The sequence below is a fragment of the Hemitrygon akajei genome, chromosome 10 (genome assembly GCF_048418815.1).
Source record: "Hemitrygon akajei chromosome 10, sHemAka1.3, whole genome shotgun sequence".
Lineage (NCBI taxonomy): Eukaryota > Metazoa > Chordata > Chondrichthyes > Myliobatiformes > Dasyatidae > Hemitrygon > Hemitrygon akajei.
This window is the reverse complement of record NC_133133.1, coordinates 148,764,961-148,837,049: the sequence shown is the minus strand read 5'-3', so window position 1 is coordinate 148,837,049 and position 72,089 is coordinate 148,764,961. Positions and strand designations below refer to the sequence as shown.

The 72,089-nt window shown below is 40.5% G+C and overlaps 2 protein-coding genes across 9 annotated transcripts in view; one reads left to right on the top strand and one right to left on the bottom strand.

Annotated features, from left to right (window-relative positions):
- The window catches only part of LOC140734798 (DENN domain-containing protein 2A), a 119,733-nt gene extending 100,520 nt beyond the window's left edge, over positions 1-19,213 (top strand). For all 6 annotated transcript variants that reach the window (XM_073059330.1, XM_073059328.1, XM_073059327.1 and 3 more), the window contains exons 15-20: positions 8,465-8,642; positions 11,502-11,543; positions 12,777-12,885; positions 14,807-15,046; positions 16,177-16,263; positions 16,464-19,213. In XM_073059330.1, coding sequence (XP_072915431.1) covers positions 8,465-8,642; positions 11,502-11,543; positions 12,777-12,885; positions 14,807-15,046; positions 16,177-16,263; positions 16,464-16,495 — 688 coding nt within the window. In that variant the 3' untranslated portion in view covers positions 16,496-19,213. The remainder of the gene's footprint in view (positions 1-8,464; positions 8,643-11,501; positions 11,544-12,776; positions 12,886-14,806; positions 15,047-16,176; positions 16,264-16,463) is intronic.
- Positions 19,214-23,519: 4,306 nt separating this feature from the next.
- On the bottom strand, positions 23,520-71,127 carry agk (acylglycerol kinase). Of its 3 annotated transcripts, none has more exons than XM_073059333.1 (15): positions 70,926-71,127; positions 66,971-67,010; positions 59,388-59,467; positions 57,828-57,903; positions 54,604-54,696; positions 51,367-51,399; positions 50,782-50,876; positions 49,833-49,902; positions 44,035-44,114; positions 42,102-42,159; positions 37,824-37,971; positions 29,646-29,743; positions 28,806-28,876; positions 26,247-26,331; positions 23,520-25,726 (listed from the first exon to the last, which is right to left on the bottom strand). In XM_073059333.1, the coding sequence occupies exons 1-15, from the start codon at positions 71,024-71,026 to the stop codon at positions 25,607-25,609; spliced, it is 1,248 nt and encodes a 415-aa protein (XP_072915434.1). In that variant the 5' UTR covers positions 71,027-71,127; the 3' UTR covers positions 23,520-25,606. The 3 variants fall into 3 exon arrangements, with proteins under 3 accessions (XP_072915434.1, XP_072915436.1, XP_072915435.1); XM_073059335.1 differs by lacking the exon at positions 57,828-57,903 and adding an exon at positions 70,047-70,216 and having other exon boundaries at positions 70,926-71,064; XM_073059334.1 differs by lacking the exon at positions 57,828-57,903 and having other exon boundaries at positions 70,926-71,062.
- Between the last annotated feature and the right edge of the window lie 962 nt (positions 71,128-72,089).

The following is a 72,089-nucleotide window of genomic DNA, read 5'->3' as shown; positions in this document are numbered from 1 at the left end:
TCTGTCTGGCACCAACAATCATTCCACAGTCAAAGTCACTTTCATCACATTCCTTCCCCATTCTGATGTGTGGTCTGAACAACGACTAACTCTCTTGATCATGTTTTATGCATTGAATAGTTGCCACATGATCGGCTGATTAGATATTTCCAATAACGGGCAGGTATACCTAATAAAGCGGCCACTGAGTGTATATTGACAGATACCTACAGTCTCCAGTACCAGTCACCATGTGACCACTCGAGCAACCTTTCTCAGTCGATCAGATTATGGGCCATTTATCTGTACTAACCCCGTAAACCTTGATTTCCTTGAGAACTAATATGTATTGTTCTTAACATACTTTGTGAGTGAGTCTCCACAGGTCTTTCAGCAGAGAATTTCAGACTTATTTGCTTCTGGGTGAAGAAGTAACTTCTCATCTCATCCAAGGCCAGCTCTGTATTTTGAAACTGTAGTCCCAGGTTCGTGATATATTAGTCAGAAGAAACATTGCCTCTACATCTGTGCTACAAGTCTGTAAAAATGTTGTATATTCCAGTGAATTTTCTCTCATTCTTCTAAACTCAATTTTATTTAAACCCAATCTGGTTAACTGCTCTGTGGAGCCAACCCCCTCAGCCAGAAATTATTTGGACGAAGCATTTGGTTTCTCCAGCACAAGTTAGCCTACCAACATAAATAATCTTTCTTGTTCAGTCGGTCTGGCTCTCATAATTTTATACACCTCAATTAAATCTCCACTTAGTCTTCTCTATTCTTTACACAACCCTGACAATGTCATCTCCTATCTCCTGTACTGTCAGCTCTTCCCCACACTGTGATGACCCAGACTTTACACAGCATGATAGCTGTGACCTAAGTAGTATTTCCTTCAACTCCAGCATGCCCTCTCTGCTTTTGTGTGCTCTGCTTTCAGCCAATCAATTATCCCATATGTTGCCTTGCCTTGTTATCTAACTGTTTCTGCAGTTACCAGCTGAATTCCCACTGTCCCCCATACAGCATGTTTGTTTCTTGGGTAAACATCTTAATCATGGCTCCTATGTTTAAGTCTAACTAACTGATATAAACCACAAGATCATAAGCATCCCAACTCCCGACTCAAGGGTGGGAAATAATTGAGATTTAAAAATCATGTATTCTCTATAAATGGTTTGACCTTTGTACATACCAAGAAGAAATAAACAAGATGGGTTCATTTTTACTTTGGAGAGCTTGGGAAAAACTGAGGGCAAGTATCTTGTCACTATTTTATAGCTGCTTCCAGCAAGTAATTCTACTGCAATTGGCAAGCAAGTTTTTGAATAGTTGATTAATTGAGTTTTATTGATGGGCCTTATCATCACACCCACTCCCCTTTGTTTTACTAAAGTATAATGTTCTAGGATTGTCGTGAAGATTAGGATTAACCTGTTTTTGAAGCAAATAATTCAAAGCTTCTGGAGGTAGCTAAAAGAAATTTACTAAAATATTTTCGAGAGTGAAAAAATACAAATAAGAATAAAAGTCCAATGAAAGAAGAATGAATTGCAAGTTTCTGTGAAGTTATAGGTCCTTTTAAAGTCTTTTGGTGCGTCGTATCTCTGTGCGATAATCACTGATGTGTCACACATTCCAGGCTCAAGTTAGTTCTTAGAGAGTCTGGAAGGAATGCTGTTATATCTGTTTTTTTTCATCACTATGGAAACCTCATCAAGGCTCCAGAGAGAACTTGGTGTCCAGTTGGGTTCTTTTCAAATGGGTTTTATTTTACTCTATAAGGGGCGATGCTATTAACGTTTGGCTGCTGTCTGAGAGATCTGAAACTGACATTGGAAATCTTCTGTACAAGATGCCTTCTAGGGCACGATAAAGGAGACCAATCATCAGAATGTCTTTGCTTATGGAATGTAGCCCAGCACTTGTAAAACTGCCTGAATATTGTTTTTCTTTCAAATTTTAAGCCTTTAGGAGTGTATATAAAATCAGCATGTTATGTTTCCAGCCAAGTGGAGGAAGGGTACACGCGGAAGGGAGGACACTGAACACAAATGATGGTAATCAAACAGACACGGATACGAGGGCACTTCAGAAGCATCAGTACTTTTAGGAAACAAGTACAAAGACAGAATGTGTGTTAAACTGAGAGAAACTGCTCTGCTTTCCACAAGTGGCAGGGGCTTGCTTATATTTTCCCTATCCACTGCTTCATTTCAATTGATTGTCCAGTGGAAATGAGCCATCGCTCATCCTCAGCTCTCCTCCTGCAAATATTTATTTAGAGATACAGCATGGAACAGACCCTTCTGGCCCACAAGCTGCACAGCCCAGCAGCCCACCTCTTTAACCTTCGCCTGATCAGAGGTTCCTTGGGGGAGGTAGTGGGGATACATTCCCACTATCTATTAAATGTTCCCAATGGCATGCGTCTCAAATAGCCTCTGACAACCAAGTCCAGCTCCTAGTCTTCACGTGTAGCTTAGCTACTCAGCCCGGTGGAACCATTTCTACTGACAGGAGAAGGGGTAAAAGCAGGGTCCTAGCACCTTAAAACCATTTGCTTTGGGCAGAGTGGCTCATTAGCCATAGTTGGAGGCTCATTTAGTGGAAGGAAAACTCTAATTTCAAACTTCTGCTGCCTTGAATGTGCTGGCTTTGGGAGTAAACCCCGAGGAAGAATCCTGAGCTGGAGTCCATAATACATTGAATTTGATACTGCCTGGCAACTCCTGCAACGCCACTGGTGCTAAACCGTATCGGTCTCTGCCGTTGCTTTGGATTCATCAGCTGCCTGGCGAGGAGGAGCGTGTTACATGGGCAACAGCTTGCTTTCTGTGTCGTACTGCCCTGGCCTGCATATCAAGTAGACAGCTGGGACACGGCATCCATGGTCAACCCCAACCAACCAAGGGCCCCACATTATCACAGGACAATTTACAATGACCAACTAACCTACTAATCGGTACCCGCTTTGGATTGTCAGAGGAGACGGGAGCACCCTGAGGAATCCCACGTGTTCACAGGGAGGACGTGCAAACTCCTTACAGACAGTGTTGGATTTGAACACTGAACTCCCAACACCACAAACTCCTTACAGACGACGCTGGATCTGAACATAAAACTCCCAACACCACAAGCTGCAATAGTGTTGTGCTAACCACTACGCTACCGTGGCAACCCAAAATTGAAGGTGGAGGCAATAAAGAATGATTGTCTCCATTTAAAAAAAAGATTACAGAACACAAAATCCAGTATAAAGACTACAAGATTTGTGTTCTTTAAAATTTTAAGTTGTAATCCATTTCTAATGTACACTGTTAACATTCTCAAATCAAATTGGTTCAAATTACAAAATGTACAGAAGTTCATTTCCCAAAAGTCCAGTTTGTTTTTAATTAGGTGCATTGTTCACATATCTACAGCATAGGATTTTATTGCTGACACCCATTTGAGCATGGAGCAGACATCACATTTTATTATGACTTTTATCTTAATACTGAATAAGTGTTGACTACACTTGCCAGAAGATTGGCCAACCCTTTCACTTAATCCTGACCCAAGAGCAGGCTGCGAAGAACTGGCTTGAAGCAACCAGAGTGACGCCTTTAAAGTTGTGGTGATTGGAAGGCTTCCTTTCAAATGTTGAAACGTGCTGCTGTTTTTCTTCCTGGAACATCTGCTGAAATGATTTTTCTGTATTTCTAAAAGAGAGGAATGTTTGAAAGTGGAATGCAGAAAATGCAGGGAATGGAACGAAGCATGGAAATCGAATCTTAGACTTGCAGTAAAACGGGTGACAGAAGTATGGACTCAGACGGAGGAGAAGCTGGCCAATCAGCCCACTGTGGCTACGAAGGTGCTTTTGCTCCACACAGTCCTCCTGCCACCTTGCTTCACTTTCCCCTTTTCAATATGCCTTTTTTTATTTCCTTCTCTCTCATGTACTTAACAAGCTTTCCAATTTATGCTCTTCAGCCCAACCACTTCAATGGTAACATACTCCAATTCAAGCAACTTTCCAAAGATGCCTTTGATTTCCTTCTTGGATATAGCAATGATCCTTCGCTTTTGTCATTTGTTACCTTGCATTTTCACAAATTGAAACATTTTCACTTCATCTACCCATAAAATGCCTTCAGAAACATAGAAAACCTACAGCACAATACAGGCCTTTCGGCCCACAAAGTTGAGCCGAACATGTCCCTACCTTAGTAAGTACCTAGGGTTACCCATAGCCCTCTATTTTTCTAAGCTCCATGTACCTATCCAAAAGTCTCTTAAAAGACCCTATTGTATCCGCCTCCACCACTGTTGCCGGCAGCCCATTCCACGCACTCACCACTCTCTGAGTAAAAAATTTCCCCCAGACATCTCTGTATCTACTCCCCAGCACCTTAAACCTGTGTCCTATTGTGGCAATGATTTCAGCCCTGGGGAAAAAGCCTCTGACTATCCACACAATCAATGCCTCTCATCATCGTATACACCTCTATCAGGTCACCTCTCATCCTCTGTTGCTCCAAGGAGAAAAGGCCGAGTTCACTCAACCTATTCTCATAAGGCATGCTCCCCAATCCAGGCAACATCCTTGTAAATCTCCTCTGCACCCTTTCTATGGCTTCCACATCCCTCCTGTAGTGAGGCGACCAGAACTGAGCACAGTACTCCAAGTGGGGTCTGACCAGGGTCCCAAAAAGCTGCAACATTACCTCTCAGCTCCTAAATTCAACTCCACGATTAATGAAGGCCAATACACCATACACCTTCTTAACCAGAGTCAACCTGCGCAGCTGCTTTGAGTGTCCTATGGACTCGGACCCCAAGATCTCTCCGATCTTTCACACTGCCAAGAATCTTACCATTAATACTATATTCTGCCATCATATTTGACCTACCAAAATGCTCCACTTCACACTTACCTGAGTTGAACTCCATCTGCCACTTCTCAGCCCAGTTTTGCATCCTATCAATGTCCCACTGTAACCTCTGACATCCCTCCACACTATCCACAGCACCTCAAACCTTTGAGTCATCAGCAAACTTACTAACCCATCCCTCCACTTCCTCATCTAGATCATTTATAAAAATCACGAAGAGTAAGGGTCCCAGAACAGATCCCTGAGGCATTCCACTAGTCACTGACCTCCATGCAGAATATGACCTGTCTACAACTACTCTTTGCCTTCTGTGAGCAAGCCATTTCTGGATCCACAAAGCAATGTTCCCTTGGATCCCATGCCTCCTTATTTTCTCAATAGGCCTTGCATGGGGTACCTTATCAAATGCCTTGCAAAAGAGTTTTGAATCTTTTCCTTTGCTCACTGTCTCCCTCCCTCTTCCCCCCCCCCCCCACCCTTCACCTCCTTCTGACTCCTTTGCCCTGACTCCATTCACAGGCAACCCAGTTCTTGCTATATTTACCTGTGTACATGGGCTTATTGGGTGGCTTGTTAGTACATCCCTGAGGCAACTCCTAGAGCTTCATTGAAAGATGGTGGGACGTGAGTATGTAAACATTTTCTACTTTACGTAGGATGAGTCTAAGACTGAATGGCACCTTCTGTGATTCTTAGTCTTTCTCAGCATGGTTTCCCGGGGCGAGTAGCTAAAAACAGCCAGGGTGTGGCATATGGCACCTGAGAGGGGGGCCATCTGAAACAGAGGGAATGGAAGTCACAACGGAAGTATGAAGCTGAGAAACGTATTGCAAATACTGCAACGCTGTAAAGTAGCTCGAAAAATATATAAATATGCTGACCTGGAGAGGTAGTGATTATAATGGAGGAATGCCTATCACAACTACATGATCATTGGTGATTATCTGCCAACTCTTGTGTAGTCAGCAGAAACAAGGTAATTATAAATCAGTACAACTTCAAATTTCAATGGATCCCCTCCCCTCTCCCAAACATTACCCAGAGATTGTGAGGGAAGAACTTTAAGCGGAGTTGATTTATGTTATATATCTCATAGGTTTAAGTGTGAGAGGCGGGGAGATGGGAAGGAGTCTACTTCAGCCAAATTCCGTTCACTCTTTACAAATTCTGATGTTCCAGAAACTAATGGAAAGCAGCTGCTCTAATATTTTAGCTGTCCACCATATCCTGAGGCACTGTCTTATAAACACTGCATTTAACTCTGCTACTAGCACAGTTTGGCCTTTCACTGGGAATCTTGCCCACGTCTAATGACGCATTTAAATGAAGAAAGTTAAAGGGAAAGTTACAACAAACAACATTCTCCAGTATCTGGAGAACAGCCTGCAGCAGCTCTCACTAATCTGTAGGACAGTGGCCCATATTGGATAATTGTACTCTATTGACTGTGTGACATATTGTATTCAGCCCATAATCTTATTATTCAAGCTATTGCACACACATAATGAAGTAAAACAGTATGTTTTTTCATTAAAACTTTTAAGCTTATTCCCAGATTAGAAAAATCTATATTTTTTGAGTTCATTGTGTTTTAAATTCCCAATTTATTCCATCTTTTTAAATGTCCTTGTGTGTTCTTCAGTTCGAAAAGTATTTAAAGGCAGAGAAAGGAACATTTTCCATTCTCAGTAGTTGGTTCGAGCATGGAAGATACACAAACTTGGTTTACTGAATAGATCTGATCCTTCATTAGCACTGGAAAATATTAAGTCTGTTTCATGGATTAAGTCCAAATGACCTGTCCAGTGCTGTACAGTTCTACAGTATGTTCTCAAATATGCTGCCTAATCTGATGTTTCCAGCACCTGTTTTAGATTTTCTGAAAGTGGAGATTTTTATTGATTTTCCAGCAATGCAGGCATGTGGATTTAGCAGGATTGTGGCATCCCCGTGATGCAAATTGCCATTGTGTATTGTGGACTGTCTTGGTGTACTGAAATATTGCAACTACACACGTCCTGTCTCAGGTTTGTCATTGACTGTGTACTATCCTGTACTGCAAGAGAGAGGGAAGTTAATGCTTTGGAATTTATTTGTTGTTCCTGTCATGGTTTATCAGCTGTGAATTTGCATTGTGTGCAGTGTTTGGGTGCGTGGCACATGGGCCAAGTAAATGCTTAGTCCAAGCTATGATTAATAAAGATTGTTGCTAAGTATGTGGACCTTGTAACAAGAGTGGTTATTTGATGGAAGATGGTGTTTTAAAGGCACATTAATTGAGTTTGACTGTACATGTCAGGTCATTGAACTTCTTTTGGCATTCTATCAAAGGGCTAGATTGTGCCTCTGCGCATTTTTGCAGAACTGTCCCTTGTTCAGCCCTTACTGTTCAATGTACTTTCAGCTTGCACAGCCAGGAGGTCAGAAATCAGAGTCGCTACCCTTCTGCTCTGCTCCTGGGCTCTCCTTTTGTTTCAAGGGGGCTGGACGCACCCTGAATCCAGTTCTCAGCTTCACGTCAGCTATGGTGGTGCATAAGCAATGACTCTTCCATTTGAATGCATTTATTAATTTTCTTTAAAAAGGAAGCTGATGTGTTTTTGTTCGCTTCTATATTTTACTGAGTATTTTTAATTAATGATTTTAACATTTATCATTTTATATTTTTGCTGCTTAAAATATAAATAATTTCAACTGCATTTAATGTGTTTCTGAACATAAAGAGAAAAAAACGGTAATGAGTTTGCAAACAGCAGCTGAGACAGTCTGCTGGCGTAGAGACTCATTTTCTGCCACCTGAGGCTTCTTATGGGATTGGAGCCCCTCTCATGGCAATGACCTTTATCTTCTGCCACTGCTGTTTCTGTAAATGGTTGGAGGAGGTCCTGGCCCCCTTTGGGTAGAGGCCATCCATCCTCATACTTACTGACTTTATTATGGACTCAGAAAATCAGGGTATCCGCTCCCGACCATTTTCACAGTAGAGTTGTCTTGTCCATACTGCTGCCACTGGGCTATAAACGTGCAGGAGCGGTGTGTGGTTAAAGTGCCTTGCTCAAGGACACACACACCACCTCAGCTGAAGCTCAGGGTAAACCAGTTTGAAATGATGTCGGAGACTTGTGTATGGTACCTGTGGTGATACACTAAGGCTGTAAACGGCTTGGACACTGGGATCATGATTGTGGGCCGGGAAGTATGTGGCACGTAGCCAAACAGATAATGTCTCTGTGATTGTAGAGCTGTAAGTTGCAGCAAGTTCATTAGATTTTTAATAGTTACCATATTGGTAACATCAGTATTATTAGTTTTACAAATTGAAACCTAATTTAATTCTATATTATTGACCAAGATATTAATTTTGATGAACATACATAGATTTAGCAAGTTAAAAAAAACAGATTATTTCTGTAATAATCTTGCTCTTGCTTCATCTTGCTCTGCAGAGCACAATGCAGTACTGAAACTAGCGTACCTGTTCCTGGAATGCTGGTCTTGTGTTTATCAGGACTGTAAAAAGTGGTTGTTTTTAGAGTCTGTTAATTGTGTGTGTTCTATCGTGGAATAAGATCTTCTCACCAGCTTTTTAAATTCTCCTCTTGCAGTACTCTGTCCAAGTGCTGCCACGCAGTGATGGCTCTCCTCTACCCTTTTGCCTGGCAGCACACCTACATCCCTGTTCTACCTCCATCCATGATTGACATAGCCTGCTCCCCCACTCCATTTCTGATAGGACTTCTCTCCAGCTCCCTGTCCAAGTTGAAGGATCTGCCACTGGAAGAGGTAAGAAGCAGTGTTTTATTGAGAGGTATTTTATGAATGAAGACAATGGGGAATACCTGATGGATGGTGTTGAAATAACCAAAGATAAAGCTGAACGAGACTGAGAATATTTAGTCAATTCATAGACAGCGACTTAGCAACATGGCCAATAGATCAGAAAGCAAGGTAGAAGGTATGATCTAAATATGTTGCACTTCACTCAGATCCATGCCTTTAGTGCTGAGTCTAGTTTACTGAAACTGTGAGGCAATGGTATGACATTTGCTTGATTGCCACTATCAAAGGGGTAAGGTAAGTAGAAACACAAACAGGAGAAAATCTGCAGATGCTGGAAATCCAAGGTAACACACACAAAATGCTGGAGGAACTCATCGGGCCAGGCAACATCTATGGAAAAGAGTAAGTGGTTGACTTTTAGGGCCAAGACCCTTGATCAAGACTGGAGAAAAGAAGATGAGAAATCAGAGTAAGAAGGTGGGGGGAGGGAGGAAGAAGTACAAGCTGGTAGGTGATAGGTGAAACCGGGGGAGGGGTTGAAGTAAAAGCTGGGAAGTTGATTGGTGAAAGAGATAAATGGCTGGGGAGAAGGGAAATATGATAGGAGAGGGTTGAAGTTCAAGGAAGAAAGGGGGGAGGAGGAGGAGCACTAGAGGAAGGTGATGGGCAGATAGGAAGTTAAGGTGAGAGAGGGAAATAGGAATGGAGAATGGTGAGGAGGCCATTTACTGGAAATTCAAGAAATCAATGTTCATAGCATCAGGTTGGAGGCTACCCAAACAGAATATAAGGTGGCGTTCCTCCAACCTGATTGTGGCCTCATCGTGGCAGTAGAGGAGGCCATGGACTGACATGTCGGAATAGGAATGGGAAGTAGAATTGAAATGGCTGGCTATCAGGAGATCCTGCTTTTCCTGGCATTAGTGCATAGTGAAGTAGTCTCCCAGTCTATGTCGGGTCTCACCGATATATGGGAGACCACACCGGGAATGACCCCAACAGACTCACAGGTGAAGTGTTGCCTCACCTGGAAGGACTGTTTGGGGTCCTGAATGATAGTGATGAAGGAGTGTAGGGGCTGGTGTGATACTTGTTCCGCTTGCAAGGATACATACTCTGGAGGGAGATCAGTGGGAAAGAACAAGTGGACAAGGGAGTTGAGTAGGGAGTGATCTCTGCAGAAAGCAGAAAATGGGGGGAGGGAAAGAGGTGCTTGGTGGTGAATCCCATTGGAGATTGGGAGAAAGATGGTCCTCTTAGCCTTATTAGGGAATATCCAAAGTGCAACCTTGCACAAGATAGTTAAGTCTGAAAATTTATTTTGAAATAAATTGCTTGAGAAGGACAAGGAGTTACAGCTTCAAACTATTAGAAAAGAGAATTTAAGTAATATTAATAAGATTTTCTCCATATTGAAATTTCTGTAATAGAGGGGAAAAAAAAACTTAAGACTCGTTTAAGGTCCAGTTGTATATTTAGTTTTTACATTCTACCTAAATAAATGAGTGAAAAAGGTTAGGTGGCTTCCCTGTGATTTGTACTTATTTTCTCCAGAGTGCCTCAGAACATTGAATGAAAATTGAAACAAAAACTGTAGATACTGGAAATCTAAAATAAACAGAAAATGTTGGAAATGCTCAAGCCACATCTATGGGAAGCAGTTCAGGTCAAAGATGAAAGGTCTGATGAGGAGCTTCAACCTTTAAATATTTTCTATTACCATAGACGTGGCCTGAGCTATTGAATATTTACCGCGTTTTCTATTTTTGCTTAGGAACATTGTTTTATTAAAGAGCTAAAATGATTTGAGGGTCTTTTGTGGTTTGAGTCTGTGATGAGGAAGGTAAATGCAATGTTAGCATTCATTTTGAGAGGACCAGAATATAAAAACAACTGTAAAATGCCGAGGCTTTATAACTCACCGGTGAGGCCTCACTTGGAGTATTGTGAGCAGTTTTGAGCCCCTTATTTAAGAAAGGGCATGCTGACATTGGAGAGGGTTCAGAGGAAGTTCGAAAGAATGATTCCACAAATGAAAGGCTTATTCATTTGCTCACTAGAACTTAGAAGAATGGGGATGGGGGTAGAAATCTCATTGAAACCTATCAAATGTTGAAAAATCCAGAGTGGATGTGGAGACCATGTGGAGACTATAGGTGTGAGAGTTTAGGACTATTTAGAATGGAGATGAGTAATTTCTTTAGCCAGAGCATGGTGAATCTGTGGAATTTGTTGCCACGGATGGCTGTGGATTAGAATAGAGATGAGTAATTTCTTTAGCCAGAGCATGGTGAATCTGTGGAATTTGTTGCCACAGATGGCTGTGGAGGTCAGGTCATTGGGTTTATTTAAGGCAGAGGTTGATTAGACAGGGTGTGAAAGATTATTGGGGGAAAGGCAGGAAAATGGCATTGAGAGGGAAGTGGATAAGCCATGATGAAATAGCAGAGCAGGCTTGATGGGCTGAATGGCCTATAATTCTGCTCCTGTGTCTTATGGTTTTAAAATACCTTGTACTGTGAGATTGGTATACTATCCTATCACATTAGGAACTTGGTTTTGAATCCAGTCCAGCTACCAATAGCACCATCCTACAGTTAAAGAATTTGTCTTGAAGTTCATCTCATCTCAGAGACCCACCTTCAATTTATTTCATCCTGAACCACTAACCAGCCAGCTTCCCAGGGAGTGGTTTCCAAGTTTGTGAGCTGCAAAATCCTGAATTAACCTCTCATTATATACAAAGTACAACATATTTTTCCTGTTAATTTTGGCTGATGTTACTCTTGTTGACTGATTGGATGGTTATCTTGTTTGAGATTTCGCATGTGGAATGAAACTTTTTTAAATTTCTTTTTTAAGGTGCTTGTAGTTAATCTTGGGGCAAACAAGTTTCTCAGGCAGGTAAGTGATGTTTCAGCTTCACAAACTGTGATAAGATAAAATCCTTTCACTTAGCTTCCCACTTGTGTGTATAGTGAATTCTATGTGATGTGTTTGGGGATGGGGAATGATTCCACACTTAAGGATGAATAAGAGACTCGAAGGAAAGGGACAAGGCATTCCACCAAGGTGTTTTACGTAATACTGTAAGAAACCACCTGAATTTGTGTGAAAGTAAAAGGAGAGCTGTAAAACTGGTTCCCGATTTGCTCTCGCTGTTCTGTAAAAACAAATTAAAAGTCAATAGAATGGAGGCATGATTAGTGAGCGACTCCAACCTCAGTGACGACGGTCTTAGTATGGGCATAATACTTGATTTGCCAGAGCGTGAAAGGGTATGGGGAGAAGGCACGCAATTAGGGCTGAGAAGAAAATTGAATCAACCATGATGAAATGGCGGAGGAAATTTGATGGGCCAAATGGCCAGCCTAATTCTGCTCCTATATCTTATGGTCTTATAAAACTTGTACTTGTAAAGCATGTTATTTATCTTAAGTGTCCCAAAGCATTTTGCAAATATGTATGCTAAAGCATTGGTGACACAGCGGCCAGCATAACATTTTACAGCACTAGCTGTAAGATCCAGGTTCAAATTCCACTGTAGTCTGTAAGGAGTTTCTATTGTCTACATGTGACCACATCACTTTCCTCCCATATTCCAGAGACGTTCTGGATTAGTAAGTAGTAGGCATGCTCTGTTGGTTTGAGGCACGACAATTGCAGGCTGTTGGAACACACATCTCAGACTGTTGGCCGTTGATGCAAACAGTGCATTGCCCTGTAGCTTTATTTGTCACATCGAAACATAATCTTTAATCATATCTGAAGTATAATCATCATTATTTAATGGGCAATTGCTGCAACAGATTAAATGTTCACATGGGAAGTCCCACAAAGCAATGATAGGAATGGCTAGTTAATCTAGATTTTGTTGAGGGATAAACATTACTGGAGACTGGGAGAAGCCTCAGCACTATTTCAAAAAGTGCCAGAGTATTTTTAAGTGTTTGTATTAGATTAGTCTTAGTAACCAACTGGAATGACTGCATTTCCAAACATGCAGCATCTCCTAAAGTATCAGCTGCTGACAACACGGAGCTCATTGCTGGTAACTCATGCAGGTTGCCAAAGAATCTTAATGGTCACTGCTTGTCCATACGACCACTCTCTATTTGTTTCCTTTATTTTTGTTAGGTGGACGATGAGGATTCCATTCTACCACGTAAACTGCAGGTGGCACTGGAGCATGTTTTGGAGATACGTAATGAGCTGGTCAGTCAAGAAGAGGACACTGTATTAGATGGTAAGGAAATCAAGAATCCTTACCTAATAGATTTACAGAAGTCACCGGGGTGGCTGACCGCAGATAAGTGATAATGAACAGTAATACCACAAACAGAAAGTACAGGTGGAGTTTACATCACAGGCAGTAGGATAATCCAGTTTGTCAAATTGTGATAGCAAAGTTGAGTTTCCAAAATAACCTGCCGTACAATTCTGTTCAGCAAGGCTGAAAGCAAATCACAAGCTCTGCAAACAATCCTCTACTGTTGTCCACGTACAATGGGGCAGTAAATATTTGGGGTTTATCTTGGTTTGGCAGATGTGATGTTGAGCAGACACTTTGTTTCTGTGCTCCGTTTCACTAAGAATAGCTGTCCAGATACTCAAGATAATGCCATAAAAATCTTTTCACCCTCTGTAGACAACCAAAGGGGCTGTAGTTTAACAACTTGTTATTAAGTTGGCACATTTGATAATAATCCTTCAGTATTATGTTGAAATCTCATCTTAGATTTTGTGTTCTAATTTCTGGAGTGGGGCTTGAATGTACTGGCTAACTACAGTCACACTGAGTAAAGATCTGAGAATGCCAAAAGCAAAGTTCATGTTATTGTAGTATATACACAAACTGTAGTAAAGGTTTATTAATAATAGATACACTTTAGAAATGACAAACCAGTAAATGAAATAATTATACATAGAATGAAACAATAAAAAAGGTTGCTGTTGGAGATACCAGATGGCCCCTAAAGCATTTGTTTTCAGCTGAACTGAAAATGTTGATTTTTTTATTAGAGTCATACATTGGGGAAATGCATTCCGCATTGTAACAATCCAGTGTAAAAAAACCATTTATTTTAACACTCCCTTTTTATAAGCAGGCTGATGGTGTAGCAACATCCACATCGGACTTCTAGGAGAGTGATAGCAGGTTCGAATCTGACCAAATCCTTACATGCTTTCCATCTGTGCTGGTTTGAATGCCAAGCTAACAACTTGGCCTTGTAAAAAAAGCACTAGACAAATGCTAAATAAATGACAAGGTTGTTGCCTGATGCGCCACAAGGCACACAGGAACAACAACCCCTTTTTATAGTTGTTTAAATCTGTACTTCCTTGATTTTTTTTTTTTTACTAACTAGGGTTCATGTTCATTAAAAAAAACCTTTCCTTTCCTTACAAGAATTCCTCTTTCCCTTTTCCTTGAGGATTCAGAAAAATACGCAACATATCATTTCAGATACAACTCAAGCACCCTTTGAAAAATGAAATGGAACCAAAGAAAATAAATCAAACCTGTAATCAGTAATTGAGGACGAATGCACCATCCATCTATCCTAACTGATTCCATAGGCTTACATTCAGTAACACTTTCTAAATACCCCCAGCCTTATTACCAATTCTCTCGAGTATAATGTGAATCTTTCAGATATATGTCTGAGAGCTCTGAATACTGGTACATTAAAAACACTGTTGATATTTGAAGATACCAAACTAAACCATTAAATTATCACCCCACACCTCTCAATCAATTCATATGCCAATGATTGGATATAATTTTCTTTAAAATTTAGTTTGAGATTAGCTTTAGATTTTGCACTAACCTGAGTTAGATAAACCAAGTCTCACTGATTACATGGCAAATGTAATAAACTTTTGTTAATGCTGTTAGCTACCTGTTCAGCGTTATTGTTTTCAGTCTTTCCCCTTGCCATTGAAACTGCACTAACATTGCTCCAGTTTCCTACATAACTGATGTAATGCATCTGAATTCAACTCTTTCCAAGAGATGGAGACAACTACTTTAGAGCAAAATGAGAAGCAAATGGACACAGAAAAACAGAAATAGCAATATTTAAGCATAGGAGACATTATCCTCATGGGTACATTCAAGCCTCTCTGAAACAGATGCCTGAATTAAATTTTTTTTCCCTTTCTAGGTCTTGGCTCCCTCAATACTGTGGTATCTGAGACCTTTGTCCGCTTCTTTGTGGAAATAGTAGGTCACTACTCCTTGTACATGACATCGAATGAGAAGGATGAAAGAATTTTCCTATGGGAGGCATTTCGTAAATCTATCTCATCAAAAAGTGTCCGCCGGTTTCTGGAGGTTTTCATGGAGACACAGATGTTTGGAGGATTTATTCAAGATCGAGAGCTGAGGAAGCTCGGGGTGAAAGGTGAGGATTTGGGACATAGTGCTGGCTCCTCCTCCCTCTCTTTTCTCTAACCACTTGTTTAACTCATTCGCATCTTTGATCAGCCGGTTTCCATACATTAAAAAGCCAATACAAATCATTGCTATGCAAAACATTTAACAAAATGTAATCAAACTTCTTATTCAGAGTCACAACTAAAATAATCCTCTCTGCTACACTGAACAGAACATTTAGTATAAAGTAGTTATAAAATATTACTGGAAAGGATTCACTTTGATAATGTAACTTTTCATCCAGCACTTCCTGCAGTGATGCTGCTGTAGCACAGCTCACCTTCTATACATAGCTGTTATTTTACCATTTGACAGGAGAATGAGAATGACCCCCTTTTTTTTACTGGCTTGGTACTGGGACAAAGAAAAATATCCACTGGTTAGATTGCTCCTTTTAACTAAACTTACACATCATTGAAAGAGTCGATAGCAGTTGGCCTCCGTCAGCCTTTTCTTGGCTAAAGCTACGGTAGATGCCAAAGAATCCAATACCAGCTACGCCCATGCCTTTGCTTAAAAGAAGGCTGGGTGGATGAATGCTGTGTGTAAGCACATATAAACATCCCAAGCTTCCAATTGCAAGGATATTTTTTGGAAATTTTCTGTCACTCCCACCCTTACAAAAGACCCTTGGTGGAAAAGGGATAATATAATCTTATTCTGGAGATGGGAGCAGAAATCTTTTGCATTGTGAATTGGTGTTATTCAGTCAATTATCCTGTTTCTGTGGGAAGCACAGCACATTAAATACCCATCATGCCAATTTACTGAATCCCTTTGTCCTATTGAACTTTAACAGAGAAGGGATCAAAGTTACCCCAAAATCAATTCTGTTGAACATTTATTACTATGATTTGTTTAAAGTTTGACTCACTGAAACCTGACTTAAGATGAGAATGGACAAGTTGAACCAAAGGGATGTTTATATGTTGTATGACTCAATCATTGTGAAATTTTATGTATCTGAAGATGTGCCCTAACATGTACCTGCCTGTGTATTTTCGGCAAGCCCACGGGCAATACCTGGAAATGATATTCTGTTCTGTGTTTTGACACATTTGTCCTGCCCAGGATGATTTTTTTTTTGGTCTTCTGTAGGTTTATTTGAAGTTAGAGCACAGGACTATCTTGAAACTCTCCCAGGGAGTGAACAAAGAGGGATGAACCGATTCCTTAGAGGTCTAGGTAATGTATTCTTTTTCAGACATCGTTTGTGTAGAGCTTCACCAAACCAAATTTTTAAAATGAGTCTTTGTAGTTCATCTCCACTATAACACTGCCATTTCTTGTGCAGCTAGACAGTTCTTTTGTGGTGTTTGATGTTTCTGCACAGGTACTCCAGCTGTTAATATTGTGAAAACTAATCAATTGTTTTGTCTTTTTAGGTAGTAAAATGAAATTTCTTCACAAGAAGTAAACAACTTTTCGAACTATTTTAATGGCAAAGACGGCTAGAACCAGCCATCACTGTTTTTCTCTAATCAGTGGTTCTTCGATCTGAAATTGGCAATACATCAATACACACAGAGACACAAGAAGGCTGTTATATCAGAGTCGTTCTCACTCTAAATGTGAAAGCCTTGAGGGAAAATTAAATCAATTCCCGTGACTCTTTGTTATTTAGACTTGTCTAAAAATCTGCATCATCTCAGCCTGGCTTTCTGCTCTCATTTGATATGTGTAACACCCCACAGATAAAGTTTGCTTCTTGGATGAAGCAGAGCAACGAGGGAGAAGAAAGCATCTTTTGACAGGGCCATTTTTAGAGATGGAAATGCCAGAAGGGAAAGAAGAAATAAAAGGAGAACATTTGTAAATATGTGAATTTTTTAAGGTGATTTTTAGATTCTTTACTTGGGTTTACCCTTGAGATCACAGCACGATGTATCTGTCAGCTGAATGCCATTGATGTCATTTATCTGTTGTTCACCATGGAAAGAAGTCTGTTCACCCAACCCTGCCTTATCTACTCACTGGCTGATGACAGACCAATGCTCTGAAGGAGTAAGGTGCAGCAGAGGTCCCTGTATATTACTGACACAATGCAAAAGACTCTAAAATCTCAAAACACACAACTATCACTGTGCTATAATACACTGAGGGTTACTGGAGATGACATTTCCTATCAATGTTTAAAACAATTGGAAATCTGAAAATGTAATTGATAGCTATCTCTATAGTTTAAATTAAATGTGATCCAGTAACAGTTCATTGTCCAAGGTTTATTAGTGCATAGTGGCTGCCATTTTTGAGCAAATTGCCCCAATATTGAAATAAGCAGCAGGTAACGGGGCAAGGTTTGAAATTATTGGTCAAGGTCATTAAGGAGGTAGTCAGGAGACAACATGCCATAGATTTTGTATCTCTGCCTTTTGTACTGTACATTGCATTTACAAAAATATCAAAAGTTTACAACTACACAAGGAACTGACCTACACCAGCCTTAAAACAGAAGAACACTGCCACTTTGGCCAGAGGCTGCAATGATGTAACATATAATCTCCTGGTCAGAGATTTTAATGTTCTCTTATAATGTCTTAAGAAGATTCTGAGAACCTAGTTTTGCTTACCAATGCTTGTATGTTGCTCTACCGACCACATGGGACAAAAGTAAGAGATGGTACTATACCAAAATAATTACAATGTTTACAAAATCCCAAGATAACACAAATTGTAAAGAAGCTGTAAGAATTTAAACTGACATAGCTAAAAGGGCACTGATTGTTCAATCACTGTAATATAGCTCTTGGACAAAGATGGAAGAATAGTTTAGCATTGACACCACTGTATTATCAACATGATCACGATGGGTTTTTAGTTTACAGATTCCTGGTAATACTAAATTGCTTCAAAATCTCCTGCTGCTTGAAAGCAATGTGGTACTTATTATATGCCTGTTCAGTTTTCAATAAGCGCGTATTCCAGAAGGATTGACCTTGGTCCTGATCCCTGAATGAAATACAATTGAAATCTGAACAGCATTGGTTATGGATGGGGAAGGTTATCTTTATTTCATTGCCTATCCTCGGAGGACAATATTTTAATGAAACTTAATGCCTTCTCTGCAGATCAACTAGGATATATTAAAAGAAAAGTGTGGAGAACTTCAAAGACAGTGATTGCTTTGGTGCTGGAGTTTAGGGTATCAGTATATTCTAGAACTAATCAGAGCATTTCTTGGGTGATTATAAATTCAGTGTTGAGTTGTGTTCACTGCATGACTTCATTAGGCACAAAGGTTCACCTGCATTTTCTAAATAAAAGGCTCATGAAGAAGTGATACCTTTCTTTACTAGGCATTAGAGGCATATTTTGAGACTTCTGTACTGGCTTTTAGCAAAAAAAGCTAGAATTTAAAGAAAACCATAGTCTTGAATACTGCTGAGTCCCTTTGCTTGAGGAAATTACCGATTTGCTGAATGTGTCCACACGAGTTAGCTGGAGCACCAAATGATGGTAACAGCAGGAGGAGGATGGAGGGAGAGTTAGAGAAAAACATCCTAAGGAGTCCTGGATATTAAGGATCAGAGGTTGAAGCAGACAACCTGAACATATATAAGCTAAATGTTTTAAGGAGAAAAAATGAGAATATTCACAATTCCACAATACATTGACTAGAATGTCTAATAATTAAAGGGATTTAGGAGCATGTTCAAAACAAAATAGTCCCCAACCAGCATTCAGACATGCTCTTTGTTCTTATAGAGTGTAATACTACAAATCCTGAGATCTGTTCATGTAACTTAAGGAAAATTCTATTTATTTCTGTGACCTAATTAATCAAAATCTGTTTGTATTTTGGGTATGAATGTTCAATAAAGACTTTTTAAAAAAAAATATGCTCAATTTAAAAATCATTTTCAATGTACAAGAAAAACTTTCATGAATGCAGCCATTTTCTTTCCCCCATCATCTCAGGGTTTTCTAAATACTTTGTGAATTATGTGTACTGCTTTAAGGTGTTACTATTGTTTAGCAAGACACAAGCCTAACAAACTAGGGTGGAATAGAGAGCTGTACATCCTACTTTAGGATGGATAAATGTTGTTTAGAATTTGTTTGCTCAGAAAATTGTTCACAGTTAAACATAGAAAACCTACAGCACAATACGGGCCCACAAAGTTGTGCCGAATATGTACCTACCTTAGAAATTACTAGGCTTACCCATAGCCCACTATATTTCCAAGCTCCATGTACCTATCGAAAAGTCTCTTAAAAGACCCTATCATATCTGCCTCCACCACCGTTGCCAGCAGCCCATTCCACACACTCACCACTCTCTGAGTAAAAAACTTACCCCTGAAATCTCCTCTGTACCTACTCCCCAGCACCTTAAACCTGTGCCCACTTGTGGCAACCATTTCAGCCCTGGGAAAAAGCCTCTGACTATCCACACAATCAATGCCTCTCATCATCTTATACACCTCTATCAGGTCACCTCTCATCCTCCGTTGCTCCAAGGAGAGAAGACTCACCCAACCTATTCTCATAAGGCATGCTCCCCAATCCAGGCAACATCCTGGTAAATCACCTCTGCACCCTTTCTATGGCTTCCATATCCTTCCTGTAGTGAGGTGACCAGAACTGAGCACAGTACTCCAAGTGGGGTCTGACTAGGGTCCTATATAGCTGCAACATTACCTCTCGGCTCCTAAATTCAGTTCCACAATTGATGAAGGCCAATACACCATACGCCTTAACCACAGAGTCAACCTGCGCAGCTGCTTTGTCCTATGGACTTGGACCCCAAGATCTCTCTGATCCTTCACACTGCCAAGAGTCTTACCATTAACACTATATTCTGCCATCATATTTGACCTATCAAAATGAACCACTTCACTTGAACACTGCCAAATATGGCATGGAATTTTGTTCCAGTAGCAACATTTGAATGAGCTTGTCTTTGAATGACAATCATCTCTAGAAATAAGCTTTTTTGTTCTTTTAAAATAATAATCTTTCCTTTCCAAGGAGATGAAAAAAATGTTCTGCATGTTGCTGGTTAAATATTGTCAAATACAATCTGCTCTCACAGTCCACTCTCTCAAAAGAACTTCACAGTTCTGTAGAATGCTCTAACCCATCCTAGCAATGGAAGAATGTCTTGAGCTCCAATATGGCATTTTCATATAGACCACTTTATTCTTTATGCACACTGCTCAGAGTGGACCCATTGCATCAGCTCCATGGTCCTTTAGGGGAAACACCAAAAATATTCCCTGAAGAAGTACCAAGTAGAAAAAGAAATGAGAGATATGAATTAGGGTGTCTTTAATAATATTTTCTTATTGGATTGCTCCTAGCCTAGTCTCTGGAATGTCAAATTTCAAACAGACAGTGAAGAGACAGTTACATCATAATATTTCTCAACAATGCTTTTATTTTTCCTGAAAGAAAATGCAAGAAAGGGCAAGTGGGAGTTAAAGCTCTTCACTTTCATATTCTCAGTTTCAGTCACAAAGAGGTCTTGCAACACATTGTTGAGTTTTGAATTTACCCGGAAAATTTAGTTTCAATCATATGCACGTTTTAAGGAATTTACTCATTGGGCAAGTCTGGAGCAACACTAGAAAAGCGTAATTTCCCTTTGCTTTTATTGGCTCCTACTGAAGAAAAATTCCTGTACAATCATGTAGGATATGAGAAACTGCAAGATCAACAAGCTCCCCTTTCTTACTTGAAAATATAAGCACATGTGACTCAGTGCTTTTATTCAGGATTATACATGTAATTTTGAATAAAGGGTAGAATTGATGTTTTGCTGCATGCTTGAGTGCTCGGTGGAGGGCACTAATGCTTTTTTGTTGGTGGGGAGGGGTCGTTGCTGTGATGCTGCTTGTGCCTGGGAGTGGGGAGCTGGGGGGGGGGGGCTTTGGGGTTCGAATGTTTAACTGTCATTCATTCTTTGGGGCACTCCTCTGTTTTGATTGATGTTTGCGAAGTAAAAAAATTCAGAATGTATATTGTATACATTTCTCTGACATTAAATGTACCTATTGAACCTATTTCACTTCTACATGATTGCTATCATCTTCAACAGATTCTATTTCTAGACTTTGAAATCTATTCCTTACTTCAATTGTAAATTTCTTCTTTAATTGCGAGTAGTCAAGGGATTGTTCCGGTTTTTGTTTCTTTAGTTTTCAAGTTTTACTTTTACTTGACATATTACTGGGTTACGGTCACTATTACAGTCTGTACCTGGATATGTTTTGCATTGAGTCACTGAGTTTCTAAATCTTTGGTTTATAGTAATAAAGTCAATTTGATTTCTGGTGTTATCACCTGGACCTTTCTAGGTCCACAAGCGTTTTTCCGCAAGCATCCACAAGGATGGTTTTTAAAGTAGGTATTCATAATGACCCGATTATTCATCTCTCGCCTCTTTCATTTCTTTCCCCAGTCCAAATTTTCCTATGGTATTTCCATCAGCACCTTGTCCTGCTTTAGCATTTAGATTTCCCATGGCAATAACAATATCTTGAGATTTGTCTAGTCAAGTCGTCACTTTTTATTGTCATTTCGACCATAACTGCTGGTACAGTACACAGTAAAAACTAGACGTTTTTCAGGACCATGGTGCTACGTAAAACAGTACAAAAACTACACTGAACTACGTAAAAACACAGAAAAAAAAACTACACTAGACTACAGACCTACGCAGGACTGACCATTCTTTGCTTGTTCAAGCCCTTCATAGAATTTATCTATATCCTCATTTGTTCCATCTGTTGTTGGTGCATATACCTGTATAATTGCTAAATCAAATGGTTGTCCTCTGAATCTAACAAGGAGCACTCTTTCTGATATTGCCCAATGTCCTAAAACACTTTTTGCCATGTTTTCATCCATAAGAATTCCTACTCCATTAGTATGGGATGTTCCACAAGAATAAATTAGTGTTTTACTTGTATACTGACATGTTTCAGCACCTGTCCAATGAACTTTGCTAATTCCCATGATGTTAATCTTTAGTCTTTCCATTTCATTTATCACATTGTCCAAAAAAAAATCAGTATTTATCACTCTTCCTAAGAAACCTGGAGCAAAAGAATGTGAATTACATAGGACCATAAGTTTAATGAGTCATATCACCAAGATACTTCTAAGAATTTTGATGACATGAGCTAAAAGTAAGATACAATCTGAAATAGGTAAAGGACAATGTGGTTTTGTGAAAGACAAAGGTACAAGAAACGCGATATTGATGTTAAGGATACTATCAGAACGAGCTATTCAAGTGCAAAAAGATTTGTTTGTTTTATCAACTACACAAAAGCATTTGATAAAGTGAAGCACAATAAGTTATTTGAAATTTAAACAGGAAACTTTAGATCTAGATTCAAAAGACCTCCGCCTAATCAGAAATCTGCACTGGGAACAAACTGCCGCTGTAAGAATAGATGGAGAAGTGAGTCAGTTTACGAAAATCAAGAGCGGTGTTAGACAAGGCTGTGGTTTCTCCCCTGATTTGTTTAATGTGTACAGTGAAACAATATTACAAAAAATAAGAGACATCTTGGGAATCAAAGTTGGCGGTGAAAACATCAATATTTCAGATATGCGGATGACAGTTAATTACAAGTACAGAGGAAGAACTACAAAACTTAATTGATATAGTTGTTGATGAAAGTGCAAAAATGGGTCTATCAACTGCAAAAAGACAATGTATGGTGATATCCAAAAAGAAGGAGAATCCTATCTTCAGGCTGAAAATAAACAGGGAAGACAGAAAACAAGTACAGAACTTTTGCTACTTAGGAAGCTGGGTGGCATCAGATGGCAGGTGCGACATGGACATCAAAAGAAGAATAGGGATGGCAAAAGATACCTTTACGAGAATGAAGAGTGTACTGACCAACACTAAACTAGGCATGACAACCCACCTGAGAGTACTGAAATGTTACATTTATCCAGTTATGTTATATGGCTCAGAATGTTGGACAATATCTAGTAACATGAGGAAATGAATTGAAGCAGCAGAGATGTGTTTTTTTGTGGAGGATGCAAAGAATTTCATGGATGAAACAATTATCTAATGAGGATGTCATGAACAGAGCAAGCACAAAAAGAGAATAATGTATGAGATCATGAAAAGGCAAGGCAACTTCATTGGACACGTGATTAGGAAAGAGGAGTTAGAATGCACAGTAACTATGGGAAAGATTGAAGGGAAGAAAGCAAAAGGAAGGCAAAGACAAATGATGATGGAGACAGCAGCCAGAGAACTGGAAATGAATACCAATGAATTGATCCACCTGACCCGAAACAGGAGTGTGTGGGCCATGGCAGTCAAAGCTCAAACTGGGCATGGCACCTGATGATTATGATGTTTGAACCTATTGAGAATTACTGTGAAATAGAGAATGTGTTGCAACTGACTTTGAGTCATTAATTGCTCATGGTCTTTTTTTTTTAAAAAAATGATGCACGTCAGCTGATTTCAGTGTGAAGTCTTTTTATTAAAGGCCTCCCTATTACTGCATTTCTCATTAATCACATTAGAGATTGCTTGAGATACATTAAAAAAATGCTTTAATTTTCTAACCTCAACCTCGATGGTATGGGTTTAGAAGAAACTGTAGGTTAAAATTTAATCAACTGGACCTGGTACTAATGCAGACTGCTTGAACACTGCTGACCGAAAATTCCTGATAAGCACCACTTAAGATCGAATCAAAGTTGGATGTTAGTGTGGCACAATGGCCCACTTCCCTGATTAAAGGCCGTTGACCTGTAGCATCAATTCTTTTCCTCTCAGGAGGCCAGGCAAAGGCTGATTTGTTTCCAATATTTTGTAATATTTCAGAATTCCGGCATCTATCTTGCTACTAAGCAAACCTGCCACTGGCCGTAAAGAGTTTGTACATTCTCCCTGTGACTGTGTCCGTTTCCTCTGGATACTCTCTGGTTTCCTCCCACATTCCAAAGATGTACCGGTTGGTAGGTTAATTGGTCATTGTAAATTGTCCTGTGATTAGGCTGGGGTTAAAGTTGTGGGTTGCCTGGGCGGTGAGGCTTGATGAGCCAGCAGGGCCTATTCCATACTGTATCGCAATAAAATAATAAAACTATCTTGGTTGAGAATTAAACTTCATTGCCTCATCAACACCATTCTATCTCATTGCATCCAAGCAAAACTAGCTCACTGAACACAGACAGCTAAGTACTTCTACATCAACACCACCAAGGCCAATTGCATATTGATCTTTAATACTATTAAGCAAGCTGCTTTGGATACATGACATTTTATTTTTAAAAATCCACAGATATTACCTTCATCTATTCTGTGATGTTAGCTTTCAGAAAAACTATTTCTATACGATATAAAATAAGGAAAGCTTACAGTATCAACAAGCTTGCCTGTAGCATCAAATTCTGCACAAGTTACACAACACAGTGTGGATGCTCTTTGAATTCTTCAGTTGTACATGATAGAGCAACAAGTGCAGGGCAACCAGTTTCTGCAACAAAGAACTTTTTTTTTTTACACACCAGAGACTATTTCAGAGGCACAGTACCAAATTCCATGATGAATCTTAATCTCAAACTACTCCCTAACCAACATTAAGATGGGTCAAGCAAGCCTGCAAAGATGTTTTCACGTACCATTTATAAATCAGCAATTTTATTTACAAAAATCAGTAAAATCACTAGCTGCACTATCAACAAAATAATATTACCGATAAAAATGACCACAGTACATTTTAAACCAAATGCTGCTCTCACCAGCAGCAGAAACTGAATACTCACTATGTTACATAACTGCAAAGCATTTCCAGATTCATTCATGTAAATAGTTATATTGCTAAGCTGCATCCTTAACTGTTCAGATCACCATAAGCAATCCTAAATGCAACAAAATTTCCTCATGTCCTGACCATCACTGAGATGTCTCAAATAAGGCACAAAGGCAGATTAACTAGTCACTAGTCTCAATACAATATTTGCAACATTAATACATGCAGACTGACAGCCACTGTTGTTTTTCCAGACCAAGAGTACTTACAAAACTAAGTTGTTGTCTATAAAATGATTCAGGTCACTTTGAATCAACAATATAAAATGGAAATTTCTATTACATGGATGGGAACTAAAGAAGCGAGTTCTTTTGATGGATACCTGTGAATGGATAGATTCCCTATACAGTATCGCACAACTGAATCAGATTGCTAGATTTCAATAGATCCCAGCTTTGATTTGTTTTCCAACGTGGTGTAGGTCAGTTTCTGGACATGCTGGAGATCGTGGGTTTCAAGGGATGGAACAAGAGTCAACTTAAAATCAGCAGGAAAACCCAATTTCATCAAGCAGACCTCCATAACAACAGCACCTTTAGAAAAGGTAATAATAGGCAGATATGGGAAGGAATGGAGCGATGATGATGGAATGCACATTTCTTTATAATCAATGTCTTCTTTGCACTCCCGACTTCCACTTGCTTTGAAAATTCAAAATAGAAAAGTGGATCCTGGGCATGAAATTAATTTCTAGGCAAATATCAGCATGACAGCTGAAAGGTCTCTACCTACTGGAGCTGACTTTTGTTGGAATCGCAGAAAAACTTGAGTTTTCTTGGAAGCAATTTTATATCCACAGATACAGCTTCATAATCTTCATTATCTATACTGAAAAAACCTTCAGTTTCCTGAGGAAAGATGGGGAGAAAGAACAAGTAAGAACACAGCCATTCAGCTTGAACATGCCTCTTTCCTGAAAGCAACTGGAAGATTAAAAGAACGTAGCCAGTATTTTATAGACAGTTATTCATGGAAGATCGATCGAAATACGAAACTCAGCTTCATGAAGTAAATTTCTTTTCCTAGTGATGTTGTTCTCTTCCAACGTGTTAGACTATTCTCTGGTCCCTGACAGATAGTGTTAATTTAGAGAGTATACCAGTATTGACACATCCCAGTGGAATGTGACAAGCCGAAAAACATGTACAATTTGACTCCACGGTCTTGAGTTATTGTTGAGCAAAATACTCCCCCCTCTCAAATTTAAGTCTAATATGAAGAGAGCAAAATAATTGCATGCTTTAGGGAAATTAGGTCATAATTATCCATACTTGTAAGATAAATTTCAAAGTACGAATGCAGGGAATCCTCATGCTGTCATAGACGGAATTGGGCCCATTCCTCAATGTATGCATAGTAAGCCCTTACCTTTGGTAGTTGCAATTTACATACACTGGCTTGGAGAGTGTGGCTGCCTTCAGGGCAGGAGTGTGGATCATTCAGCTTCTGACTCCTGTAAAAAGGTCAAGGAACAAAGTGTGCAATACACCAACAACTTGTGACAATGTGCTACAGTGTTTCTTGACAAACAGGGTGCCCATCTAACTATCTAACTACTGAACTTCAGAGGCAACACGAGTGAATCTGTAGATGCTGGAAATAAATAAAAAACACAAAATGCTGGCAGAACTCAGCAGGCCAGACAGCATCTATGGGAGGAGGTAGTGATGACGTTTTGGGCCAAAACCCTTCATCAGGAGTGAAGTAACGTGGGATGGTCGAGGGGGGAGGGATAAAGTAGAGAGCTAGGAAGTGATAGGCTGGAGGGAAATGGGCTAGGGGGAAGGTGGAGAATTATGGGAAATAAAAGAGAAAGAAAGGTAGGGCTGGGGAGAGATTATAATGAGGGGGGAAAAAGAGAGAGAAAGAGAACCAGACTAAAATAATAGATAGGGATGGGGGTAAGGGGGGGCAGGGGTATCAACGGAGGTCTGTGAGTTGGATGTTCATGCCAGCAGGTAGGAGGCTACCTAGGCGGGAGATAAGGTATTGCTCCATCGACCTTCATGCCGGCAGGTAGGAGGCAAAAAGAGTAATACAGCACAGAAATGGGCTCTTCAGCCCATCTAGGTAAGTATGTCACATCCAGAATTTTTTCTAGGTAGCGGACAATTTCCTTAAAGGGGCTTCCCTTCGTCCACTATCAACTCTGCCCTCCATCGCGTCTCCTGTATTTCACTCACCTCTGCCCTCACCCCATCCCCCCGCCAGCCCACCAGGGATAGAGTCCCCCTGGTCCTCACCTATCACCCTACCAGCCTACAGATCCAACGTATAATCGTCCGTAACTTCTGCCACCTCCTACATGATCCCACCACCAGCCATATCTTCTCCTCCCTCCCAATCTCAGCATTCCGCAGGGATCGCTCCCTAAGCGACTCCCTTGTCCATTCATCTCCCCCATCCCTCCCCACCCCCCGACCTCCCTCTGGGCACTCATTCCTGCAAACGGAAGAAGTGCTACACCTGCCCCCATACTTCTTCCCTCACCACCATCCTAGGCCCCAGACAGTCCTTTCAGGTGAGGCACCACTTCACCTGCGAGTCAACTGGGGTGATCTGTATCCGGTGCTCCCAATGTGGCCATTTATACATTGGGGAGACCCGCCGCAGACCGGGAGACCATTTCGCCGAACACCGGCGCTCGGTCCTCCAGTAGTGGCAAGATCTCCCTGTGGTCACACACTTCAATTCCACAGACCACTCCCACTCTGACATGTCTGTCCATGGCCTCCTCTACCGTCAAGATGAGGCCACATGCAGTTCGATGGAGCAATACCTTATCTCCCGCCTAGGTAGCCTCCTACCTGCCGGCATGAACATCCAACTCACAGACCTCCGTTGATACCCCTGCCCCCCCATTACCCCCATCCCTATCTATTATTTTAGTCTGGTTCTCTTTCCCCCCTCACTATAATCTCCCCCCAGCCCTACCTTTCTTTCTCTTTTGTTTCCCATAATTCTCCACCTTCCCCCTAGCCCATTTCCCTCCAGCCTATCACTTCCCAGCTCTCTACTTCACCCCTCCCCCCACTTCTTATCCCCCCTCGACCATCCCATGTTACTTCACTCCTGATGAAGGGTTTCGGCCTGAAACATCGTCACTACCTCCTGCCATAGATGCTGTCTGGCCTGCTGAGTTCTGCCAGCATTTTGTGTTTTTTACTGAGCTTCAGAACGGGGTTAGGGTGGGCCAATTATCAACATTCTGGCTTCTTACAATTGTAGTTCTAGAAAATGATAATGTCATTAAAAGGAAATTATTACTTCACATAATAGGATGAGAGTCAGGGCACACAACTCCAAAATGGAAAGGACAATTTGAAACAAAGGCTCCCTTTGACACCATACTAACTGGTTTATGAATAAAGCCAAATGTGGAATAATAATTTCCTTTATTAAATAAAGGAATTAAAGGTATGGTCTCACCAATAGTATAATTTTTTTTAACTTTTAGCAATAGCTCAAGAATTTGAGTCTTATCTTAATCTTCATGATGTTGCAACATACATAACGAACTCTGCAAAAGCACATTATCTATTTGTGATGTGCCTGGTAGCCCGTAGAGCATTATATTACCAGGGAGTAAAGAGCCTTTCATTTCCATCTAAGCCTCTACAATGACTCATATTTCTTGTACAGGAGAATTGGAATCCCAAACCACATGAACCCTTAAGCAGTAAACTCTCTCCCCATATTATTTGGTTTAGAGAAAACTGAAAGGATTTCAAATTAACACGGGGAATGGAAAGCATTTTAAAACACATTTTATGGAATACTTAAGTATCTGTGACTACCTGCTTTAATACATTACTGGCGTCCTGTCAACAGTGTGCATAGAATAACTCTTTTAGCATCAGCTCCTCCACAAAATGAGCTCCTAATCAGAAAACTATTTTACAGGTAAACCAATGAAACGACACTTACCCTGTAGTAACAAACTGCCTCTTGCTGATGGTGTCTGGTTCTATACAAATATTCATGGCATCTTCAGTGCGCTGCAGAAAAAGTCACAGAGTGGATTATTCAGAATAATACTATTAATAATTTTCATAAATTTAATAGGCAAGGTAGAATATAGCAGGAATACAAATCTCACATTACAAAAGGACTACTACAAGCAGTATAGCTGAGATCACACCCACCCCCATTCAGGACTTTTTGTCCCCATTTCAAACTGAACAGACCTGATGTCATACAGCTCCATGCAAAAAAAGCACATTCCCCAAAAAGCAGAAGTAAAGATCAGGCATCATTTAGTTGTTCCAATTGATTAAATTGCAACAGTGTCAGAAGTGTTAAAATTGGTCACCTGTGTGAGATCAGTGGCCCACTGGAATCCACAAGGACAGCAGTGCATTCTACAGAAAGCTCTCACTCATTTCCATATTTCTTCCCTTTTCCCTTCTCTTCCAATTAAAGCAAAACCATGCCCTGTGGCCAAACACACCCTCTTGTCTAAGTACGAATTCTTCAAATGTGATACAAGGCAATAAAAAGTCCAGGACCACGCAGACTCCAGGCCGCCTAAGCTTACAGCCCATGGGCAATTGCTCCTTTGGGTTTCCATTTTATGAACCACAGAATGAGACATTCTTTAGTATACACCAATGAACTGACTTTTGTTTGATTCCACTATAGGAATAAAATCACTGCTTTTATCTAAGCAAATGTTTAAATATTTTATGAAATAATATATACTCTTTAGATCTATTTCACTGCTATAGTTTATTACTGTAATTACGCATGAACAATCAACAGACTCACCTTTACGTCCGCATGTTTATTGAGGGTACTGATGGTCACTTCCACTGTTGGCTTCTCTACTTCCTCCCAGTTCTCTGGTTTCACCAGGTCCAAAGTCACTGTATCCAGAAAATGAAAATCAAACCCCTCTAAATCACCTCTCCCAGAACAGAGAAAACAGGCATGGAAATCAAAACTAAGAATTCCAGTAAATTATACAAGGTTTAGAGAGAGGAAGAATTTTCTTTTAACCTAGGGTATGTTACATTTTAGCAGAAATATGAGACACAATATGAAATAAACAGTAGGAAGCCGGATGGTACTTTATTGGTTGGCATAGTTTTGATGGTCTCATTCTCTGAGTAACAGCTGGTACAAACTGTTGGTTCAGAACTCCAGCGACCCAGTTCAATCCCAACCTCCAGTGCTGCCTTAATGACTAGGTAGGTTTCCCCAAGTTTCCTCCCCCCCTGCGGTGATGCTAATTTAGCTGTCACCCCATATATTGCTGATAGTGTATAAGCAAGTACAGAAACTGGCAAGGAGTTGGGGAAGTGGAGAGTTGACAGCAGGGAGCATAGATTACTAGGAGAATTCAACCATAAGACATAGAAGCAGAATGAGGCCAGTCAGCCCATCAAAACTGGCCAGCATTCCATCATGCCTGATTTATTATCCCTCTCAACCCCATTCTCCTGCCTTCTCCCCATAACCTTTGGCATCCTGACTAATCAAGAACCTACCAACTCCACTTTAAATACATCCAATGACTCAGCCTCCACAGCAGTCTGTGGCAATGAATTTCACAGATTCAATACCCTCTGGGTAAAGAAGTTCCTCCTCATCTCTGTTCTAAATGGATGCCCCTCTATAAGACTGAACCCTCTGGTCCTGGACTCAGTATTCAATAAGTTTCAATGAGATAACCCCTCATTTTTCTGAATTTCAGTAAGATGGCCCAGAGCCATCAAATGCTCCTTATTTGCCAACCCTTTCATTCCCAGAATCATTCTCAGGAACCTCCACTTGACCATATCCAATGTCAGCCAGTTAAGGGGCCCCAAGATTGCTTACAATACTGTACGCCAAATGTAGTCTGACCAATGCCTTATAAAGCCTCAACATTACATCATTGCTTTTAATTTCTAGTTCTCTCGAAATGAATATTAACATTGCATTTGCCTTCCTAACCACGGACACAACCTGCAAGTTAATCTTTGTGGAATCCTGCATGAGGACTCAAAAGTACCTTTTCACTTCTGATTTCTGGCTTTTCTCCCTGTTTAGAAAATAGTCTACACCTTTATTCCTTCTACCAAAGGTGCACCTCTATACACTTCCCTATACAATATTCCATTATATTCCATCTTCACTTTTTTGCTTGTTTTCTCAATTTAAGTTTTTCTGCAGACTCCTCACTTTCTCAATACCTAACCCTCACCAATCTTCGTTCCATGCTGGTACATTTCCTGTAATACCACAAACTCTTATCTTGTAAAGCAGCCTCATGTGCGGCATCTTGTCAAAGGCATTCTGAAAATCCAAGTAAACAACATCTGCTGACTCTCCTTTCTCTATCTTGCTTGTTTATTTACTCAAAGAATTCCAACGCATTTGTCCAGCAAGCTTTCCCCTTTAGTAAACCACTCTGACTTGGCCTATTTCACTATGTGCCTCCAAGTATCCCAAAACCTCATCCTTAATGATGGACTCCAACAGCTTTCCAACCACTGAAGCCAGGCTAACAGGCCTATAATTTCCTTTTTTTCCTGCCTCCCTCCCCCTTAAAGAGTAAAGTGACATCTGCAATTTTCCAGTCCCCCAGAACCATTCCAGAATCTAGTGATTCTTGAAAGATCATTACAAATGCCTCCACAATTTCATCTATCTCTTTCAGAACCCTGGGGTGTAGTCCATCTGGTCCAGATGACTTATCCACCTATCAGACTCTTCAGCTTCCCAAGTACCTTCTCTTTAGTAATAGCAACTACACTCACTTCTGTGCCGGCACGCTCCAATTTATGGCACACTGCTAGTGTCTTCCACGGTGAAGACCAATGCAAAATACTTCAGTTTATCCATCTTTACTTTGTCCCCCATTACTATCTCTCCAGCATAATTTTCCAGCAGTGCAATATCCACTCTCACCTGTCTTTTATTCATCATATATAAAAACTTTTTGTATCCTCTTTTATATTATATTTAATCTTTTCTCTATGGCTTTTTTTGTTGGCATCTGTTGGTTTTTAAAAACTTCTCAATCTTCTAACTTCTCACTAAGTTTTGCTATGTAATATGCCTGCTCTTTTGTTTTTATGCAGATTTTGACTTTGTTAGCCACTGTTGCCTCATCCTCTCAAGTCAAGTCAAGTCAACTTTCATTGTCATTTCGACCATAACTGCTGGTACAGTGCATAGTAAAAATGCGACAATGATTTTCAGGACCATGGTGTTACATGTCACAGTACAAAAACTAGATTGAACTACGTAATTTAAAAAAAACAGACAAAGCTATACTAGACTGCAGACCTACACTGGACTGCATAAAGTGCACAAAAACAGTGCAGACATTACAATAAATAATAAACAGGACAATAGGGCAAGGTGTCAGTCCAGGCTTCGGGTATTGAGGAGTCTAATAGCTTGGGGGAAGAAACTGTTATATAGTCTGGTCGTAAGAGCCCAAATGCTTCGGAGCCTTTTCCCAGACGACAGGAGGGAGAAGATTGTATGAGGGGTGCATGGGGGCCTTCATAATGCTGTTTCCTTTGCGGATGCAGCGTGTAGTGTAAATGTCCGTGATGGTGGGAAGAGAGACCCCGATGATCTTCTCAGCTGACCTCACTATCCTCTGCAGGGTCTTGCGATCCGAGATGGTGCAATTTCCGAACCAGGCAGTGATGCAGTTGCTCAGGACGCTCTCAATACAACCCCTGTAGAATGTGATGAGGATGGGGGTGGGAGATGGACTTCCCTCAGCCTTCGCAAAAAGTAGAGACACTGCTGGGCTTTCTTTGCTATGGAGCTGGTGTTGAGGGACCAGGTGAGATTCTCCGTCAGGTGAACACCAAGAAATTTGGTGCTCTTTACGATCTCTACCGAGGAGCCATTGATGTTCATCAGGGAGTGGTCGCTCCGTGCCCTCCTGAAGTCAACAACCATCTCTTTTGTTTTGTTCACATTCAGAGACAGGTTGTTGGCTCTGCACAAGTCCATTAGCCGCTGCACCTCCTCTCTGTAAGCTGACTCGTCGTTCTTGCTGATGAGACCCACCACGGTCGTGTCATCGGTGAACTTGATGATATGGTTCGAGCTGTGTGTTGCAGCACAGTCGTGGGTCAGCAGAGTGAACAGCAGTGGACTGAGCACGCAACCCTGGGGAGCCCCCGTGCTCAGTGTGATGGTGTTGGAGATGCTGCTCCTGATCCAGACTGAATGAGATCTCCCAGTCAGGAAGTCTAGGATCCAGTTGCAGAAGGAGGTGTTCAGGCCCAATAGGCTCAGCTTTCCAAACAGTTTCTGAGGGATGATTGTGTTGAATGTTGAACTGAAGTCTATGAACAGCATCCGAACGTATGTGTCTTTTTTGTCCAGGTGGGTTAGTGCCAGGTGGAGGGTGATGGCAATGGCGTTGTCTGTTGAACAGTTGGGACAGTATGCAAACTGCAGGGGGTCCAGTGAGGGGGGCAGCAGGGACTTGATATGCCTCATGATGAGCCTCTCGAAACACTTCAAGATGATGGATGTAAGTGCAACGGGACGGCAGTCATTTAGGCAGGACACTGAAGACTTCTTCGGCACGGGGACGATGGTGGCGGCCTTGAAGCACATTGGAATGGTGGCGCTGCTCAGGGAGATGTTGAAGATGTCAGTGAGAACATCTGCTAGCTGGTCTGCCCATCCTCTGAGCACTCTACCAGGGATGTTGTCTGGTCCAGCAGCCTTCCGTGGGTTGACCCTGCACAGGGTTCTTCTCACGTCGGCCACGGAGAGACACAGCACCTGGTCATTCGTAGGAGGGGTGGACTTCCTCGCCGCCATGTCATTTTCCACCTTAAACCGGGCGTAGAAGTTATTCAGCGCATTTGGGAGGGAGGCATCACCTGCACAGTCAGGTGATGTTGTCCTGTAATTGGTGATGTCCTGGATGCCCTTCCACATGCACCGCATGTCGCCGCTGTCCTGGAAGTGGCTGTTGGTTAGCTGGGTATGTGCACGCTTTGCCCCTCTGATGGCTCGGGACAGTTTGGCCCTTGCTGTTGTTAGGGCTGCCTTGTCGCCTGCTCTGAAGGCAGAGTCGCGGGACCTCAGCAGCGCATGCACCTCTGCGGTCATCCATGGCTTCTGGTTGGCGTGTATAGTGATGGTCTTGGACAGAGTAACATCATCAATGTACTTGCTGATGTAGCTGGTCACTGATGCTGTGTACTCCTCTAAGTTGGTAGAGTCGCCATCGGTTGCAGCCTCCCTGAACATGTGCCAATCAGTGTGCTCAAAGCAGCCTTGAAGAGCAGAGATGGCTCTGGCTGGCCAGGTTTTCACCTGCTTCTGAACTGGTCTGGAGTGCCTGGTGAGCGGTCTGTATGCTGGGATTAGCATAACAGATGTGGTCTGAGTATCCGAGGTGGGGGCAGGGCTCTGCCCGGTATGCGTTGGGAATGTTTGTGTAAACCAGGTCCAATGCATTCTCCCCCCTCGTTGCAAAGTCCACATACTGATGGAATTTGGGGAGCACTGACTTAAGGTTCGCGTGGTTAAAATCACTGGCGACAATAAACAGACCATCAGGGTTTGCGTTCTGCAGTTCGCTAATAGCTCCGTACAGTTCACAGAGCGCCTCCTTAGCATTAGCGCTGGGGGGAATGTAGACACCAAATATAAGGACAGAGGTGAATTCCCGTGGCAAATAAAATGGTCTGCATCGAACTGCCACAAACTCCACTAACGATGAGCAGTGTCTGGAAACCAGCACAGAGTTCTTACACCATTCCGTGTCGATGTAAACACAGACACCGCCACCGCAGACCTTACCGGAGACAGCTGCATCTCTGACCGAACGAAACAAAGCTAGCCCGTCTAGCTGGATGGCAGTGTCCGAAATCCCATCAGTGAGCCATGTCTCTGTGAAGACATACGCGGAGCAAACTCTGTATTACGTTGGAGTCGGATGTAGTCCATTTTATTGTCCAGGGAGCGGACATTGGAGAGCAGAATGGACGGGAGAGCCGGCCGGCTAGGGTTTGCTTTGGGCCTGGCAGGGACCCCTGTCCGTTTGCCTCGCTTCTGCTTTCTCGCACATCGCTTTCGACATCTCCATCTCCAGCACCCAGCATCAGGTAAGTCCAAGGATTGTAGGCCTGTTCCCCTCAGCACGCCAACGTCGCGTAATTCAGCCAGCAGATCTTTGTGGAGGTTTGTTTTTGGGCGATCTCTGTATTGTAGTAGTATCTGGCGATGGTAGATAGCTGCTCTGTTATCCATGTGCCCTAATCGAAAATTGTGTATCAAACTTTAAATAGAAAATTAAATTAAAGTAACTAATTAAGTAATTAAAGTAGGTCTGAAAGGCCGCTGCTGCTGTGCCGCCTCATGGGAGAATACTCTTTAGAATACTTCATCTTTGGGATATATCTATCCTGCACCCTTCCAAACTGTTCCCAGAAACTTCAGCCATTGCTATTCTGCTGTCATCCCTGCTGGTGTCTCCTTCCAATCAGCTTTGGCCAGCTCCTCTCTCATGCCTCTAGAATTCCCTTTACTCTGCTGTAATACTGATACATCTGACTTTACCTTCTCCCTCTCAAACTGCAGGGTGAATTCTGTCATATTATGATCACTAAGTCCTGAGGGCTCCCTAATTAAACCTGGTCCATTACACAACACCCAATCCAGAATTGCCTTTCCTATAGTGGGCTCAACCACAAGCTGCTCTAAAAATCCATGTTTAGGCATTCTACAAATGGCCTCTCTTGGGATCCAGCGCCAACCTGAATTTTTCAATCTACCTACATATTGAAATCCCTCTTGACTATTGCAGCATTACTCTTTTTACATGCCTTTTCTATCTCCTGTTATAATTTATATCCCATGTGGCTATTGTTCAGAGGCCTATATATAATTCCCCATCAGGGAATTTTTACACTTGCAGTTACCTAACTCTTCTCACAAGGATTCTACATCACTTCTTTCTAAGGATCTGATTTCATTTTTTACCAACAGAGCCAGCCCACTCCCTCTGCCTACCTGCCTGCTTTGGAAGTTAAGCTCCCAACTATGATCTTCTTTCAGCCATGACTCAGTGATGCTCACAATGTAATACGTGCCAATCTCTAATTACAAGATCATTCACCTTATTCCGTATACAGTGTGCATTCTTATATACCAAGTTTAGTCCCGTTTAGCCCTTTTCGATTTTGTTCCCATGTTACACTTCAACTCATTCGACTGACTACAGTTTTGCCCTGTCATCTGCCTGCCTTTTTTCAGTCTCACTACACACTGCATCTACTTTTATATCAACTGCTGCACCTGCCACCCTATCACTCGGGCTCCCATCTACTGCTAAATTAATTTAAACATTCCCTAGCAGCTCTAGCAAACCCGCCCAAGGTGTAAGCCATCCTTTTTTAAAAAAACAAACATCTTCCACAGAAGTTATCCCAGTGATCCAGAAATCTGAAACCCTGCCCCCTGCACCTGCTCCTCATTGGTCAAATCATTGTATTCTTACCCTCACTGGTGCGTGGCACAGGCAGTAATCCAGAGATTACTATCCTGGGGGTTTATTTTTCAGCTTTTTACCTAACTCCTTATATTCTATTTTCAGGACCTCCTCCCTTTTCCTACCCACGTCGCTGCTACCAATATGTACTGCTCATTCTGGCTGCTCACACTCCCACTTTAGAATTGTGTGTACCCAATCTGAGGCCAAAATAACATCTGGTATTTTATGTCTGCTCCTCTAACTATGAAATCCCCTCTCACTATTGCACTTCTCCTCTCAACCCTAACCCTTATGAGCCACAGAGCCAGACTAAGTGCTAGTGGTTGCTGCAGCTTCCCCCGGGAAGTCGTTCCCCTCCTACAATACTTACCCAATTTATTATTGGGGTGAGCAGCCACAGGGGTACTAATTAGTAGATTAGGAGAGGAATGGGATCACCGTTAGAGAAGCAGTACAGGAGGTTGAGAGCACACACTCAATGATTCAGGAACAGCTCCTTCCCCTCTGCCATCAGATTTCTGAATGGACATTGAACTCATGAACTCTATCTCACTACCTCCTTTTTCTCATTTTGCATTCCATATACATAACAACAAATTTCATGACATATGCTAGTATTATTAAACTTGACTCTGTTTCTGGCACAGACTGATGGCCTCCAATTTGTGAGGAAAAATGTTTTTACGAAGACAGCTAAGCTATGGAACACAGGAAGCACAAAGCCTGTTTAACACACAGCTGATGGTTTGTTAGATAATTTTATTGACAAATCTCCAAGAATGGACAATTGCTGGAATTTTCAGACATCTGGTGAATCTTTCAGATGAGCCAGTCAACCTCATCCATAAACAAACACAATTCACATTTTTCCCAGAGATGATCAGTAAATGACCTCCTCTAACAGCCACAGAGTGTCGTCCAATGAACACTCAATAGCTGGAGGGTAATATATACGGCATCAACACATGTTGTGAAATGATGGGACAGAGGCCCGATTCCTTGTTCTATGAATTTCTGATCATAGTAAAGTGTAAAAGTTTTATATGGAATTTCATAGGACTATTAGACTATCATCCCTTACACTATTTTTTGCATCCCCTGTGACCAGACAGAAATTGTACTGGGAACTATTTGGCTACAAAGTGTCCATCATTACACTGGAGACAGAAAGTGTGAGGAATAATTCATTGGTAAGGAGGTTATGGGCACAGGGAGAAGGTGGAACAATGAAGTTGAAGCAAGCTCAGCATGATTGAATGGTGACATACACAATTGGTCAAATGGCCTAATTCAGATCCTATATCTCTGGTTAAAAAAAAATAGCATTTTTCCTAAAGAATATACAAAACGTCCTGTCATAAAGTATGCAAAGTTCATCTCAAACTAGTTTCACTCAATAGGGTTAATTGGGTAATGAATTGACAGTACCCGTGGTACCAAAAGCAGCAAAAAAGAAAATTCCTCAACCATCTCACCCTCTCTGGGAGTCACCCAGTACAATTCCAGCCTTTTAAGTATCCGCTGCCACAGGCTGGGCCGTGGGCGATTCTCCTCAGATTGCTCTGGTGGTCTCTCTGTGGGGCCTAGGTATGCAATGGAGGCCTGGCGTGTTGGTGGCCAAGTCTGGACAACAAACACAGAAATACAACACACTATTAAAAACACTGTGCTCAGGCTGACAGCCATCAAAACACTATCAATCCTTAAATACAGTTAAAATACATATCAACAACTGAATAATGAATTATTCTGAGACACCTCAAAGGTGCAGCCAATATGACCCAAGCCAAAGGGGTTATTTGGAAAAGGACCAAATTTATGGCCAGAGCTTGTTGTTAAACAAATACTTGGAGAAAGTGAAAGCAGAATGGGTTATAATTCATGAGAGCAGGATGAAGAGATCTTAAAACCTGACCATAAGTACTGGGGCAAAGGATATAGGTAGGTAATGTCAGTGGTCTTGACAGGGCAGTGAAGCTGAGTGTTTTTGAAAAGAGAATGCAAGGACATGAAGTGATTTACAACCACGGGCTTTAATGTTGATTCACTGTTAAGTGGGACAGCTGCTAATTTGGGACAACTCTTAAAGAACAAAAAAAAAGATAGCTGGGTTTTCCTTTGTTTATTTGGAGCAATATGCCACATAATTGTAACAAGACTATTGCCAAACAGTTTCTAACTAGCATGCATCACATGCACTTCTGTGGCCGTTAGACACTACATCATGCTCAAAGTGAACTGGTTATAAACAACACACACAAGATGCTGGTGGAACACAGCAGGCCAGGCAGCATCTATAGGAAGAAGCACTGTCGATGTTTCAGGCTGAGACCCTTCAAACGAGGTCCAGAACGAGGGGTCATAGTTTAAGGATAAAGGGGAAGCCTTTTAGGACCGAGATGAGGAAAAACTTCTTCACACAGAGAGTGGTGAATCTGTGGAATTCTCTGCCACAGGAAACAGTTGAGGCCGGTTCATTGGCTATATTTAAGAGGAAGTTAGATATGGCCCTTGTGGCTAAAGGGATCGGGGGTATGGAGAGAAAGCAGGTACAGGGTTCTGAGTTGGATGATCAGCCATGGCGGTGCAGGCTCGAAGGGCCGAATGGCCTACTCCTGCACCTATTTTCTATGTTTCTATGAAAGGAGAGATACTAAGAGATTTGAAAGTAGTGGGGGGAGGAGGAATGCGAAATGATAGGAGAAGACCGGAGGGGGTGGGATGAAGCTAAGAGCTGGAAAGGTGATTGGTGAAAGTGATACAGAGCTGGAGAAGGGAAAGGATCATGGGACAGGGGGACTCGGGAGAAAGAAAGGGGGAGGGGGTAGCACCAGAGGGAGATGGAGAACAGGCAGGGTGATGGGCAGAGAGAGAAAAAAAACAACTAAATATGTCAGGGATGGGGTAAGAAGGGGAGGAGGGGCAGTAACGGAAGTTAGAGAAGTCAATGTTCATGCCATCAGGTTGGAGGCTACCCAGACGGTATATAAGGTGTTGTTCCTCCAACCTGAGTTTGGATTCATTTTGACAGTAGAGGAGGCCATGGATAGACATATCAGAATGGGAATGGGATGTGGAATTAAAGTGTGTGGCCACTGGGAGATCCTGCTTTCTCTGACGGACAGAGCGTAGGTGTTCAGTGAAACGGTCTCCTAGTCCGTGTCGGGTCTCACCAATATATAAAAGGCCACACCGGGAGTACCGGACGCAGTATACCACACCAGCCGACTCACAGGTGAAGTGTCGCCTCACCTGGAAGGACTGTCTGGGGCCCTGAATGGTGGTGAGGGAGGAAGTGTAAGGGCAGGTGTAGCACTTGTTCTGCTTACAAGGATAAGTGCCAGGAGGGAGATCGGTGGCAAGGGATGGGGGGGGGATGAGTGGACAAGGGAGTTGCGTAGGGAGCGATCCCTGCGGAAAGCAGAAAGGGGGGGAGGGAAAGATGTGCTTGGTAGTGGTATCCTGTTGGAAGATGGCGGAAGTTACGGAGAATTATACATTGGACCTGGAGGCCGGTGGGGTGGTAGGTGAGGACAAGGGGAACCCTATCCTGAGTGGGGTGGCGGGTGGATGGGGTGAGGGCAGATGTGCAGGAAATGGGGGAGATGCATTTGAGAGCAGAGTTGATGGTGGAAGAAGGGAAGCCCCTTTGTTTAAAAAAGGAAGACATCTCCTTCGTCCTGGAATGAAAAGCCTCATCCTGACAGCAGATGCGGCGGAGACGGAGGAATTGTGAGAAGGGGTTAGCATTTTTGCAAGAGACAGGGTGGGAAGAGGAATAGTCCAGGTAGCTGTGAGAGTTTGTAGGCTTATAGTAGATATCAGTAGATAAGCCGTCTCCAGAGATGGAGACAGAAAGATTAAGAAAGGGGAGGGAGGTGTCGGAAATGGACCAGGTAAATTTGAGGGCAGGGTGAAAGTAGGAGGCAAAGTTATTGAAGTCAACGAGCTCAGCAATCGTGCAGGAGGCAGCGCCAATGCAGTCGTCGATGCAGCGAAGGAAAAGAGGGGGACGGATACCCGTATAGACTTGGAACATAGACTGTTCCACAAAGCCAACAAAAAGGCAGGCATAACTGGGACCCATCTGGGGATCTCCCATCCACTGCCACCAACCTCATAGTTCCCACACCCCGCACTTCCCGTTTCTACCTCCTACCCAAGATCCACAAACCTGCCTGTCCAGGTAGACCTATTGTCTCAGCTTGCTCCTGCCCCACCGAACTCATTTCTGCATACCTTGACACTGTTTTATCCCCCCCCTTGTTCAATCCCTTCCCACTTATGTTCGTGACACTTCTCACGCTTTGAATTTTTTCAATGATTTTAAGTTCCCTGGCCCCCACCGCCTTATTTTCACCATGGACGTCCAGTCCCTATATACCTCCATCCCCCACCTGGACGGTCTCAAAGCTCTTCACTTCTTTTTGGATTCCAGACCTAACCAATTCCCCTCTACCACCACTCTCCTCTGTCTAGCAGAATTAGTTCTTACTCTCGATAATTTCTCTTTTGGCTCCTCCCACTTCCTCCAAACCAAGGGTGTAGCCATGGGCACCCGTATGGGTCCCAGTTATGCCTGCCTTTTTGTTGGCTTTGTGGAACAGTCCATGTTCCAAGTCTATACGGGTATCTGTCCCCCTCTTTTCCTTCGCTACATCGACGACTGCATTGATGCTGCCTCCTGCACGCATGCTGAGCTCATTGACTTCATTAACTTTGCCTCCAACTTTCACCCTGCCCTCAAATTTACCTGGTCCATTTCCGGCACCTCCCTCCCCTTTCTTGATCTTTCTGTCTCCATCTCTGGAGACAGCTTATCTACTGATATCTACTATAGTAGATAGTTGGTGAGACATTTAAACAGTAAGATAATTCAAAACTGTTTTGCTCATGCAGCTTCAAGCATTTAGGTTACAGATGCCAGAAATAGCTGGGAGTGAAAATGAAACAATTTCACTACTTCAACAAGTTAGGAACTATGAAGAATTAAGGTATCGACAATCATCTTGAATGTTACAATGAAAATGAAGATTTGGAGGATGTGATCATTGAAAGCATTGTATGAAGAAAACGCATTATTTGCACTAGGTGTCTACATTGATTTTCTTATTGTACGATCAATCAAAAGAACACAGCAGCATATACTGGATGAATTCTGCCGATAACCATTAGGAACAAACACACAGCTTTATAGCACTGTAGTAGTATTGGAAGTGTTCTAATTTGTTCTCCATTTCATTTAAAAACAATTAGTTACTCAGTTAAACAGTAGTTTATAATTTTATACCTTTTTTAATATTTCCATGAAACCAGTTAATTGGGCCAAATGTACTGGTCCTGATGTGTCCCAATTAACCAGAATCCACTGTATTAAAATACTTCCTTCTAATCAAACTCCTTTCTCAGCAACGTTTTGTTAGACATTCTGTATTTGATCAATTGGAGAAAGACAAACCAAATGTAGTTAATTCCTTAACATTCCTTCCTAATTTAAACAAGTTATCGTTGGGGTAACCTCTATAAAGAGTAAAGAGTGATCCAATTAAGCCAAGTTAAGGAGATTTGTTAAGGGTATATTGTAAAGGTTTTAGAGGGCTTATCCAGTTATACCAACATTACCTCTTGAAAATGTAAAAGACCGTGCAGTTTCCATAATTTTGCTAAGAATGCAAGATTCAATTAAGAGTTTCTCAACCTGTGTCATCTCCAACCACAGCTCAAGAAATGGGAAGATTACATCAAGTACTTACTTTAAATACACTGAACAGATGACATGCCTTGTCTTTGAGAGGTCCAAGGTACCAATATCTGCAATGGGATAAAATTGAGGAAACATTGTGAATGGATGAATCATTTATTATTAAACACAAATTCTAGGCAATACATTAGGAGTCAGACTATAGCAAACAGTATTAAGAACACATGTGTATTTATAATGTGACTTTCACAATCTTGGAATTCCCAAATCAGTATTATTAATATGTTATCTCTGCTTTTTATTTATTATAAACCTAATGCATTGCTCCAAACATGCAAAAAGCAAAAATGGAGTGTTTCTTCTTAAACAATTTAATTATCCATTTTTTATCCTCTTCCTCTAGTCGGTACCATAAATCTGAGCCAAGATCTTGATTAGTCCCAAGTCTGCCAAATGTCTGTGGACAGCTGTTTTGAGAACTAGCCACTGCAGCACTGACTATTTGTATCATCCACATGAGGATTAGATTTTCTTTCCACTGACACTTGACTCTAATGGAGGTGGTTTGTAGAATCATAAATGTATACAATCACCAATAACACTAAACAGCAAATTTTTTAGAAAATGTTGCTTTCTCAGAATTATTTGTAATGATAAACCACTTTGAAGCTGAACACAAACATCATTTTGACTACTTGTAACATGTAGGAATTTGGAGAAACAAGAAATGAACTTTTACTGAATATAATGTATTTAATTGCCAAATGGTGCTGGCCCTTTGCAATAGTTCAATAAAGCTAAAAATGTTTTGTTGCTGATTTTTGTTTGTACTCAGTGTCTGAGGCTTCTTGCTTAAGTGTCCAACAATAATCAGCCAGAACTGATGGATTCCAGTTGCCCTGACACCATTTCTCCATGATCACAATATCTCGGAGAAATCTTTCACCATGCTCGTCACTTACAGCGCCAAGATTTGCAGGGAAGAAGTCTAAATGGGTGTGCAGAAAATGAATCTTTAGTGACATGTTGCACTTCATGAAGCATGTTGTCAATCAGCTGCATGTGGTTTGGTGCTCTTTGTTTGCCAAGAAAACATCTTGACTGGCTTCCATGCAATTTTCTCCGATCTCACAAGAAGTTCTTCAAATTGCTTGTCATTGATGACCTATTTGATTTGTGGACCAATAAAAATGCCTTCCTTAATCTTGGCATCAGTTATTCTGGGAAACATCTGTCTCAAATATCGAAATCCTCATTGGAAATTTATAGCCTTTCTAAAATCTGTCCTGCCATGCAGCAACTGCCTGCCTAAGCATGCTGGACAAGATAGAAAACTTTTCAGCTGACATTGTGGGGAACATTTTCACTAACTTGAATCATTAATTGCAATAAAAAAAATAGGCAATTTCAAAAACTGGTGCATGACAGGAAATTTCATGGTGATTTTCATGATCAGCAGCCCCAAATCCAAAAGTACTTAGGAAGCAAAATCTTTGTTGTCCAGTGCAATTGAATGGCTTTATAACCTGTATATAGGAGCTTTCTTTTTAAGTTTATGCAAACCAATTTACCTCCATGTTCAAAACATTTATATACTCGAGGAGCAGTGTCAAATAAAATGGTTACACAGTAGATTATATAATCATGACTTAAAACCGCATTACACTGTTGTTAAGGGTGAAGTGGAATTGGCAAGACTGGACATAGTATTCAAACCTACAGTCTGGAACTTTTGTTGACAGCACCATTTCTAAAACCAAACCAAATGTCTTGGGCCATAATCCAAATTGTCTTGCCCATCAGTGCCTTTCTACTGAAGCAGGTTATTAGCATAACTACTCAATTCTGAACAGAAAGAGGCATAGTTGTTCTCATAACCCTAAAATTTAAGGAATAAAGTAATGTACAGTCTCAGGTTTAATTTTAAAAATTAAGCATCCATTCCCTTAACTTGCCATTTTCACTTTCTTTTTACTATGTCTTACTTTGAGAGTTTAGAAGCTGCATCCCTATATGCTCCCCACCGCAAACCAGTCACTGCAAACACCGGACGATCTTTATCACCCTGGAAGTACATTGGGAAAAATTACATATAGACTTTAAAATGCACATCTGTTCACCATTCAGTTCATCAGTTACTAGAAGCACGGTCTTTTATTAATCACACTACCGTGTGTAACACACCCTTCCTGTAAAACTTCATTTCAGATGACAACTATTTACTTATTTTGTTTTTTTAGAGATATAGCAAGGAGTAGGTTCTTCCAGCCCTTCAAGCTGTACTGCCCCAGCAGCCCCCGACAACCCTGATTTCACCCTAACCTAATCACGGGACAATTTACAATGACCAATTATCCTACCTGGTACATATTTGAACTGTGGGAGGAAACTGGAGGACCCAGAGAAAGCACTCACATTCTACAGGGAGAACATACAGACTCCTAACAGATGACGTTGGAATTGAATGCTGAACTCTGATGCCCGAACGGTTAATGATAGTGTCTGCTACACTATCATGACACCCAAAAGCACCATGTTTATACCCTCTCTCTTTAGACACAATCCTGCGTGTGATTTGGGCACTTTTCATGTTTTGTGTTGGATATGTGGACTTTAACACAACATCCGAACAGGGACTTGAACCCTGGACCCTCAGATTAACAGACTGATGACTGAGCAAACTGTGCTATCTAGGATCCAATATAACTGAACACAACTTCCAATATCATTAACTCATGTTTGATGTTAACTGTTAATTCATGGTGTCTTTATATAAGCCAACTGAACTATTTTCAAAAGAGACCTGAATAAATACCAAGGATTCAAGGGAAAGGGTAAAGTTGAAGGCTGGCCAGGGTGGGGTAAGGAGGCGGCTGGAGAGAGGCCCAAAGCAGACCTTGAGCAATGCTAAAGGATGGACGGACAGAATGGGGAAATGGACTATGGGGCTCTGGATAACAAGGGTGATCAACCAAAAGCACATGAAAAGGTCAAATCCGGAGAAAAGAGTCATTAAAAAGTATCTCAGCAACAATAAAGCACAAAAGATCTCACAGAAGCCACATTGTGAAAACAGAAAAAGGCAGCATGGAGAGATGGGTACATAGTCCTAAAATAATCAGATTTTTAAAAATCAGACAACGTGATACAGTTTCAGTCACATACCTGAAAAAGAAAAAAAGCAATGGGGAATAAAAGCAGTGGCTTTTGCCTTTTGTTTTCCTAGTACTTAATAGCGAAGGAGAGCTTTGTCAATCCAATACTAAGTGCTGGACAACTAATCGGGCAACCAGGCAGAGATTATGAAAGTGGTGGTAAGATGAGCGTTTATTATTAAACTACATTTGGAAATTGATGCTCTCATTTTGAAGATGTTTCTCAGGGCAATTTGTAGATAAGAACATGGAGCAAACCAAAGATTGATCTTTGAGGAACACCAGATATAATATTGTGAGTATGGGAACAGTGACCATTGCAATGAATTGTGGCTACCATAGGGTAGTTAAAATCAAACCAGGCGAATCCAATTACACCTAGGCGGACAACAGTGGATAAACAATTGAGGATAATGTGGTCAACTGCGGCAAAGGCTGCTGATGAGTTGAGAGCAGGCTCACAAGCTTCATTTAAATATAGGAGTCAACAGTTTTGTGAAAAATGACAAAAACAAAACGACGATCTTATTGACAACATGAACATGCAGTGGATATAGGGTGGGTTGGTAAAGATGGAAATTCGAAGCCAGGGCTGGGAGGAAAGCAAAATAAAACTGAAACAGAAAACGCCAGAAATCACAGCAGGTCAGGCAGCATCTGTGGAGAAGACAGAGTTAATGTTTCTGGTGAAACAATATTGACCAAAGTGTCAGTATCTTAATCTCCAAAATGCTGCCTGACTTGCTGAATACTTCCAGCATTTTCTGTTTCCATTTCTTTTGAAGTGTGTCCTGGTAGTTTAGGAAAAGGAAGGGGAGTGGCAGAGCCCAATGGTGAGATGTTTCATTCTTAGTGGCAAGAATCCTTGCAGACATATTGAAAGTGAGTATGAAGGTGATGGGAATAAGTTTTAAAGATCATAATTGTCAATGGAAATAAGCAGCACTGAGCTATCTCAATATTCCCAAGTGCAGAAACTTTATGTGATCCAATCAAATCTAGCGGTGACTGGTTTAACCAGTTGTTGTCATATCCATTTCAACTTAAGTACCCCGGACTTAATGAAGTCAAGTCGTCACTTCTATTGTCATTTCGACCGTAACTGCTGGTACAGTACATAGTAAAAATAAGACAATGTTTTTTCAGGACCATGGTGTTACATGACACAGTACAAAAACTAGACTGAACTACCGGTACATTAAAAAAAATACAGAAAAAAAACTTCACTAGACTACAGACCTACCCAGGACTGCATAAGTGCACAAAACATTGCAGGCATTACAATAAATAATAAACAAAACAATAGGGCAGTAAGGTGTCAGTCTAGGCTCTGGGTATTGAGGAGTCTGATAGCTTGGGGGAAGAAACTGTTACATAGTCTGGTCGTGACAGCCTGAATGTTTCGGTGCCTTTTCCCAGACGGCAGGAGAGAGAAGAGTTTGTATGAGGGGTGCGTGGGGTCCTTCATAATGCTGTTTGCCTTGCGGATGCAGCGTGTAGTGTAAATGTCCGTAATGGCGGGAAGAGAGATCCCGATGATCTTCTCAGCTGACCTCACTATCTGCTGCAGGGTCTTGCAATCTGAGATGGTGCAATTTCCAAACCAGGCAGTGAAGCAAAGATGAAGGTTTTTCCAAAATGGCCAAATGGGAAACAAACATATTAACATGACCACTGTATGAAAGATGATGGTGAGGGTATGTTCAATCTGTAACTATGTAAGAGGTGTGGTTCGTGGAAGGTCAAATGTTGACAGTTCAGATTCAAGAGAATTGGAGACAGATTTTTCCAGCAGCTGACACAGGAGGAAATACAATCTGAGTAGCAAAAACTATTTCAGTTTGGAAACAGATCACCAGCTTCACTCAAAACAAATATTGCAAGTTAAAATGAAATATTGTTTTAGAGATTCAAGTTGTTTTAAGAGTCTGCCCAAAATTTGTTTACCTTAGATATAACACTGCTGATATCAAACATTGTTACATTTATCAAACAACACCAGAGTGCAATTTATGCTGAATATTTAACCCAAACGAGGGTTTTCTAGTTACTGAGGTGCATTTACATTCTGTCTGAGGAAAAAATGTATGCTTGCAAGAGTATCACATGATATTCCAATGCAATGAGGCCAAGGAGAATGCAGTGTTAATTGTGATATTACTGTTCAAGAAAATTTCTGTGACAATTTTACACAAATACAGATAAGTCTAAGTCAAGAAGTCATAGGTGTAAATGAGGAATAGGTGGTTCAGAAGCAATCAGAGTATTTTTTTTTCACCTAGAGAGAGGTTGCAATCTGAAGTGCTTTTCCAGAAAAGCCAAATGGAAAACAAACATAATAAAATGACCACTGTACGAAAGATGATGAAGAGGTCATTCTTTGATAATGAATGTGCTTTGAATCTTTGAATTTAACAGGAGTCTTGATGGGCACCTGAATGACCAAGGCATAGAAGACTATAGATCCAAATGTTGAACAATGGGATAGATATAGAATAGGTACTTAATGATTAGTATTGTCATTTTGAGCTAAAGGACCTGTTTCTGTGCTATATGACAATGAATAAAGGTTTCAGCCAGGCTGAAAATCCTGAAATGACTTTTCATGATCTTGCAGGAGGAAAACAGAAATGAAACTGAAAAAACACATAGGTTAGAAATGTTTTGGGCAGTACAGCAAACACATTTTATTACAAATAACTGGCAACAAGAATGAGGGCACAGGAGGGAAGAACAAAGTTAACTGCAGCTTAACTAAGTTCTCTAACTGTTGAAAAAATATTACAATTATCTCCATAACTTGCATCTTTACAGCAGCCAGCCATGTCATGCTTTTAAACCATTAAGTGGGCCTGCTGTAAGTTACCGAGCAAGTTTTATATATTACAAACAAGAAAAAATATACAGATGCGGGAAATCCAAGCAATACACAGAAAATGCTGGAGGGACTCAGCAGGCCAGGCAGTATCAATGGAAAAGAGTAAACAGCTGATGTTTTGGGCCGAGACCCTTCATCAGGAGTGGAGAGAGAAAAAAAAGAGAAGTCAGAGTAAGGAGGTGGGAGGGAAGGGAGGAAGAAATACAAGATAATAGGTGATAGGTGAAACGAGGAGGGGTGAAGTAGAGAGCTGGGAAGTGGAATGGTGAAAGAGATAAAGGGCTGGAGAAGGGGTAAGCTGATAGGAGAGGACAGAAGGCCATGGAAGAAAGGAAAGGGCGAGGAGCACCAGCGGGAGGCACAGGGCAGGTAAGGAGACAAGGTGAGAGGGGGAAATGGGAATGGGGAATGGTGAAGGAGCAGGGGTGCATTAACGGAAGTTCAATAAATCGACGTTCATGCCATCAGGTTGGAATACAAGGTGTTGCTCCTGCAACCTGAGTGTGGCCTCATCGCGGCAGTAAAGGAGGCCATGGACTGACATATCGGAATGGGAATGGAAAGTAGAATTAAAATAGGTGGCCACTGGGAGATCCCACTTTTTCTGATAGATGAAGCGTAGGTGCTTGGCCAAGCGGTCACCCAATATACATCACATCTCACCAACACACAGGAGGCCACACCGGGAGCACTGGATACAGTAGAGACCCCAAAAGACCCACAGGTGAAGCATCGCCTCACCTGGAAGGGCTGTTTGGGGTCCTGAATGGTAGTGAGGGAGGAGGTGTAGCACTTGTTCCACTTGCAAGGATAAGTGCCAGGAGGGAGATCAGTGGGGAGGGACGAATGAACAAGGGAGTTGTGTAGGAAGCGATCTTTCTGGAAAACATAAAGTGGGGGGGGGGGGGGGGGGAAGATGTGCTCGGTGGTGGGACCTGTTAGAGAGATGGCAGAAGTCCTGGAGAATTGTGTGTTGAAAGTGGAGGCTGGTGGGGTGATAGTTGAGAACAAGAGGAACCCTAACCCTGGTGGGGTGGCAGGAGGATGGAGTGAGGGCAGATGTGTACAAAATAGAAGAGACAAGGTTCAGGGCAGCATTGATGGTGGAGGAAGGGAAGCCCCTTTCTTTGAAAAAGGAGGAAATCTCCTTAGTCTGGAATGAAAAACCTGATCCTGAGAGCAGATGCGACAGAGATGGAGGAACTGAGAGAAGGAGATGGCATTTTTACAAGAAATAGTGTGGGAAGAGGTACAGTACAGGTAGCTGTGAGAGTCAGTGGGTTTATAAAAGATATCAGTGGTTAAACTGTCTCCAGAGATAGAGAGATTGAGAAAGGGGAGGGAGGTGTCCGAAATGGACCCGGTAAATTTGAAGACAGGGTGGAAGCTTGAGGCAAAACCAGGTAAATTTGAGAGTTTGTATATTATCGCATTGTATGATTGTCATATTTAGGACAATTATTTGTTTATTTATATTTTATTTTCCCCCCTAAATTATCATGCATTGCACTGTATTGCTGCCACTGAGTTAACAAATTTCATGACATAGCGGTGATATTAGACCTGATTCTGAATTAAGATTGCTGCAAACATTAGATCTCGAAACCAAAATCCTGGATTATTCATTCATTCATCATCCATTGATAGTTTTTAATTGACTTTCAACCAAGGAGTTGAACCAGAGTAATTCTGGCCATTCTTTAAAACTAGACAAACATTAGGAACTGCTGGAAAATATTTCACTTCTTACCTTTATTTCCAACACGTCCAGCGGAACAGTCTCACCTTTAACAATTGCCAGTGTGGCATTTAAAATGTGTCTGCAATGCACAGCAAAGGAGATGTGACAGTCCAAAAACAACTCATTCTCAACTGCAGCAAACACACTTATTTTCAGCATCACAGTAATGAGCATGAAACAGGACAGCCGAGCTCCCCTGATGGCCTATTTGGTTAATGCACCAGTAACGTTAAGCAAAGCCACCCGGGTCAGAAATGGGTGTAATCTTAGCCAAGACCAAAGGTTTTAAAACGCGTGTAAGTGCCCAGGCATGAAAACAAATAAAGCCCTCAGATTTTGCTGTGTAAGATAAGCATTTCCTTAAAATAGGAATAAACCATAAGAAAATTAAAACATCCCCAGATCTATCCAAAACTCATTAAGAAACCTGTCTATTTTGTACACATTGAACCCTTGTCAGTATTTGAAAGAGGGCTGGAGAGACATACAAATCAACACCAAATGTAAGCCAGGATCTTCAAGAGAACGGAGGAAAATATATTTTCAAATCAAGACAATTGAAGCCTCAACCTGCCCTAGTACCCATTTCAGAACAGTGAGATACAGATGCAGAGAGTGTCAGAGGCATGTGCAACTCTGAATTCAGCAATATATGAACACTGACTGAAAATAAAGGGGTCCACTGCTTTCCTCTTCTCCCTGATTAAATGTGGACAGTCCTTTAACAGAACATTACAAATTATTAGCAATACAATCGGCAGAGAACATTAGAAATTCCATCATTGGTTATAAGGAGAAATTGCTTACCAGAAACTAACATGGAAGGCAATTCTGCATAATTATTTTATGATTGACAAACCTGCATTTAATATTCCAAAAGTAAGTCAAACTATCATAGCCAACCTAACTCCAATGGTTGTACCTCCTCATCAAATTTCAGTAATGAGGCATTACTTACCTGACCTGTTCTTTGCTGGTAGGATAAAGTGCTTGGCTCAAAGAATTCATTTTTCCCAATGGAATAAATCCTATGGGGATCTTACTAAAGGTAGCCTAAAATACAAATATATATATATAAAAAACTTATTTTGCACCTCATATTTCTTTTAGTCAGTACACTGGGGACAAAATGTTCTTCATGACCATAAGAAACTGGAAAGAACACTTTAAACAAGGTTCTTAATTTAAATACTTTGAAGATGAAAATGCTTCTATCCTTTAATAAAGTGTATGTTTTGTAAAGCAGGTACCTTCTATTACATTCATTTCTTCATAAATGGTACAATCCTTTTTTTCTCTACATTAAGAAACAGCTCATGGCTAGCAAGAGTAAGCCAATCTCAGCACTAAAACAAGTCGAAGACCTTATTTTTCCCCCTACAATGATTTAAAAAATCCTGCCACAGAGAACAGTGTTTGATGCATCTCTATCACAAAGCTCTAAAGCAGAAGTGTCTGCATGAGAATTTTGATTTCAATTTTATAAATTTACCTCAATAGAAATTATTGGTGTGAATCATAATTTGTGATGTGAATTGCTTACCTCATCCTCCCTGCGAAGAAGACCAGTTATTACCTAATGTAAGAAGAGAAGTGAAAACATGATCATCATCAATGCTCCTAAATCATTAATTCACTCAGTAATTCCCAATTTTTGGGACACATATGTAGTTGAAAGCACAATTAGTACCAGTTCATATAATAATCATAACATTTCAGTATTGATGTACCAAGAATATACAATACTCTTAGGAATCATCCATTTTGTTTGCAAGTGTGCCTTGTGTGATCAGAACGAATTAAGGCTTTGCTTTATAAATGCAGATTTTGATGACAAATCAAAGGCTTAATAAAAGTAACTATCAACAATAGGAGGGTCCTCACTGGCTACAGCTTGCAGTTCCAAAAGGAGCTATGGGCAAGCAACCACTTCCTATCAAGAGCCACATTTATACAGACATAAATGCATTCCTGGGGTAAATTGAGCAGCAGATATCAGCACATCCACTGTTGGGGGGAATCTGCCTCACTTGAATGAGGATTTCTGATTCTGCAGTTGGGAGCAAAAAGGCAAGATTTATTTTTCAAATATTTTATTATTTGTTGCTTTTAATAATTTATCAGTATTTTGATTTAACAACTTTAATAGTTTTTAAATAGTTTTCAAAGACATTCAAAATCCATTAAAATTAGCCAGGATTTGCCACACCCTTATTCTTATCTCCCCATTGTTGAGGCACTTCGGGTGAAGGGGGTTACAAATATATTTGCTTGTTACACTCAGGTGAAAGGCTCAGATCCACTGGTCCTCGGCATTTGGTCCAGGTAAGAGTGAGTGGTCAACAACTTGAATCCACTACAACTCCTTGAAATGATCCAAGATAGCGGCACGACGCAGCTTGCAGCGGCCACTCCGGAACTGATTATCTGTTATTTGTGAAGTGGGATGCTGTGCGCAATCATAATCGATTGAAAATGGATGTGGAAGCACGGAGGAACATCGGGAAATTCCAGGAAGCCCTTCTTCGTTGCTGCTGCTGCTGTGAGGTCCGGGACTCTGCTGGGAAGAACAGGCCCCCAGTCCTCGGGGTTGCGTTGCTGATGGTCGTTGGCGGGGCCGTCTTAATACGCTCGGCAGAGGATGGTGCTCGGAGAAGCTGTGCCGGAGGGGATGGTCGTTGGCTCGGAGGTTCGATGGACTCGGAGTCCTTTCGACGGACTCAGGTTGCTTTCGGTGTGTGCTGTGTCTGCGAGGCTGGTTTCGACGGAGCCTCCATTGGGTGCTGCATCTGCGAGGCTGAGTCGGGCGGCGCCTTGGAAGTCCATAGCTGGGGTACTCCCTTCTGCCGCCAGCGTGGGATGGCGAGTCTGTTGGGACCCTGGGGACTTGTGGAAACTGTGGTGATTTCTTTTGAACTTATAGTCCTTTAACATCTTGGACTATTTTTACTGTGCCCATAGTCTGTTTTTTATCAATTATGCTATTGTTTGCACTGTTGTAACTATATGCTGTAATTTTGTGGTTTTGTGCAGGCCTTGTAGCTTTAGTTTTTGGTCTTGTTTTTGGTTTTCGTCTGGTGGATTTGGAGCTCCTTTCCGGGGAACGCGCTAGACAGTAGCGCGATATTAATACGCAGCAGCCTCTCCGGACTCTGGATTGGGAATTGCCAAACGTTACTTGGATTTTCTGGTGGAGTCTGTTTTGTCATATGCTTTTGTGATATCATTCTGGGGGAACGTTGCTTCATTTTTTAACTGCATTGCATTTGTGGTTTCTAAATGACAATAATCTGAATCTGAATCTTATCTATCCAAGCAGAGGGGCAAGGGAGGAAGAAAAGGTAAACTACACAGCAAGTTATGGGACAAGGGTTAATTTATTACCCAAAGTTAAAGTGAATCAGCAGTGACATTTTTCCCTATTTCTATTCATTAAGAATTTTAAAATACTACAATTAATATTTGTGCTATCTAAGCTGAACCATTTCTAGGGTTGAAACAAGTAAATCACCCAGGCTGGTTCTCCTTTCTCAACCTACATGGTTACCTTATAAGGAAATGATTAGAGATTAAAATCAATTAGCATGCTTGACCAGAACATTTGCACAGAGAGGCATTTTCACAATACTCACACCAAATCCTTTAGTTTGCAATAGTTCAAATGCTTCTACTCACAAAACTATTCAACTGTACAAACTCTAGATTTGTTACTTTCTGCAATCTAGAAGGCCTGGTTTTGTACTGAATCTATATTACTTGAATTATAACTCCAAATAATCTACGTAGGAAGACAAGCAGGTATCCATGTTCAAGCAAGTATTCTAAAGTGGTAATAACACTTTACAGAGATGGAGAACTACCAGGCTGCATTGTCCAGCTTCCTAGTTATATCACCAAGAAGAAAAAATCTGAACTCCTGCACTAGGTTTTCTAGGACTGCAAATGATCAATGAAAAATTATTAGATTTTTGGTCCATGTAACAGTGATTTTTGGGGTTTAGGACATATACATTTAGCAACTGACTCTGACTCCCAGTCTTCACATCTGAAAATGTATGGTGCAGAAAATTTGGAGTGCAGCTCTAAACAATAGGTTCCTAAAAGCTGTGAATCCCAGAGCAGACAATGCGAAATAAAATTCATTTGGATATCTGTGGCATGGTTGCAAATCAGGAGGTGTGAAGGCTGTATGCAGTTTCAAAGAAAGCATTGTCCATGCATAGTAAATAGGGAGTTCTCCTTTGATGTTTGGCACATAAAATATCGACACTGGGCCAGCGAGACCTTTTGACCGAAAGCCTCTCTATATGATGCCTGCTGTACCTTGTTTTGTTGAATAAAGAAGCTGCTTTGTATCTACCAGTAATTTTCTCCAGTGACTTCACTCATGCAACAACAATGGGAATACTGTTCACTTGCAAAAAGACAATACTTTTTCTAATGCATCTCTGCACTTGCAATTCCTCCATTTGGTGGACGGCTACTGACAATTGCTAACCTGCTAACGACAAGTTAAGAATGACTCCTCTTATGGTTCTTTTTGAGCTCAAGGCAGCTTGTGTTCTGAAAAAAATTACAGAATCAAATTAGCAGCCCAATACTCTTACACAACAAACATTTAACTAATTGCTACTACCTTCTCATTAACTGGACCTGGTGATGAAATTATTTCCAGATAACTTGCAAATTCCCTTCTTGCTATTTATCTGCAGTACAGAGTATATTCAGTTTTACTGCTAATTGGAATTTCAGGTGCTCTGTGGAAATCTACTGTCTGTACCTCTTGTAAGGTGCCATCACCTCCAGCAACAACAATCATATCAGTGTCTTCCATCAGCTCCAGCAGCTTTTTTGCTTGGCCCTCATAATCAGTCTGCAATTGGAACAGAGACAAGATTACATTGTGTTGCTCATCATAACCCGCTTTTCTAACAAAACTATGACATTTAACATACACAAACATGCTGCTCATTTCATAATATTTAACCAAAATCCTGAAACATTATTAATGCCAAAGAATCCAAAAGGAGGACAAAATCCAGACGCTCTAATGGTTATCAGTGTTACAACTTGTACTAATTAAATCTATGAAGTATAAAATATAACATAAGTTGTAATCACTCATATAGGAAGCACAGAGTAAAATTAAGGAAAAACAGACAGAAAGCAGAACTTTATAACGAGTTGCTACGGTCTCTATCTTAACAGTTTAAAAAAACTCTTCTTTAATTATGTATTTTCACTAGAAATCTCAGTGACAGCCCTGAGATATTATTCATATTATTAGCCTTCATATTATTAAAAAGCTAGCCTTTTTCATTGACTATTAGATATTGCAAAATTGTAATTTTTTTGGCCACAATTCTTATTGTAGAGACTTATAATGTTACCAGTTCAGTGTTTTCCTACTATGAATGAAGGTCATTTATATTTCTGAACTGTTTGAAGTTGTTGCCAGCCTCCAGCAAGTATACTAACAGGTGCTGAATCCTCTTATCTCACTGTTAGCTATGTCATTTCAAAATGTCTCTGGGAGAAGAAATTTGGTATAATTCAAATCAGGTTTTGGCTTTAACATTTAGTACTTCAGTGTCAGATTTATTCTATGGATAGAGATTATTTCACAGAGATAGCTCTAATCATATAATTTCCGTAGAAATACATTGCAAGGATGTTTCATCTTTGCCAATTTTTCTGATTTCCCACCCTATACTATTACTGCATTCATCCAGAGAAGTGGAGAATGGTAATCCATTACAGTTCTTTTCTTTTTTCAATATTTTCATTAATTACTACATAGAGGAATATAGAGTACAAGAAGATATACAAGTAAAAAAGATAAAATAATACCAAATACATTATATTTGAATCATACTTGCAATCTCATTACCCTATATTCATGTAAATTAAATTAAATTGAAATATTGAAATGTGATAATCTTATTATATAAAAAAAGAATCTAAGCCCGCTACCAACATTGAAAGAAAGAAAAAAGGGAAAAAAATCATTATCATATAGTGAAATATGTTATTAGCCAGCATCTGTACTTTAACAGCAAATCAAAGGTTTTGAAAATAGTTCAAAAATGGTCCCCACAATGTTTGAAAGTCTTGGCTCGATTCAGAAATTGAACAACAGATCTTCTCTAAATTTTAGCATGACATAACATCACGTCACCATTGAGCATGAGTAGGCAGAATGACATCCTTCCATTTAAGCAAGAGCGCCCTCTTAGCTATAAGAGAAATAAAAGCCAAAATGTGCACATCCGATGTCTCCAAACTAATATCTTTTCCTGCAATAATACTGAATAAGGCAGTCAAAGGGTTAGGCTTAAAATTTACTTTGAAAAGTACAAAGTTTGGAATACTTCCTTCCGATATTTTTCAAGACTCGGGCATGTTTAAAACATATGAATTAGTGAAGCTTCTCCATTATTACGTCTATCACAATAGGGAGATAAATCTGAATAAAAATTAGATAGCTCATCCTTGGTAGGAGGGGGTGACGGGCACATAACGATGAAGTGTTAACCAATTAAAAAATTTCATTCCAAGTTTCCTCAGAAATTGAAGTCTGTAAATCTTGTTCCCAGAGATTTTTAATTTTGTCTAAAGAAGCATTTATCACTCCCAGCAACATGCCATAAATAGTGGATATTGAACCATTATGAAATTAGTTCTTTTTTCAAATTAGAAATTACATCTAATAAGTTCTTATCAGGACTTTAAGGAAATGTATATAATTGAGATCGCAGAAAGTCTCTAATTTGTAGGTATCGAGAAAAGTGGGTTTGTGGTAAGCGATATTTAGCTGACAATTGTTCAAATGAAAAGAGACTTCCTCCAACAAACAAATCCTGGAAGCATTTAATACACAATTGATCCCATTCTTTAAAACTAGATCGGTCATAGAAGATTTAAAAATAATTTCAGTTCTAACATCTCCCTCATGAATGGTATATTAATTAAGGAAAACATTTTCTTTCTCTTTACAGTGTAATAAAGGACTTATAAATGCTAATAATGTACTAGGGTGTATCACTTATTTTTTTTTAAACATCCTTACAGCTATTCAACCCTAATGATGCAAAACATTCAGAAGCACCAAAAACTATCCTTGACAGCAACTCTAGGGACAAGGTTTACCCATATTTTAAAAGATGTCTAAAATAATTCCAGAAATGAGACCCGTCCTAGTCCACACCATTATCTGGTTGCTTTGGACATGCTGCCATCCAGACCCTTGTTGGTTAGCTCAAGCACCATCTTATTCAGCAAGACTCCTTCTGGATTGGCAATGCCAGGGCACGATGAACTTGTGGAAGGCCTTGCTCAAGAAAATCCAGACCCCCTTTTCTTTGCCCCTCTTCCACAATTGCCAATTATTTCTATTCTTGACAACCTAAAAATCACCACACTGTGACAACTAAGTACTGATTTGCACACATCAACACTGATATTTGTGAGCATTGAATATTCAGACTCTGGATCATTTCCATATTTATGTAAACAATAAGTGTTTCAGAAAAGGAACATATAGAAACAATCTCCAAGCCATTAGACTAGTTGGAAGCAACTCCTTTATATTTCATCAGACTGTACATTTACAGAGCCATTAACAAGGATAGTTTAAAATTCATATATTCTTTTGCATCCCAAACATAATCTAACCACAGCCAGCTAGGTTTCCAAAGCATCTGTTCAAATTGCCATCTTTCATAGCAGTAAACTTTAGAAAACATTTGAAGATAAGAATAACAAACAGCTGTTTTTTTGATTAATTGCATTGACAGTAATGTAATTATTTTAATTTATTTGATTATATAATGTCATGAAACCCTGGCTGAAATAATTATGATATGAATCAGAGAGAAATGCCATACTATAAAATTTACGATGTATCTCACTAAACAGGTCACAATTGGTTATCATTTATTTCTGGGTTTCCTTCACTACCAGTAAAACTTCTTACGCATGCCAATTTATTCTCTGAGTCCTCACCTTAACTACTGTTACATCAAGCCCAGCAAGGTGTAAAATTGGAGCTGCATTCTTTTCAAAGAGATTTCTTGCTTTTCTGTGAAATATGACGCAAACACTTGTAATCAAAGCAACATATCTGATTGTTCTTCCTGTATAATTATTAACTTTTCTTAAAAAAGTGCTTATTCGCTAATAACCACGTGGCTTTATTACCAATTATTAACACAAACATTTCTAAAACAAAACAGATCCAGGAGTTTCAAGAATCAACAACAGTTTTTCAAGTCTGCTTTCAACACCACTATTCCAGTAGTGGAGATATGTTTGCGTTGATCAAGAATGTTATACTGACTCAGAAATTATGAAAATAAGTTACTCTTTGCTTATTCAGAGTCTGCTAGTCTTTCTCTCCAATCCACCCTTCAGTGGGTTTGAAGCAAAAATGTAGTTTTAGTTTTTACTTCAGATTTTAAAAATATTATCTTGGTCATTACTCAAATGTTCAAAGGTTGATTTTTTAAAAATCAAAGCATGCATCAATATACAATTCTGAAATTCGTCTTCTCCAGATAACCACAAAACAAAGAAAGAATATGAAAATCGCTTAGAGAAAAACATCAAACCCAGCCCCAGCGGAAAAAAATGGCAACACAATCATCAATCCCCAAAACCCCTACTTTCACACTAAAGAGGAACATCGACTCCGAAAAACAAGCCCTACCCCGCACATAAAAAAACAAAAGAACATCAAACCCTCTAAACCCTCTCCCCTTGCACACCAAAACAGAAAAGGAACGGGTGATAAAAAATTTCTGATTAAGCCTGGAAGAAATCCACAGTCTATAAATGTAATAGTCTGATTCATGAATACAGAACCACAACCATTCTACAGCATCCCCTTGCAACCTCAGAAGCAAAATACCCTTGATGTTGGAAATCCAGAATAAAAGCAGAGAATACTGGAAATAATAAGCAGGTCATGCAACACCCATGGAGAAGGAAATGGTATTAAAATTTCAGAAGATCATCAATTTGTAACTTTTCCAGCACTTCCTGTTTTTAATCACAACAACATTTCATTGTTTCCGAAACACTTCGAAAAACCAAAGCTGTGCAACTCTTGTATGGTGCAGGGTAAAACTTTATTTCCAATTAAAAGCAATTTAAAATATTGAAATCTTCAGGACTTAAGTGCACTTTAATAACTAGGCTGTGTCTATCCAGGCTTCTAACTCTGATTCTGTGATGTAATACATTTGGTGACAGAGGGATTACATTCTGCTATTGTAACATTTGACTTTATAAAAGGTCAGATAATTCCAACACTCCAGCTGAAAAATTGATAAGTTATTCAGGTAGAGTTGGTAGAAAGAACTTTTAAGTAAAAAAAAAAGTCTAAAGCATTTTACTGTTATGATAACGCAGACTAAAATTATAGCAACATAGCTATTAAAAATAATCTTATATGCCTACTAGATGATAAAATGCACTAATAATGTCCTGTATCTCTATAAAATAATCAGGACTTTTGACACCCTTTAAACAATGGGAAGGACCAATTTCAATAAAATGTCTTACCCTTTGCAAGCAGCAGGATTGAGAAAGACAGTGGCTTTCTTCACCTTTGTAGTGACAGGCAGAAGCTGGTTTCCAAATACCTGAACAGGAAGACAGGCAGGTTGTTAAAGGAAATGCATAATCAACTGACCCAAAACAAAAAAAAAAAGCACATCAAATCAATAAACTAGACAACTGTTTTTCACAACAATAATGTGGGATTCTGTCCAGTCGTTATCCATGGACTGTGGACATGAGATTACAGCGCTCTACTGAAACTCTAAATAAATTGAACAGAAGGTATCAGACTCACTCAAGAAAAGCTACATAATTAAGCTGAACTAAAATTTAGAAGTTATATGTTACAGATGCTATCAAGATTCAGGTTCTTGGTGATAATAAATTTGAAATAGTGAGTGAGAGAGACAGACAATGTTGCAAGGTGGGAGCTGGTAGAAAAGAACAAGTCTCATCGGATGGAACGATGGAATAATATGATGGAATTCACCCCACTGGTTTGAGAGGGAGAAAATAAAGTCAGATTTATCAGTATTACAGTGGAGTAAAGGGAATTCCAGGGGCATGAAAGAGGCTAAAGTTGATAGCAAAAGGACACTAGGAGGATGACAGCAGAAAAAGCAGCTGACAAAAGAAGTCAAAAACAGCATAAAAGGAAATAAGAGGACATATAATATAGCAAAAATCAATGGGAAGTTATAAGATTGAAAAGCTAGCCAATAAAATAAGAGGATATGAAAAGTATTTTTCATGTATATAAAGAGTAAAAGATAGATGAGCTAGAAAATTACACTGGAGAGATATCAATAGGGGACAAAGAAATTTTAATGTAAGTATTTTGCGTCAATCTTCACTGTGGTAGACACCAAGTGTGCCAGAAATTCAAGGTGTTGGAGGCAATAGTGAGTATATTTGCTATATTAAGGAGAAGGTAATTGGGTAACTAGCATGGACAGAAGATTGGCTGACTGGCAGGAGGGAAAGAGTAGGGATAAAAGGGGGTTTTCTAATTGACAGCTGGCGTCTAGTGAAGTACCACAGGAGCCAGTGTTGGACCGCTTCTTTTCACATTATATGTCGATGATTGGTTTTGTGGCTAAGTTTGAGGACAACACAAAGACAGGTGTAGAGGCAAGAGGTGTCGAGGAAGCAGGGAGCCTGCAGAAGGAGTTCAATTGGGGGAATGGGCAACGTCAACTTGCAGGTTGAGTTGGTGACAAAGAAGGCAAATGCAAGGTTCACATTCATTTCAAGAGCATTAGAATATAAGAGCAAGGATGGCAAGCTGAGGCTTTATAAGGCATACTGGAGTAATGGGAGCAGTTCTGAGCCTCTTATCTCAGAAAAGACGTGCTATCATTGGAGAGGGTCCAGAGGAGGCTCATGAGAATGTTTTCAGGAATGAAAAGGTTAACATAGGAGGAGTGTTTGATGGCTCTGGGCCTGTACTCACTGGAATATAGAAGAATGGAGGTGGGTCTTGTGAAACCTATTGAAAGGCCTAGACAGAGTGGATGAGGGCAGGATTTTTCATATAGTGGGAGAATCTAGGACTAGTGCGCACTATTTCAGAACAGGGGGACGTCCATTTTGATCAGAGTTAAGGCGTTTCTTTAGCCAGAGAATCTGTGGAATTCACTGCCACACACAGCTGTGGAGGCAAAATCCTTCAGTATATTTAAAGCAGAGGTTGATAGGTGCTTGATTAATCAGGGTGTCAAAGGTTATGGGAGACTGCAGAAGAATGGGATTGAAGGGATAATATATCAGCCATGATGGAATGGCAGAGCAGACTCGATGAGTCAAAGGGCTTAATTTTGCCCCTATGTCTTATGGTGGAATAGTAGACTGTGAACAAAGTTATTTAAGATTACAAAGGGATTTTGATGAACTGGTCCAGCGGACCAAGGAATGGCAGCTGGTGATTAAAAGTTAAAAGTGAGATGTTGCTTTTTGATAAGACAAAAATCAGGGCAGGTCCTGCACAGTATATGGTAGGGCTCTGGGAAGAGTTGTAGAACGGAGACTCAAGGGATATACTTTGGGCAAGGTGGTGACACAGGCAGACAGGGTGGTGCAGAAAGTGTTTGGCATAATTACCTTCATTGGTTAGGATACTGAGTACAAGAGCTCCAAGGTCATGTTACAGTTTACAAGGTATTGGTAAGATTACATATGGCGTAACATATACAAATCTGGTTGGAAGAATGACATCAAACTGGAAAAGGACCAAATATGTATTGCGGGATGTTACCTGGACTGAAGAGTTTGTGTTGTAAGAAGCTGGATAGTCAAAACCTTTTTTACCCTGGAATGCAAGAGGGCAAGGGATGACAAGGTAGAGGTTTATAAAATCATGAGGGGCATAAATAAGGTGAATAGTCATAGTCTTTTCCCCATGATAATGGATTCCAAAAGTTGAAAGCATAGGTTTAAAGTGAGAGGGGAAAGATTTTAAAAAGAGCAAATATTTCCTACACTGAAGGTACAGGGTATGTGGAACATGCTGCCAGAGGAAATGACAGAGGTGGGTACAATTACAACATTTAATTGACATTTGGACAAGTACATGGAGAGGAAAGGTTTAGAGCAGGGAGTCCCAACTTTTTTTATGCAATGACACCTACCATTAACTGAGGGGTCCGTGGAATCCACTGGTTTAGCGGGTTACAGCCAAACACAGGCACATGGGACTAGCTCAGATAGGTATGTTGGTTGGCATGAATGAATTGGGCTGAAGGGCAACTTTTTTGCCTTTGTGGGCCAGATCGCGTATTAGTGAGCGGACGGTGGGCAAGATAAATGCCATAAATAACTTGAAATATGGAAATTATCCATTTAAATACATCTAGTTATGCTTTGCCTCAAATTAATGAATAATGCATGCTAGAAAATCATTTGTGCTTAACCAAGGATGCCAATTAGTAATCAAAGAACTCAATTTAGTTGCAATTTATTTCAATCAAGGCACCTTTTGAATCTATTAAAAGGACACAAAAAATCTTTAAACGTAAAACCTATGAACATGATGCATTGAATGGTGGTCAATTAAGTATAATAAAAAAGAAAATTTTAATGCAAACAGTTGATAAATCAATGTGAAACTTGATGCTGTTTGTTGCTTGAAAGCTTCTCAATATTGGGTGTCAGACTTGTTGATGCCAAGAGCAAGACATTATCCAGATGGGCATCAGTCAATCTTGTTCTCAAATGGTTCTCAGTGCTTCATTTTTGAAAATAATTGCTTACACAGATAACTGCTGCCAAACAATGACACCATCTTTTTTGCATGGTCCACATTCTTTGACAAACTCTCCATCTGTAAAAGGCTTCATTTTTTCTGCAATACATTTTGAGACTTCGTAGCTGGCATGGCCTTCATTTTCACTGCTTTTCTTGGCAAAAAATTAGGTTCCGTCTCCAAAACTAGCCTTCATTCATTCAACTTCATCTTTCCTTGCTTGCCCAGTAAGCTTGTTAAAATTTCCACTATGGCGGGTCTCGTAATGTCGCCTGGTATTTGCCACCTTCTTCACAGCAACGTTTTCTAGGCAGATGAGACAAACTGGTTTCCCAGCTTGCTCGATGAAGAAGTAATCTAGTGCCCAAGTGTCTTGGAAATTTCGGCACTCAGTGTCTACCTTCCTGCGTTTTGCATTCATTGCCATTGGAATTTTTTTTCAATTTTATTTCGAAACACGAGTTATTCAACAAGGTTCGTAGCACACATAACTATCTGGATATTCAGCGAGTATTTCTTGTAAAAACAGTGATGATGTTTCTGTTTACAAATTTGAACACTCCGATCTGAAAACCTGCACGTGCATGGACAGTTTCTAATACATATTAATAAGGTAGTCTGCCTTCCCGTTATTCATATATACCTGTGTTTGGTTTGGAACAAAACGGAACCTGAGGCCAGTGTAGCAAGACGCCATGCATGTCCATCAGTGTGGTTGCGTGAAACACTCAGAATAAGGAAAAATCACTCACAGTTCGGATAAGCATAGTGTCCCAATATTTGTTCGCGGGCCAGATCTGGCCTGTGGGCCATAGGTTGCCTACCCCTGGCATAAATGTTCATAGAAATACAGAAAAAAGTACTGAATTATCTCAGTTGATTCCATACTTGTGGGTCTGACATATCACTGACAGAAGAATCTTAGTAGTCTACCAACAGCTAAAAATAGCAGCTCTCATTCTTCAGAAGACAGAGATAGTTCAGTTAAAGTGGCACAACAAAGCAAAATTCAATGAAATAGAGTAGACCAGGATACGATGGTAACAACTGCCTCCATGATGTGCTCTTTTGATGTTTAGGTAAGTGTTCCCTCACCTGTACATTTCAATTTTTAATATCATTCAACAGACATCTGAACTAATAGGTCATATTTTAATGTCAAAATGAATAACTATGGTGAATATAGACACACCAAACTACAAAGCAATAGATTTCTGATCCACCTCAATATCACCCAGGGTTTATGATTGGTAGCCTCAGTCATATTCTGAATTGAAAAGGGCAATTAATCTGTTAAATGCCCAAGCTCAGAACAACTGCTGGTGTTAAGCCATGAGAATCCCGCATTACATAAACTGGATACTGTAAGATCATCCCTTGCATTATTCCTATCATCCAAAAATAAATAGGTCAAAAATGTAAATGAATAAGAAATTATTAAGTAAATTTTACCAATTCATGATAGAGAACAATGCAGGGCATACGACTCAAAATTGATAGGAAAACTACAGTTTTCCTACAATTACTTGGTATTGGTTCAAAACTAATCTTTTCTCTTTGAGTATGATTTTGCTACCAGCTCAGGTAGACTGTTGGCAGACAGTTCCTTACTTTTTGATTGAACAAAACAAAGTCTTAACCTATGATTATCTCTATATTCTGTGGATCGATCAGCTGGGCTACTGCAAAACAAGTTACCACGATGTGGTTTGAGTGGGTCCCTGGCAGCCAGTCTGCTGCTGCACCTGCCAGAATGCAGTCATTCTAACACGCTGCACGTGAATGTCTGTTGGAAGCATTGAAAAGCCACAAGGTAATTCCAGCACCCAACTGGATTAGTGGTGAGCATACTTACTGTATACACAAAACTTTAGGAGCGCCCTTATGATACTAAATCCAGACATAATCAAAACAGAAGAGAAACCAATTACCCAGAAGCACATTAGATGTGTTATGCCCTTACATCTCAAGAAATTGAAATATTCTAAAAGTGTTTCATCCAAGATGGGGGCAGGGCAACTGGCTTATAAGCATTCTTTTATTGCACTGTCGAGGATTTAGAGAAACAGCACAGAACAGGCCATGATAATTAAATAACATTAATACACCCTATCCCCATTATATGCGAGGGATATGTTCCTCACAGTCGACACATAGTATGGAAACGCATTGTGTGAATAATTATTTAAATGGAGAAAATAGGGATGTGGTATGGAGGGCTTCCTAAATAGGTTTTATCTGTAATTTATTCACATTTTCATACCAATACAACACAAAAGCAGAACCACAAGGCAACATTCATATTATATTTCATCAATTTAAGGTAATACTCAACACAATAAATCATAGAAAGTTAACATACTAGGGTGTACACTGTCACCTAGGCTCCGGGAGATGAGTGGCTGTGCAGTGGTGTTGGGCAGCTTTACATGGATGAGGTGGATGGTTGTGGGTTGTCGGGATCATCAAGGACAGCAAGGGGTGAAGGAAAACTCACAGAACTCCCTGGCAAGTTAGTGGAACTTTCAGAACTGTCAGTAGCAGGAGATGCGACAAATGTGGAGTGCTCAGGTGGAGGTGGAGTTGGTGTGGATGACCGGTTTGAAGAAAGTAGTGAGGGTTGTTTGCTTGGCAGCATTTTGTTTTTCAGCATACATTTGCTTGTAGGGAAGAAGGACTGACTGCAGGAATGACTGAAATGCTGACTCTAAACTTGGGTCCTTGTCCATCGCCATTTGTGTCAAGTGTTCCCCAGCCTTAAAAAATCCTGCCAGTTGCTTCACTGTAAAATCCTTCACCTGTAACTCGACACTTTCTTCTTCATTGTGGTTATCACCTTCAGTCTGAGTTAAATGCAGAAGGTCATCCACACTTATTAACTCAGCTATCATAGCCCGCAACTGCACAGGGTAGTGTCCAGCAGCTTTGTGGTCAGCACCAGCCTGCTCACCACGCACAGCTAAGTTGTGAAGCCTCTGATGATTAACAAACTTAGTAAACCATCCCCTACTTGCATTAAAGCTAATAATATCACTTGACACTTCCTCACTAGCCTCTGAACAAAGGCGTCCATAAATTTCCAAAGCTTTCACATGAAGATGATTGGCAGTGAATGTTGCTTTTTTCTTTGTTTCATGCTCAAAGCACAAACTCAATATTTTCTCCATTTTTGTCATAATTGGGTGACGCACTTTGGTAACAATCTTTGAAGACACTTGAGATGAATCAATCACTGCACTTTTTATTTTCTCAGCATTTTTCTTTATGTTCCTGATCGTGGACTCACGCAGGCCGAAGTAGCGTCCCAGAGCTGTGTTACCTTCACCTGATGCAGCCCTATTTATAATTTCCAACATTTTTCAAGTGTTAAAGCGGTTCTCTGCCGCTTGACTGATGGCCCTGGACTTGACATAGGACGCTTAGGAGGCATGGTTAAATATTTCAAGCACAAAATCACTGCACCATAGGTAATAACAACAAAAGGTTAAGAGCGCAAGATCGCACATCCACACGCTGCCACTACCAATGCGAGACTGGTGGGAGTGAGACTGTGAGGCTTGTTTTGGTGGGAAAGCAGTTCGTTTCATCCGACACAATACTGGTCGGTCAACAGCCCCGCAGACTCCACCACACATACACGCATAACTGTGAGTTTTGGACGCATTTAAGGAGAAGTTGGTAGAAACAGGCTCGATGCACAACTGTGAAAATGCATTGTCTGAAGACACACATAACGGGGATATGGTGTATAAGTACTATTTATCTGTAATGATGCTGGAGTTTAACTCATCTCGAAAAGTGATATATAACCATAATTTCCAGTCAGAGGAAAAACTGATTCATTAACAGAGAGGTGCAAGGCAAATGGAATTTGAATTGAGAATGAAGTTACTGAAAATAATCAGAGAAATTTCAAAATTAGCTTTATGTTACTCCCATTTACATTTTGTGAATATTTTTAAACACCATCCCTATACTTTTCTTTACATAGAACACAACAAACTCCCTACTGAATAGTATGCAAGTAACTCTTAAAAAGATACAGAGATAAGTGTAAATAATAGCCACATGGTGTCTTCTTCCAAATACATAACCAAGCAACACAATTGCTATATATTCCTTGTGGAGTTACAGTTTAGGGAACACATCTGATTAGGTTATCCAACATGCCTCTGCTACAAAGTTAAAGCAGATCTTGCCTTGCCGATTGGTTGCCCAGGGAAATCACATGATTTCCACTGTAATGACTGGAGATGAAAATTTGCTCGATTAGTGCAATAAAATGTGGTTTGATCAGAGAGGTTAACAAGCCAGGAAGAAAATGTGTAATTTGAGTTTGCCATACCTGTGCTTCTTGACATGCCGCCCTACGCAAGAGATCGTCTCTGAATTAAACATAAAAAGACCTGTTAGGGCACTGTAATAACCTTCAGACCAATTCGTGCTGAAAATACTTATTAATCAAGCAACTACAAATCTTTAGGAGAAAGTATTTTACTCTTATTTTTCTGTTTAACATTTTACCTGTAACAACCTTCAAATGTTTTAATTAATTTTCTTGTATGAACTTCGTCAGCTTCTGCAAAATTACACCTGCTCCCTTGAGAAGACGACGTCATAAATCAATGGAACGTTTTACTGTTGTCCAGGTTCACCACTCCTAGAAATCAACTACAATCATCACTCCTGTGGCTACATCATTACTATGTCTCCACATATAATTTGATTATGGAAGTACAAAACTAAATTACTTTAAGATTTGGGCCTAGCCTGTTCCTGCTGACACATCACACAAATCCACCTGTTGGCTCCCCATCCCCGTGAGTGTGGATGCTGACAGGTGCACTGGAATTGACAAGTCCGGAGTTTATCAGAAGCAAAACAAGCTGAGATTGAACTGTTTGGTAACATCACCGAGAATGAAAATAGGCAGCCTTTGTGGGTATATGTCCAAAGCTCATCTCAGGTCAAATATGACAAGGGAGCTGCAAACAGGCTGAAGTCACCTCAAAACAACTCACATAATAACAGGACATTGAGAGATTTAATTAATGAGCAAAATTGTTATTTATGAGCTCAGTGTGGGAAGTTTGACCAAATCAATCTCATAACAGAACACTGCAGCACAGGAACAGGCCCTTCAGCCTGCACTGTCTGTGCTGACCGTGATGCCATCTGCCCACATGTGGTCTCAGTCATCCTATTCCCTGCTGTTCATGCGCCTCTTATTCATTGTTATTGCACCTGCTTCCACTACTTGTCCAGGCAGCACACTCCAGGTACCCACCATTTGTAAAGAAAACCTGCATCACATACCTTCCTTAAATTTACCCCCCTCCCTACCTTAAATCTATGCATATAATATTTGATATTTCCACCCAGGGAGAAAGATTCTGACTATTTATCCCAGGCCCCTCATCATTTTCTATACATCTATTAACATCTATCAACAATCCAATATTGTCTCCTTTTAGCACATATTTTCTAATCCAGGCAGCATCCTGGTGAAACTGCTCTGCATCCTCTCCAAAGCCTCCACACATGCTTTTGGTAATGCAGCGATGAGAACTGCATGCAGTACTCCAGATGTGGCCTAACCAAAGTTAAATACAACTGCGACACGATTTCCTTACTTTTGTAATCAACAAGCATTACTGATGAAAGCAAGTATGGCATACACCTTCTTTACTAACCCATCGAGTTCTGTTGCCACTTACAGGAAGCCATGGACTAGCACCCCAGGACCACTCTGTGCATCGATGCTCCTCAGGATCCTACCATTGAATGTATTCTTTCCTTTTGCATTATACGTACCAAAGTGCATTTGCCTGGAATAAACTCCGTCTGCCATTTCTTGGCCCACATTTCCAGCTGGCCTGTATCCTGCCAAATTATTTAACAATCTCCTTCACTCTTTTCAACTCTCCCTAATTTTGTGTCATCTGCCAACTTATTAATCAGCTCACTCGCCTTTATGCTCAAATTATTTACTTATCACAAACAGAGGTCCCAACACTGGTCCTTGCAGAATGGCACTGGTCACAGACCTCCAGTCAGAATAACATCCCTCCAGCACTACCCTCTGCCTTTTATGAACATGCCAATTTTGAGTCTCTTCTATCAATTCTTCCTTTCTCAATCTTTTTTATTAAGTTTCGAGTAGATAATGATAAAATTTGTGAATTTTAGGTTCCAAAAAGAAAACTTAGAACATCAGGAACCATGTAGAAGCTCAAGGCCAATGGAAGGGTAAAGGATTGCATTTGTAATATAGGGAATGACAATGCAAGGTTAGGAAATGGGAAATATGGTAACATAGTAGATAGCGATGAGAATACTGTGCACTTCAGGGTACTATGCACCAGATTAGCAAAATGATTAGAAGCAATACTGAAGAATTTTAAAATAATGAAATGTGAAGTAACACACTTTTGGATGATAAATAGAAATGTGTTAGGTATATTGCTCCCAATACTTTTCAGAATTGAAAAGATCCCGATGTCAAATATACAAACATCTTTAAAAGTGTCTGGTAACATTAATATAGTAGATTTGAAAAAAATATTTAGGCCTAAACTATTTAAAAAATAATTAGATAACAGAAACATCGTACCAAAGGATCTTTTATTTTATTCTATTTTATTCTAGTCTGCAGTATTTTGCATTTGTAAAGAGATTTTGCTATAGATGTTCACAACATTCTAAGAATTAATGCATTGGTTCAAAAGGCAACCAAAATAGCTAACAGAAGTGTTCCTTAAGTCAGTGGGATTTGAGTAAGCTACACTTCAGTACTGCAGAGCCTCAGTTAGACTCTATGTGAATATTGCGGCGGCCCTACAGTACAGTCGTTAGTGTAACACTATTATAGTGCCAGTGACTGGGTTTAATCCCCACTGCTGTCTGTAAGGAGTTTGCACGTTCTCTCTGTGACCATGTAGGCTTCCTCCAGGTACCCCGGTTTCCTCACACATCTGAAGGCCAGACTGGTTAATAGGTTAATTGGTCACATGGATGTAATTGGGCAGAGTGGGTTTGTTGAGCTTGAAGGGACCTGTTATCGCACTGAATCTCTTTTAAAAGAAAGTGTACTTTAGGAACAACTCACACGAAATGTTCACTTTTCCAAGAGGAAATTTAATGTTAATTCACTGGAACACAAACAAGGCCTCAAAGTGTTAAATTAGAAGAACAGCTTAAGTAATCTTTAGTACTTTTGTATTTTGTTCTATCTCAAAAATGGAGGAGCAATTTAACATCATTTAAGATTTTTAAAAAATCAACAGAATAACTGCAAAATGACTGTTTCCTCAGATAATGAGTGGAGTTGTGAAGACAGTACAATTTTAAAATTACACCCAGAATTTTAATAATGAGATTAGGAAGCTCTTTTACACCAACATTCCTGATTCATTACTCACAAGTAGAGGGAAAAATCTGCTTGTCTGGGCCCAATTTTGCCTGCACATCATTACAATCTGGTGAACTTGTAACTGTCCTCTGTATACCGGACCTCAGGATGACCACAACAGGGTAGTAGACACAGAGTTGTCATCTTTTCCAAAATGCATGAATTCTCATTCAAATAAGACTAAGATGAGAGAGGAAAAGATGTTTCTTAAACAAAAACAAGACAGGTGGAGTAGACATTCTTAATCACTGTGATCACAGAGAATCTCTTCAGGCTGAGCCTCACTAACAAACAATAACCAAATACCTGCTCTGAATTAGCAATCCTAAACGTTGTTGTGATACTGGATACATTTCCACCAAACACAAGATAAAAAGCAGCCTGCCATCCTTCCTTGATCCCGTCAAAATTCCTGGTCAAAATCCAGTATCTGTAACTTGTGGCCCAAAATTTTACCAATAAGCCACCAAACACCCACATGCAAACAAGCAATGCTAGCCAAATCCCAATTTACATGACTACTATTGCTGTGTCTACCAAATATTAGAAAGGAACCCCTACCACACAGCATCCCTCGCACCTATCACCCACCAGCTTGTATACAATACTTCCCTTCCACCAGACCACCCCAGCTTATTTGGGCTTCTGTCCCCTTCCTTTCCAATTCCGAAGGATCTCCCCCTCCACTGAGTGAGTGAATGTGTCTATTGCACAGAATTTTCAGCATCTGCAGAATCTTCTGTTTAGAATGGAACTTGTTGAGTATTTGAAGAGGATGTAATTCTAAAACTGGAGTAAGCTTTAACTCTGACTATGACATTTACTGGCTAATCGCCCTAATTACACACGAACTATTATGCTGCAATGGGCCATGTATTGCAGTCAGTACCGGTGCCGGTTGTGCATCCAGTTCACTCCCCAGCCGAGTGCGCAAACCGCTACCGCAGTTTTCTTCCAATGATTGCGGAGGGTCTTCAGCAGCTTTGCCATGGTTTCGGGAACAGGAACAGCAGTGGGACAGAGACGAGAACCTTGACAGCAACCCCACGCTGCCCTCCGGGTCCCGGCATAAATCTTCCGCCGGCTCACGTGGAAATCGGTTCCGCCTGTAGATTTGTCCGGCGACAACCCGGAGTCTCCACAATATGTTCCACCAAGCAAAGGGAACGGCAATGGGAACCTTCGCGCAGACACCGAGTCTCAGAGGAAGTACATTAAAGATGTTTATTACAGTTCACAATATTTATAAAATATTTTGAATTCCAATAATTTATACCATACATCATATTGTATGGGAACAGGAAACGTTCTCAGTACATTTAGTTTAGAAATAAAAGCTTACTTAAGAAACATGGATAATCGAACAGTCTGGAGTTAAGTAGCATAATTTTTTAATATCAGAATCAAGTTTAATATCACCGGTGTATGTCATGAAATTTGTTAATTTTGCGACAGCAGCACAATGCAATACATAATAATATAGAGAAAAAATAGAATTACTGTAAATATATATGCTACCGTCATTTAGTTTATATATAGTTTATAATAGTTAAATAAGTAGTGCAAAACAGAAATAAAAGAGTAACAACAGAAAATCTGCAGATGCTGGAAATCCGAGCAACACACAAAATGCTGGAGGAACTCAGCAGGCCAGACAGCATCTATGGAAAAAAGTACAGTCGACATTTCGGGCCGAGTCCCTTCAGCAGGGTGGGAGAGAGAAAAAAAACTGAGGATTAGATTTGAAAGGTGGCGGGAGGGGAGAGAGAAACGCCAGGCGGTAGGTGAAATTTGGAGGGGAGGGTGATGAAGCAAAGAGCTAGGAAGTTGATTGATGAAAGACACAGAAGACCATGGAAGAAAGAAAAAGGGGAAGGAACACCAGAGAGATGGGATGGGCGGACAAGGAGATAACATGAGAGAGGGCAAGGGGATGGGAAATGGTGAGGGGAGGGTAGAGGCATTGTGATCTGTGTCCTTTCAGAAATCTGATGGCAGAGGGGAAGAAGTTGTTCCTGAATCGCTGAGTGTGTGCCTTCAGGCTTCTGCACCT

Excerpts from the sequence above, each read along its gene's own strand:
- agk (XM_073059333.1), bottom strand. The coding sequence starts at position 71,026 with ATGGCAAAGCTGCTGAAGACCCTCCGCAATCATTGGAAGAAAACTGCG. Across the intron at positions 67,011-70,925 it reads TGGATGCACAACCGGCACCG|AGACGATCTCTTGCGTAGGG; the intron begins GTACTGACTGCA and ends TGTTTAATTCAG. Across the intron at positions 26,332-28,805 it reads AGGCAGTTTGTTACTACAGG|GAGTCAGAAGCTGAATGATC; the intron begins GTAAGTGTCGTT and ends ACCTTTTTACAG.